The following is a 72,089-nucleotide window of genomic DNA, read 5'->3' as shown; positions in this document are numbered from 1 at the left end:
TACACTTCTGTATGGCCATATTAATGCACTTTGTAATATACATTGTGCATTAATTATGAGCCATACAGAAGTTATCAGAAGTTTTTCACTTACCTGCTCCGTTGCTAGCGTCCTCGTTTCCATGGAGCCGTCTAATTTTCAGCGTCTAATCGCCGGATTAGACGCGCTTGCGCAGTCCCGGTCTTCTTCTTTTCTCAATGGGGCCGCTCGTGCCGGAGATCAGCTCCGTGTAGCTCCGCCCCGTCACGTGCCGATTCCAGCCAATCAGGAGGCTGGAATCGGCAATGGACCGCACAGAAGCCCTGCGGTCCACCGAGGGAGAAGATCCCGGCGGCCATCTTCAACCGGTAAGTAAGAAGTCACCGGAGCGCGGGGATTAAGGTAAGCGCTGTGCGGGTTTTTTTTTTAAGTCCCTGCATCGGGTTTGTCTCGCGCCGAACGGGGGGGCTGTTGAAAAAAAAAAAAAACGTTTCGGCGCGGGACAACCCCTTTAATGGAGTGTCACTGCGCATGTGCAAATGCCACTCCAGCCAATCATCTCTGAACTGCGGGGGGCAGCAAGCCCGCAGTGAGTAGGAATCGGGAAACAGGACCCTCATTCTCAGGATAGCTGAGGTCCTAGTGGACGGACCACCACCGATTTATCACTTTTCACTAATCCAGTGGATGGGGGAAAACTTGAAAAAACAGTTATTCCCAAGAATACTTCTTTAATTCCACTTTAGCTACTAGCAGGTAAGTATATAATGCAGTTAAAATCTGTGGGGGACTTAACACTCCTATTAATGGGTATTGGGTTCCTACCAGGATATTGTTTCTTTTAGCCAGGACAATGGAAAGATAGTTTTTATAATGCTGTCTTCCTTCTTCTGACTACATCTCTTCCTGATTTTTTTCCATCATAACAAGAGTTTTACTTGCACAGGATAAGCTGTAAAGGGCCTACAATTACTGCATATCATACCAGCATTTCAACATCCTCTGAGAATAAAAGACAAATGCAATCTCAAATCATGAGGAAAAAATGCACTGAACATCTATGTAATCCCAAAGTCATTTAAAGTGACTCTCCAGTTTCAGAACAAAATTCTGTCCCAGGACCAAAGGATAAAGTGGTATATTACCTGAAGATGATCTCCTCAGTGGGTATCTCCATTCTGCCAGGCCTGGGTGCTGTTTTCAGGCAGGCAAGATGGCTGTCGTCACACACGGTGCATTAGTAGTGTTAGGAATGCCAATGCACTATACCTGCTCTGTGATTGGCTCTGATCAATTGCAGAATAGTCCATAGTTTAGCTAGCAAATGACAGCAGTCATGTTAGCTGCCAAAAAGCTGCATCTGAAACTGGCAGAATGAAAGAACTGCCAAGAAGATCATCTACAAGTAATATATCCCCTTAACCCTTCAGTCCTGGAACAGAATTTTGTCCCAAAATCGAAGGGATACTTTAATGATAATGAGGTTTAGACACTGGGGTGACCAGGCCATTGTTATTAGAATAGCAGTCTCTTTGTATGATAAGTACTTCTTGACCCTCGCAGCAGTCCGCTTAGGGTTTCATCTTAGTGTACAGAATTTTTTCTAGAGATGGTATTGCTGTTGTCTGATGAGTTTGCATTTGCCAATATTCATGATGCCTTCAGTCAAAAACAAATAATGTATTCCAAATGTTACGCACCCCTAAACCTACACTGGACCTTTAGCATGCTTGACTGATAGTTGCTGCAGGTTGTACTGAAGTTCAAAGAGTATTTCAATACCTCTGTAGTGTTCTGTTACCCACAAAGATCTCAAATTTAGACTACATTTTTCATAAAATCTAATATCACATTTCACAGGTGCAATTCCAGTGATACAGAACAAATTTTCCTCTTTGCCAATTTCCTTTGTCTTTTTCCTCTTTTGACTAACTGCTTCTGGACAGCTACACTTCCTTTCATACCCAGCGTGCTGAATAGTCACATTTTCATACCTAAAAAATAGTATTGGTTCTAATGGGTATAGAGTTTTGTGTTCTTTTAACTCCTTTGGCATGTTTAAGGATTCACTGCATGTGTATAGTGTCAGCCTGTAGCCGCAATTAAAGCAAAGCCCTTTCTCATTATATGTTATATGATATACGGAAGTTTAGACTTTCATCCCCTTATGATAAAGAGTAAATAAATTCCTGTACGGCATATGTAATCCTAAAAGACCAGCCGGTGCTATAATGTTTATAATGTGTCTGCACAAATATGAGTTCAATGCATAATGAATTCTGAACATCACATGTGAATGCACAAACGCTGGGCATAACAAGATTATTTATCTCCATTTACATAAATATTACATCAGATAATAAAATCAGTAACTGAAGAAACTATTTTCTTTCACATGTCTTCACACCACAAAGATACTTCTACATCTCTATATGTAAATGATTGTCCAACTTCTCATTATTCCAAATAGAAATCTGCAAGTTAAAATTCCCCATCTATCTTCGATAATGCAAAATATATTTGGGTAATAACTCTCTATAGCAACATAAGGCACTTTACCTTCCACTTAGGAGGACGCTTGTCCAGCATGTGCTTCAGATTTTCCATCTGGGATGCAGATTTTGTTGGTAAGGTGATTTTTAAGTGGAATATGACTCACTGTTTAATTCAATTTTTATGTTTTCAAGAGTTTACAAAGCAGAGATTTGTACAGTGTATTCTATATGTGGCTCGGTGCAGATATTTCTTTTATGTTAAAGTTTTTTGTATACATAAATAAGGGGTTTTCTCAGGATAGGCATTCGTGGTATGAGCTGCTAGGTGTCACGTCCGCTGGTCGCACCATGACTCAGCATGGACGCAAGGGTGGAATTGTGTCCAAACAGGACACGCTGGAGCAGGTTGGAGACTTAAGATGCTACATCAATGTACACCAGAGCACCAAAGGGTAGAACTGCATATTGGACTCACGGGCAGACATACCAAAAGGACTAAACTGATAGTCAAAACACGCACCAAGTATACCTGTACACATAACAGGATGGAATAGCTATAAAAGTATGAAGTATTGGTTCGTGAATTGCCCAAGTCACTTAAGCCCACAAGCCTGCTTCAAAGGTTCTTGTTGTCTCGCAGGTCCCTACTCTCACAAGACAACTACTAAGTGAAACCTGTCTGCATGCTGCTTAATCGTCCCGACAGGGACGGCCCCACACTGGAACCTAGGGACCTACTTTGCTTTAAATGGCAAACGATCCACGGCAGAACAGGATGCAGCTCCCACCGACATGCCAGGGATTTGCATGCAAGACAGAACAGGACTGTTCATACACCTTATATAGCCAGCTGCACAGACCCAATGAACACATCACTGTTCACACACAACACAGAACAAACATGCAAACAAAACCCTAGGGTGTAGAGAAACCCAGTATCCTTTAGTCAGAGGGGCTGATATATATGAGTAGCAGACTGGGGGAATTGGCTGGCTGGAGAAATCCACACCTGTGAAGCTGTACTGATGGAAACCCATATAGAACAACAGATCCCAGCAGCACAAGCTGACACTAGGATATTCCATAATTGTCCAATTGGTATGGGTTACCACTGTGATCCTCTCCAATTGCTAAAGGAAACTGACAGCAGCATTGTGGAAATATTGCAAAGAACACAAACAAAGTTTATTCCAAATCCTTCTATTTTTTTCTCACAGATACATGAGGAAGATAGGGATTTGCCAAGGAGGAGAGTTTAAAGGGATTGTCCAGCTAATGGACAACATACCCTGTTTAGTGCCCACTGTACTGAAATTAGAAAAGGAAGTATACTTACCTGTTCTCTGCCACTGTGATCTCGTACTGCAGCCCCACTGTGGTCCTGGCACTTACTAAGCGCCATGATGCTAGGAGTTTGGGAATGTAACACTCTGAATAGATCCAGTGGTCAGTTGACTTCTGGGAACATCATCTAATACAACAAACAACAGGACATCAGCGGGGCTGCAGCACTAAACTACAGCAGCAGGTTACAGGTAAGTACATTTTCTTTTCTTAGCGCTAAACTGGACAACCCCTTTAATAGTAGTCTACTACTACTGACAGAGAAGTAGAGAAGGATCCGTTTGCAATCATTTGCCCTTCGACCAGACAAATGACTGTAAGAAAGCGAAGGGGAAGTATCCAAGCCCTTTGCAACATATATACAATTTTGATTTTGCAATTTGACACAGAATCGGATCAAAGGACAGGTGAAAAGTAAATAATTCTTCTGAGACTTAACAATGCATGGTCTGTCCTTATAGCCATCAATGTTTGATTGATGGGGTTCCAACCCCCCAAACCACCACCAATCAACCAAGTGAAGGGGCGGTGTATTTGTCATTGTTCATACAGAGATAATGGCTCACTTGTGCAGGCACTCTTCCTGGCACTGCATCTCAGTTCTATTAAATGATATGTGACTGAGCTATTATATCAAAAACAACCACACTCATATGATTGTGCTACAGTGTTCCAGTGATTAACTGCTGTACAGAAGTTGGACTGATTAAACATTGATGGCCTATCCTAGGGTGGATCGTCAATGTTTACATCTAAGATATACTCTTTAATCCTTTTGCTGTCAAGGATATATTTGATACATCTGTGCAAGAAGGCACTTTAGTAGCCAAGAAGGTATGAAATACACCCTTAGGGCTTAGTCAGACGGGCGTTTTTTGCCGCGATTTGCGCATGCGCATGCGTCCGGCGATTTTATAGAACCATTGCTTCGCAATGGTATCGGACACATGAGCGCTTTTTATGCACTCGTCCGAAAAATTATAGAACAAAAAATCGCAGATCGCACCTATCTGCGATCTGCGATTCCTGTTCGCTTCTGTATATGCGCGTAATGGGGCCGGCGGCAGCAGCGCCGACCCCATTGAGAACATATAGAAGACAAATCATTCTTCTCTGCCACAGCTGTAACAGCTGTGGCAGAGAAGAACGATGTTTGCCCATTGAATTCAATGGAGCGGCAATACAGCCGCTCCATTGAAAGCAATGGGCTGCCGGCGTGCGCGGGGTGAATTGTCGGGAAGTGGTTAAATATATAAACCCTTCCCTGCAATTCATGCTAAAATGTGTTAAAATAAAAAAAAATTGTATACTCACCTTTCCGCTGCAGCCGGAGTCCAGCCGCGGCCGCTGTCAGTTCTCCTGAACTGCTTCTCGGCACTATTCAGCCGACGGGGCTTTAAAATCCCCGCCTGCTGAATGATCTGCTCTGATTGGTCACAGCCTGACCAATCAGAGGCCGGTTTCACTCACACACCCATTCATGAATTCATGAATGGGTGAGTGACTGCTGCCTCTCAGCGCTGAGCCAATCAGGGGCAGGTCTGACTCACATCCATTCATGAATTCATGAATGGGTGTGAGTGAGGCATGCCTCTGATTGGCTCAGCGCTGAGCCAATCAGGGGGCAGGTCTGACTCACACCCCCTTCACACTCATTGCAGGACGGCTGCCCGGAGCTGCAGGCAGAAGGTGAGAATGCAATTTTTTTTTATTTTAACACATTTCAGGATGGATTGCAGGTAAGGGCTTATATATTTAAGCCCTTACCGACAATTCATCCCGGGCTCGCCCGCAGCGCATTGCTTTCAATGGAGACGGCTGTATTGCCGTCTCCATTGAATGCAATGCGCTGGACAGCACCGGCCCGTTTCTAATGAAACGCGGCTAGGAGCAGATTTTCGGGCGATTTGCGGGCGACTTGCGCGCACCGGTCACGCGATTTGCGGATGCGCATCCGTCATGCGATCCGCAAATCGCGGCAAAAAACGCCCGTCTGACTAAGCCCTTACTGCTAATGGCTCTAGCTCAGGCTGTAGTGCAGCTAGAGCACTGATCTTGATCAAGAATCTTGGCTCTAGCTGCACTACACTACTGATCTTGTTCAAGAAGTGCGGTTCTTACAACATGTAATACATTGTGTTGCATAATAGCATTATATTTCACATGTAAAATGTAGTGATAATGTATGTTTCTTTTCTTTCTTTTATCACAATATTTTAAATATTTGCAGTACTTTAGATAAAGGGTTAGAAGAAAAGTTACTCCTGTGTTGTAAAGAGTGCTAGAATTTCAATATTCCTTTGTACAATATTCACACAATAAAATTTTTATAAAAGAATGCTAATAAAGTTACTTTGTTAAAGATGTTGAAATTATGGTATCGTACCCCAAGGAAGAAAATGTAGACAATAGGCATACTAGTTTTTTTTTAATTATATCAAAGTCTGTAGCACAGTACTTGCTAAAGGGCAACTACTGAAGTGTTCATTTTCGCCCCAGGACAGATGTTAAATATAAGCGAAAAGAAAAGCAATGACTTGTAAAATTTGCATTTAATATGATGATCTTTGAAAAATAAGTAACGCTATGATACATTATCTAGCAAGGATTTTTTTTTGTTATGAAAGCAGACAATGATGCAGTACGGTGCAGATGGCGGCACTGATGTAATTTCACATTTGTATTTAAAGAATATGAAAAAAAACACTCAAAGTTTTGAAATAATCAGACAAGTACTAAAACATTGGCATCTAAAATGGAATTAGCTCAAATTAAAATTACATAATTACAAGACTGTGAAAAAAGTATTTACCCTCTTCCAGATGTCCCCTATTATTTATTCAGCTTCTTCCCCAGGCTAAATAAAATTTAACTTAATCTTTCTTCCGAAGGGCCCTCCTACATAGAACGATTGTTATTAAAAAAATCGTTGGATTGTATATTTGACAGATAATTGTACAGTGTAAACACGGACAAGAATGACGAACAAGAATTCATTCTCTTCTCATTTCTTGTTCATTTTATGCAGGTATAAAATCAATTATTCGCTTATTCGCTCAGCGATCATTTAGACATTCACATTCATTGCTACAGTGAATGACTGGACAAATTGCAAACACAATATTGAATGAAATTGCGCACACTTTATCTGCCTGTATAAACAGGCTGCACGAGCGAACTCTGTCATCCTTCAATCATGGAAACGGTTTATCGCTTCATGTAGAAGGAGCCTAACAGAGGTTCTACAACCCTCTTATGATTGTTGTTGCTCTTTGCAACTTTTCCCAACTTTTCTATGAACTGGTGCGCACAACTGAACTCTATATTTAAGATGAAGATGCACTAATTCTCCTTTTACACTGAATGAGAAGTGCATGATTCTGGTTTGCATGAACGAACGAGCTAGTTACGTCATCACCAACTCATTTGCGTACATGCAGCCTGTTTAGACAGACAGATTCATTGCTGAGAATCCTTTACTTCTGGTTCACAGTTTCACATGCCTATGTAAATAAGGAAGATGGAACAATACCTCTGCAGCATCACCCATGGGATGGAAGCATTCCTTCAAATCAATGTCAGACCCTTTAAGCAAGTCTTTAAAACACTGATTGGGAATTGAAAATCAAGCCAGAAATCCATACCTAGCAAGCTGTTTCGGGGTTTTTGCCCCTCATCAGTGTGCAGTAGGATTATGACTTGGCCAGTGAGAGGCCTGTGACGTGGGTTGAAAGGGGTATCATCTCTCCTTGATTTGAAGGAATTCTGCCATTAGGTGGCGCTGCATAGGTATTGTTCCATATATTTCTTAGAAGAGCATGCATGGCTATGTTTGTTTATCAACATCTCCATCTTATGTCTGGTTCTTTAATCTGCTGCCTATTTTCTGAGTGTGAGTGTAACCCTTTGCAATCCAATTTTGGATTCAGGGTTTCCTAGGGGGTTTTCTCTTTCTGCCATTATACAAGGTGCCATCTGCTGGCTAGAGCCAGTACTGCCGAATGGGACATGCTAGAGAGGCCCCCGCAACAGAGCAGCCAGTAATATACAGTAATATCACCTTGTCGGATGCCTTTCGACATCGGAGCTGTACAGCCTTCAATCAGAATGTCTTCAGACGTCAGACAGTGGATTGGAAAGGGTTAAAGAAAAAATACACAGCATTTCCACCGTGTGTGAATGTACACTAAAAGGACAAGAATGAGTAGTACAAGCAGGATAGAAGGCAAAATAAAGGTAGTACGAGGAGCTGCTGATAAGTCTTTGGCTTTGTGTTCTTTTTTTGCTTCTATGGTAACGAATGTTACATCACATGAAAGACTTATGTGTCTAATATATGTTTTAAAAATTCTGTGTTTGTAGCTTATGGCAACAGTGATCTAGGCACGCGGGAAACAAAATGGTGGAGTCTAAGGCGATCTTCACAGCAAATGAGAGCAGAGGAGTGATAAAAGTCTTGTTTCCACGAGGAAAGTCTGCGAAGGATATTCATAGTGATATGTCGCAGACATTGAAGATCAATGCCCTTCATATTCTACAGTTAAGAACTGGGTTGCCAAATTTAAAACGGGCCACTTCAGCACCAATGATGAGGAACGTCCTGGACGACCGAGAGAGGTTGTTTTTCCGGAGATCGTCGATGCTGTGCACAACCTCATACTGGAGAATCGGCCAATTACAGCTAATTACAGCTGTAATAGCAGACATCATGGGGATTTCTCATACAACCCGACTTAACCAGCCCATTTGTTGTGAAAGTTAACACTTCTGAATTTGGAGTGGGCGCCGTCCTATCGCAATGACCAGCAACCCTCTCTAACCTCTGACCCTGTGCATTCTTCTCAAGAAAATTCTCGCCCTCTGAACGTAACTATGACAAAGGTAATAGGGAATTGTTGGCCCTCAAGTGGGCTTTTGAGGAATGGCGGCATTTCCTTGAGGGAGCCAGCCACCAGATTACCGTTCTCACTGATTACAAGAACTTGGTGTATCTAGAGTCGGCGAAGAAACTAAATGCCCGGCAGGCGCGCTGGGCATTATTTTTCTCCTGTTTCAAGTTCATCATCACAGGTTTCCTCTTTTTTCTGCAACTACGGGTTCCATCCTCGCTTTACCTTATCTGTCTCCTAGCCGTCGAATAATCCATTGGCTGATTCCTTTACGGAGGAGCTGGACGCAGTCTGGGTCCAGGTTCACAAGAATTTACTGGAATCACAGGAGTAGTTGCAGAAACAAGGTGCTGATAAACGCACTCTATCTGAACCCTTTGTAATTGGTCAACTAGTTTATTTGTCCACTAAAAATTTAAAGCTGAAGGTACCATCTCTCAAGCTAGCTCCTTGTTTTGTTGGGCCGTTTCCTATTTCCAAGATTATTAACCAGGTTGCCTATGAACTAACCTTGCCCGACTCCTGGAAAGTGTATAATGTCTTCCACAAGTTGCTTTTGAAGAGGTTCGTTCGCCTGGTATTGCCCACCCGCAAACCGCCTCCTCCCACCCTTGTCCAAGGGGAGATGGAGTTCAAGATAGAATGGATTCTGAACTCCAGGCAGGTACGGGGCACTTGCCAGTATTTAGTGCACTGGAAGGGGTTTGGACCCGAGAAGCGGTCCTGGGTTCTGGCCAAGGATGTCCATGCTCCGTGGCTAGTCTGTTGCTTCCATGAAACCTACCCCCCTCAAGCCAGCGCCGGGTCATGGGGGTCCAGTGTCCCCCCATAAGAGGGGGGGTACAGTCAGGGTGGGAGGCTATCGGGGTCGCCGTGCCTGCACTGCTGACACTGTCGCTCCTGTGGCTGGTGTGCCGTGCAGGGGAACTCCGGCGCTGGTTACCACTCCTATACGCCGCAGAGGTGCTAGGGACGCGGCGGCTGCTACCCGGCGTCGCATTCCTGTTGCCATGGCAGCCAGCTGCATTTCCTCTGGCTTAGTCTGTCCTGCTAGTGCTGGGGGCAGTTCTCCAGCACTCTGTGATTATTCTGCAGCCGTCAGGCGCTCCACCCCAATCAGCTTCTTGGGCGGGAGCTCTGACAGCATTTAAACCCCCCAGTTGCTTCCTGACACTGCCAGTGTTTGATTAGGCTTCCTATCACTCACCAGCGTTACTCTGCATTCCTGTTTGATAGTGTATTTGACCTCGGCTTTTCCCCTGACCTGACTCCATCTCTCCCTGTCTGTACTGCGTTTTCCGGACTGACTTTTAGTACTTGACCTTTGGCTTGCTCCTGGACTGCTTTGCTGTTTCTCCTTTGTGCTGCGCTCTGGTTGTTTTGTTTGTCTGTCTATTCGTTCTCTTTTTCCAGGGATTGTGGTTTTCCCCAACATTTTCCCAAGCCAGTGTAGGGACCGTTGCCCAGTTGCCACCCAGGGGCTCAGCCCAGGGGGACAAGTAGGCAGGGACAGGAGTTGTGGGCTACGTTGTAGGGACCCCCGACTTCTGCTTTCCCTGGTATCCTGACAGGTTCTACCATCAATGCAAGGCGTTACATTGAACTTTTGGAGCAATTGAAGGCAGCTCTGAAGGCCAAAAGGCACGGCACGCTGTCCAAAGGAATCTTGTTCCTGCAAGACAACGCCTCCACTCACACTGCACAAGTGACCACGGCAAAACTGGCGGAGCTTGGCTTCCAGCTGGTTGACCACCCACTTTATTCACCAGATCTAGCTCTCTCCGAAACACCTCAAGGGTACCACATTTCACACCATTTCTGATGCCATGGCTGCTACGAATGACTGGTTTGAGGCACAACTGAAATCCTTCTTTTTGCAAGGCTTACAGAACTTGGAATACCGATGTACGAAGTGTGTTGACATCAGTGGAGAGTATGTAGAATAAATGTAAAGTTTCATCTTCCTATCTCGTTTCTTTCTGGGTAAAGCCAAAGACTTATCAGCTGCCTCTCATATAATATCTTAAACAGTTAACCCCTTGAGTGGCACGCCCGGAAATTTTCCGGAACGAACTCCACTGCTCATAGCGATACTGCCCGGAAGATTTCCGGGCTATGTATCACTATGGGAGCTGCAGAGCACAATGCCACAAGCTGTGACAGTGTTCTCTGCCTGCACAGACCCACACAGAGCAGTGCAAGGGCTTTGAAAAACCAGCAGAAGATATTGCCGATATGTCGGCAAACTCCTGCACTGGTTTGTTTACAGGTTGCCATAGAAACCATCGGCTTGTCAGAAGCAAGCCGATGGTCTCTGTGGCAGGGAGAGCTGGTTGTTAGCTGTCAGAGGACACCTAGGTACCAGCTCTTACAGCAGAGATCAGAGAAAACCTCCGATCTCTGCTGTGTTAACCCTTTACATGCTGCAGTCTATGTGACTGCAGCATGTAAAGGGCTGTCCCTGCAGCATGTAAAGGGCTGTCACCATCGGACCCCCGGAATGTGATCAGGGGTCCTGATGGGTCCCTGTGGAAGTCCCCTAAAGGGACAAAATAAAAAAATAAAAAAAATTTTAAAAAAAAGTAAAAAAATTATTTAAAAAATTATAAAAACACTTGTCTCCCTTTACTTTGTAAAAAATCAAAAATACAATCACACATGTGGTATCCATGCGTCGTAATGACCCAGAGAAGGAAGTTAATACATTATTTAACCCCTTAATGACATGGCCCCTTTTTTTCTTTTTTCCCCATTTCTTTTTTTCCTCCCCCCTGTTTAAAAAATCACAACTTGTCCCGCAAAAAACAAGCCCTCACATGGCCATGTCAATGGAAAAATGAAAAAGTTATGGCTCTTGAGACGCAACTGCAAAATTAGTTGAAATTCAATGATTAGACCATTTTAAAATACCTGCCCTGGTGGGCACGACAGGGTGGTAGGAAACCCCCCAACCAAGGGGTTAAACACTGATGAATGCATATTACTCAGCATTTTACCGCTGTGTGAGCCGGTTATCGCTGCATAGGGCAGCGATTGTGCACTATGTATGACAGCGTATCTCACGCACACGGTCATGCACAGTGTGACTAGTTTCTTTCTAGAATTTCCCGCTCTGTCTCTTAGCGGCGTTGCGTATTATACGCCGCTCATATGCAATGTATTGCGTATGTACAGCGTTTTATACACACCCATACAGAACATTAGGGCTGTACGCACTTAATACGTGATACAATAAAACATACTGCGTTCTTTTTTACACGCATATTATGCACAATGAAAAAACATGAGTGTGAGTGTGACGTGCGAAAATCTATGCATTTGAAGTGCTGTGATATACAACATATTATACGCGCGTAATATGCAATCTAAATAGGTTAGTGTTAATGAGCCCTCAAAGACATTGTTCATTGTTTTTGCTTTTGACGCAACAATGGCTTAAACTTTTTTTATTTCTCCACTGTATGACAGCTTGCTTATTGAGGGACATGTTTTTACTGTTATGGTACTATTTTAGGGCAACAGCTAAGAATTTTTTTTTTGGGGGGGGGGGGCAATGGGTTAAAAAAAAGCTATTCTGCTGTTTTTCACATGCTATAGATATTAAAAAAGGACTTCGGCATATTTATTTGTGGACAGATAGCGCTACTGTAACTTAACAGCAATATTCTAGCACGGTAATGTGTAACTTCTGAATAAATGTTACTCCACTCTGTGAAACCTGATGCTGATAGAGAACCTGGGGTCAATCCTTCAATCATGGAAGGAAAATCCATAGCACTCCTAAATATCTCAATGTACGGTAATTGTTAGAATTTATTGCCACATGAATAAATCCATGGCGTTAATATATTTCATTATGATAATACATTAGTTAGTATGGATGTTTCGGTCATAAAACCACGTTTAACACAATGCCTACTATGTGAAAGAAAAAAAGGATTTTATATTCATATATCCATAAAAGTAAACATAAATGTCTACAATATAAATTATAACATTAATAGAGTACACAAGATATAACTACTAGAGTAGTAGTTATACTACAGCCACTAGATTAAAAGACAGAAACAAACTCACACTGTATAGATACATAAAATAATATATATAAATACATATTATTAAGATCGATTCATTAGATGTATGAAAGAATCATCTGCAGCATATTTATTATATCTTCATAGTAACCATGATAGTCCCAAAACTAATTGTACAAAATATATATGTGCACACATGTACACATATATTTATGCATATGCTTGTTATAACCATAAAAGGAAGGGAACACCTTGTATACCGATGACCTATATAATGGATCAAACTGCAGCACCTGCCCACAGAAAATTTATTTCAACACTCACCTATAAAAGGAGTGAAAAAACAGGATTTTTGGTATAACTTATTCTTGTCACATTCATTGGTGGACACAGCAAGATCTTAGGTATAGCTTCTGCCACTAGGAGGCGACACTAAGCATAAAAGTGTTAACTCCGCCTACTAGTTATACCCCTCCTGCAAGAACCAAGCTAGCTCAGTTTGTATGCAAGCAGTCGGAGCAGCCAAGTAGGATACGACAACAAAAGTAAATAAATAACAATGCCCAAGAATTGTAACTTATTCTAACACCATGTTTGACTGTCCTGAGAACAGTCCGACAAAGAGGAGTATATGTTACAGTCCTAATACCACACTTGGTGTGTGCTGTGTCCCCCAATGAACATGACAAGAAAGTGATCTTACAGTAAGTTATACCGAAAATCCTGTTTTCTCATTTGTATTTTTGGGGGACACAGCAAGATCTTGGGACAATCCAGAGCAGTCCCTCGTGGGTGGGGAAAATATAAGAAGCCGCATGTGCAAAGAAGCGTAATCAGCTCTTCAAATGCAACAAGCATTAATGGATGCCTGGGCATTCAGCATGCTCAGATACGGAGTACAAAGGGGCCTGAGTAATGGTCCCATCCAGCTACCGGTAGAGAGCTCCCAACGAAGCACCCACAGTCCGAGCAATATGTTCCATAACATTGCCTGAAAATATGAAGTGCCAGGAACAGTAACCATGTACTGCCGTGGAGCGGAGTCAGTGCGAGGAGCCCACCTTGGAAAACTAAGGACACGACCTGTGTTGTCAGCGTACCAGTAGAGAGCTAGAGCGACTGAATAACGCCACTTGAGAGAAGTAATCTTGTGAGACAGAGCCCGCTTGTGACTGGCACGTCCCTTGTGACGAGCCACTATCAATATAAGTGTAAAGCGAACTGTTCAATGAAGTGGATGTTGATACCACATGCAGTGAGGTAATAAGCAACAGGTCCAATGACCTTGTTCTGATGATAAAGACAACCAAAGCAAATTTCCCCTGAAAGAGCCTCCTGCTCAAAAGGGAGATGAGTAGCCAAGGCAAGCTGGATGTGACCTCAGGGCTTGAAAAAAAATTGGCTGGAAAACCTTCAGTACGAATAAGTGTCCAAAATAGAGCTGTGGTGGCACCAACAGCAAAGGAGCTGAAACTTCATAGAGCTGGGGGCCCTCTAGCAGATGACCTAATTGAACAGCAGGTTCCACAGAAATCCATAACGTAAACACCGCCTTCACAGTCTGGCCATGCAGAAGGAAGTGGATGGATTCCAGACGCCAACAAAAAAAAGACCCGTTGAATTCCACAACCGTGTCTGTTCAGAGTCCTATGTTGACCATTGCTAGAAGCCTGTGGGGAGAGGTTCTTGTTTTCCAGAGTTCACTGTCTTGACAAAGCCATATACCCATATAGCTGACTACCACCAGAATATGGGGTACCTAGGACACCAGCACTGATCTCCGGCCAAGGCCACATAGTTAAGCACGGCATGGCCCTGATGCTGTGCATCCCAATAACCCCCATACGCGACATCAGTAGTCTTTTTAGGGACCTGTGCTCATTCCAGCTAGACAGGCTGTCATTAAATGACAGCACCGCTGTTGAAAGGTTAGTAGGAAGCATCCCAGGCGGACATGTGGGAGCTACTGCTACCAGAGAGAATGGGAGATTGGGATACGTGGCTCAAAAATACCATTAGTATCAGCCCCTGAGACTAGCATGCACTTTCTTCCTGAAGCCTATGCGTTTTCAAAAAAGTCTAGCCTTAGAAATGGCAACCCTCTGGGTTGTTTAAAATTTCAAATATTGTCAGCAGCACTACCCACACACTATTAATCCAGGCAAGTTATGGATGCACGACCAAGTAGAGGATCCTGGCTCTGGATCCAAATCCACAACAGCAAGACACTGGTAAATTCTACCCCCATGTATTTTTGTTGAGAGTTTCAGTAAAGGAGGAGAGGTCCTTTTTACTTCTATCCCAGATGATAAAGATGTCATCAATGAAGCTATGATGGAATACTATGTGGGTGTCTTGTATCTCTGATTCAAAGGCCCTCATGTAAAGATTTGCATGGCTGGTGGCGAACTTGGCCCCATTGAGGTTCCTCTTGTTTGTAGGTAGAACTGCTTGTTATATGCAAAGTAATTATGCAACGCAAAGTTAATGGATTTTAATATAAATAGCTTCTGGTGGTAGGGCATAAGGGGATCTGCATCTAAGAATGACTGTACAGCTGCTATTCCTTTCATGTGTGGGATATTTGAGTATAAGGAAGTGACATAAAATGTGACTAGAATGAACGCGTCTTTCCAAATAACTGTCTTTAGAAGGTTCAGCAGATGGCTTGCGTCTTTGAGATATATGGGTAAATGTAAAATATATCTATGGAGGTTTTGATCTATGTAAGCAGAAAGTCCACTAGTTACAGAGCCTATTCCTCAGATGATTAGTCGACCAGAGGATGGGTGATGTTCTTATGCACCTTGGGAAGAAAATAGAAATATTGGTATCTTCGAATTTTTGATCGAAATGAAGTTTTTTTCATCCTTTGGCTGTTTTGTTAGGGACGTGCGCCAAGAGATCCTTCAGTTTGTCGCAGCTAGACAGTGTCACATTCGTCCTGGACTGCCAACAAGAACAGAGTACAGGGGGGCAGCCAAGAAGGACACGGGAACTAGCTTGTACAGGTGGCTAGAAGCAGAACGGACAGAGAGCACCTCTGCAGGAAGGTGAAGGCCTGTATATCTCGACCATGCGGCACAGAGCACATGCTCAGCACGGGCGTAGGGTGGCGATCACATTGGATGACGTTGTAGTTCACCGTGCACAGGAGGACAACTCCAGGAAGGTGGAAGCCTATCACTACACTAACAGGGAGATGAAGGATCCCTGCCTGCAAGCGAAGTAATCACCTCGATAAAAGGCGGCCCCACTGTCTACTTCCTGTGCCCTGACTATCCCTATAGGAAGCCCTGCGAAGGTGAACAGATACAACAAAATCAGAACAATAAAGGAAACATACAACTGACAGGAAAAAAAAAAACAGAACAAGTACAGACAAACAATGGATGCAAATAGGGAACAAACTAAAGCACTGGAGCCAGACACACAGCGGCTCTGAGCAGGCTGACTGCTAAGGGATCACTGAAAATTAATCGGCAACTCCCAGTCAGCTGGATCTTATAGGGAGGACGGAGAAGCCGATTGACTGACAGAACTGTCAATCACCAGCCACACCTCTGAGATACTAGCAGGACTAATTAACCTGGACTAGTAAGCACAGGAGCTGTTAACACTGGCTAGTCTGGATAGAATCTACAGAAACTAGATATGCTGGCAAATTAACCGTGTGCTGACTGAGACGTGACAGGCAGGCTATCGTTAAGTGACAGGACCGCTGTTGAAGGGTTAGTAGGAAGCATCTCAGGCGGACATGTGGGAGCTACAGCTACCAGAGAGAATGGGAGATGGGGACACATGACTCAAAAAATACCATTAGTATCAGCCCTCTGAGACTATGACAACAGCCACAGCATGCACCTCCAGCCTGAAGCCTATGGGTTTTTGAAGAAGTCTAGCCTTTGAAATGGTGACCCTCTGGGTTGTTTAAAATTTCAAATACTGTCAGTAGCACTACATACACACTACAAATTCGGGTAAGTGGTAGATGCACGCCCAAGTAAATGATCCTGGCTCTGGATCCAAATTTACAACATCAATAAAGAACATTCATGGGCAGCATAAATGGTGCAAACTTACATCTGGATTAGATGTATACTTTAATACTTCCCAGCAACATACAGCGACGTTTCAACCACAAATGTAGAGGGTCTTTTTCAGCCCTCTGGGTTGTGTCATTGCAAACGCATAATTCTAACTAAGCACAAGAAAATTCGGCGTTATGGCAAGATTACACAGGTATGTGCATCTGTCTGGATGTTTTGTAGAAACATAAGGAGTGGGGAGGGCCGAGCACTAAGAATTGAAAACAGAATAAGTGTACACTGTTCCACGGCTTCCTGCAAGCAATAATGCAGGAGAAAAGAGCGCAGGAGAATTGCAGAAAGCTTCTGGATCCGTCTGATTTAAATGCTTTATCTCCTGGACGGCGCTGTATAAGGCGGAGTCTAAAAACTGAAACAAAGCTGTAATAAAGCAAAAAACTCTTACCACCAGCGGCTCTCAGCCATACTGGTTGCAGAGGGCCTGCGCCAAATGAGATACTAGGGGATGCATGACCTCCCAAATGTCTAGTTAAGCAAAGCAGTTGTCGGACAGCTTCCAATGTTGGCCCAGAACCCCACGCATTGTACTTCCGAAGGCAAGATCCGAGGAGATGGCTTTTGAGTAGAGATGAGCGAGCACCAAAATGCTCGGGTGCTCGTTACTCGAGACGAAATTTTCGCAATGCTCGAGGGTTCGTTTCGAGTAACGAACCCCATTGAAGTCAATGGGCGACTCGAGCATTTTTGTATATCGCCGATGCTCGCTAAGGTTTTCATTTGTGAAAATCTAGGCAATTCAAGAAAGTGATGGGAACAACACATCAATGGATAAGCCAGGCGAGGGGCTACATGTTGGGCTGCATCTCAAGTTCCCAGGTCCCACTATTAAGCCACAATAGCGGCAAGAGTGCCCCCCCCCCCAACAATTTTTACTTCTGAAAAACCCTCATTAGCAAGGCATACCTTAGCTAAGCACCACACTACCTCCAACAAAGCACAATCACTGCCTGCATGACACTCCGCTGCCACTTCTCCTGGGTTACATGCTGCCCAACCCCCCTGCACGACCCAGTGTCCACAGCGCACACCAAAGTGTCCCTGCGCAGCCTTCAGCTGCCCTCATGCCACACGCTGGCCTCATAGCCACACCACCCTCATGTCTATTTATAAGTGCGTCTGCCATGAGGAGGAACCACAGGCACACACTGCAGAGGGTTGGCATGGCCAGGCAGCGACCCTCTTTAAAAGGGGCGGGGCGATAGCCCATAATGCTGTACAGAAGCAATGAGAAATCCAATCCTGTGCCACCTCCATCAGGAGCTGCACACGTGGGCATAGCAATGGGGAACCCATGTGCCACAAACTATTCATTCTGTCAAGGTGTGTGCATGCCCCAGTCAGACCGGGGTTTTTTATAAATAGTCACAGGCAGGTGCAACTCCGCAATGGGAATTCCGTGTGCACCCACAGCATGGGTGGCTCCCTGGAGCCCAACGGCTGTACATAAATGTATCCCATTGCAGTGCCCAGCACAGCTGAGGTAACGTCAGGTTTAATGCAGGTGGGCTTCGGCCCACACTGCATGCCCCAGTCAGACTGGGGTTCTTTATAAGTAGACGCATGCAGTTACAACTCCGTGTGGACCGACAGCATGGGTGGGTCCCTGGAAGCCACCGGCGGTACATAAATATATCCCATTGCATTGCCCATCACAGCTGAGGTAACATCAGGTTTAATGCAGGTGGGCTTCGGCCCACACTGCATGCCCCAGTCAGACTGGGGTTCTTTAGAAGTGGACACATGCAGTTACAACTCCATGTGGACCGACAGCATGGGTGGCTCCCTGGAACCCATCGGCGGTACATGAATAAATCCCATTGCATTGCCCATCACAGCTGAGGTAACGTCAGGTTTAATACAGGTGGGCTTCGGCCCACACTGCATCCCCCAGTCAGACTGGGGTTCTTTAGAAGTGGACACATGCAGTTACAACTCCGTGTGGACCGACAGCATGGGTGGGTCCCAGGAAGCCACCGGCGGTACATAAATATATCCCATTGCATTGCCCAGCACAGCTGAGGTAACGTCAGGTTTAATGCAGGTGGGCTTCGGCCCACACTGCATGCCCCAGTCAGAGTGGGGTTCTTTAGAAGTGGACACATGCAGTTACAACTCCGTGTGGACCGACAGAATGGGTGGGTCCCAGGAAGCCACCGGCGGTACATAAATATATCCCATTGCATTGCCCATCACAGGTGAGGTAACGTTAGCTTTAATGCAGGTGGGCTGAAAATTACTAGGATTACAATGTAGGCGAGGGCCCCCAAAAATTGGTGTACCAACAGTACAAATGTACCTCAGAAAAATTGCCCATGCCCAACCAAGAGGGCAGGTGAAACCCATTAATCGCTTTGGTTAATGTGGCTTAATTTGTAACTAGGCCTGTAGGCAGACCAGTTAAAATAAAAATTGGTTCAGCTGCAAGTTTCAACGCTTTATTGAATTGAGAATTGAAACGTATAAACATTGTTTAGAAAAGTTATATGACTGAGCCTTGTGGGCCTAAGAAAAATTGCCCGTTCGGCGTGATTATGTGAGGTTTCAGGAGGAGGAGGATGAATATAATACACAGATTGATGAAGCTAAAAGGTCCCCGTTTTTTATGGTGATAGAGAACGATGCTTCCATCCGCGGGTGCAGCCTACGTATTGTTTAGGTATCGCTGCTGTCCGCTGGTGGAGAAGAGAACTCTGGGGAAATTCAGGCTTTGTTCATCTTTATGATTGTAAGCCTGTCGGCACTGTCGGTTGACAGGCGGGTACGCTTATCCGTGATTATTCCCCCAGCCGCACTAAACACCCTCTCTGACAAGACGCTAGCCGCAGGACAAGCAAGCACCTCCAGGGCATACAGCGCGAGTTCAGGCCACGTGTCCAGCTTCGACACCCAGTAGTTGTAGGGGGCAGAGGCGTCACGGAGGACGGTCATGTGATCGGCTACGTACTCCCTCACCATCCTTTTACAGTGCTCCCGCCGACTCAGCCTTGACTGGGGAGCGGTGACACAGTCTTGCTGGGGAGCCATAAAGCTGTCAAAGGCCTTGGAGAGTGTTCCCCTGCCTGTGCTGTACATGCTGCCTGATCTCCGCACCTCCCCTGCTACCTGGCCCTTGGAACTGCGCCTTCTGCCACTAGCGCTGTCGGATGGGAATTTTACCATCAGTTTGTCCGCCAGGGTCCTGTGGTATAGCATCACTCTCGAACCCCTTTCCTCTTCGGGTATGAGAGTGGAAAGGTTCTCCTTATACCATGGGTCGAGCAGTGTGTACACCCAGTAATCCGTAGTAGCCAGAATGCGTGTAACGCGAGGGTCACGAGAAAGGCATCCTAACATGAAGTCAGCCATGTGTGCCAGGGTACTTGTACGCAACACATGGCTGTCCTCACTAGGAAGATCCCTTTCAGGATCCTCCTCCTCCTCCTCAGGCCATACACACTGAAAGGATGACAGGCAAGCAGCATGGGTACCCTCAGCAGTGGGCCAAGCTGTCTCTTCCCCCTCCTCCTCATACTCCTCCCCCTCCTCCTCCTCAACGCGCTGAGATATAGACATGAGGGTGCTCTGACTATCCAGCGACATACTGTCTTCCCCCACCTCCGTTTCCGACCGCAAAGCGTCTGCCTTTATGCTTTGCAGGGAACTTCTCAAGAGGCATAGCAGAGGAATGGTGACGCTAATGATTGCAGCATCGCCGCTCACCATCTGGGTAGACTCATCAAAGTTTCCAAGGACCTGGCAGATGTCTGCCAACCAGGCCCACTCTTCTGTAAAGAATTGAGGAGGCTGACTCCCACTACGCCGCCCATGTTGGAGTTGGTATTCCACTATAGCTCTACGCTGCTCATAGAGCCTGGCCAACATGTGGAGCGTAGAGTTCGACCGTGTGGGCACGTCGCACAGCAGTCGGTGCACTGGCAGATTAAACCGATGTTGCAGGGTGCGCAGGGTGGCAGCGTCCGTCTTGGAGTTGCAGAAATGTGCGCTGAGCCGGCGCACCTTTACGAGCAGGTCTGACAAGCGTGGGTAGCTTTTCAGAAAGCGCTGAACCACCAAATTAAAGACCCACGTGCGTGAGGCTGCCGAGCTGCAGAGCCGCCACCAGGTTACGGCCGTTGTCACACACGACCATGCCCGGTTGGAGGCTCAGCGGCGAAAGCCAGCGGTCGGTCTGCTCTGTCAGACCCTGCAGCAGTTCGTGGGCCGTGTGCCTCTTCTCTCCTAAGCTGAGTAGTTTCAGCACGGCCTGCTGACGCTTGGCCACCACTGTGCTGCCACGCCGCGCGACACCGACTGCTGGCGACGTGCTGCTTCTGACACATCTTGATTACGAGACAGAGGTTGCATAGGAGGAGGAGGAGGAGGGTGGTTTAATGGAGGAAGCATACACCGCCGCAGATACCACCACCGAGCTGGGGCCCGCAATTCTGGGGGTGGGTAGGACGTGAGTGGTCCCAGGCTCTGACTCGGTCCCAGCCTCCACTAAATTCACCCAATGTGCCGTCAGGGAGATATAGTGGCCCTGCCCACCTGTGCTTGTCCACGTGTCCGTTAAGTGGACCTTGGCAGTAACCGCATTGGTGAGGGCGCGTACAATGTTGCGGGAGACGTGGTCGTGCAGGGCTGGGACGGCACATCGGGAAAAGTAGTGGCGACTGGGAACCGAATAGCGCGGGGCCGCCGCCGCCATCATGTTTTTGAAAGCCTCCGTTTCCACAAGCCTATACGGCAGCATCTCCAGGCTGATCAATTTGGCTATGTGCACGTTTAACGCTTGAGCGTGCGGGTGCGTGGCTGCGTACTTGCGCTTAAACACTTGCGCTAGCGACAGCTGCACGGTGCGCTGAGAGACATTGCTGGATGGGGCCGAAGACAGCGGAGGTGAGGGTGTGTCCTGATAGGGGGGCTGGATCTCAGTGGCAGGTTGGGGCACAGGGGGAGAGGCAGTGGTGCAAACCGGAGGTGGTGAACGTCCTTTGTCCCACCTTGTGGGGTGCTTGGCCATCATATGTCTGCGCATGCTGGTGGTGGTGAGGCTGGTGGTGGTGGCTGCACGGCTGATCTCAGCACGACAAACCTTGCACACCACAGTTCGTCGGTCGTCTGCACTCTCAGTGAAAAACTGCCAGACCTTTGAGCACCTCGGCCTCTGCAGGGTGGCATGGCGCGAGGGGGTGCTTTGGGAAACAGTTGGTGGATCATTCGGTCTGGCCCTGCCTCTACCCCTGGCCACCGCACTGCCTCTTCCAACCTGCCCTGCTGCTGCACTTGCCTCCCCCTCTGAAGACCTGTCCTCAGTAGGCTTAGCAAACCAGGTGGGGTCAGTCACCCCATCGTCCAGCTGCTCTTCCTCCGAATCCTCTCTGCGCTCCTCCCTCGGACTTACTGCAATTACTACTACCTGAGTGATAGATAACTGTGTCTCATCGTTGTCGTCCTCCTCACCCACTGAAAGCTCTTGCGACAGTTGCCGGAAGTCCCCAGACTCATCCCCCGGACCCCGGGAACTTTCCAAAGGTTGGGCATCGGTCACGACAAACTCCTCCGGTAGGAGAGGAACCATTGCTGCCCATTCTGGGCAGGGGCCCGAGAACAGTTCCTGGAAGTCTGCCTGCTCCTCAGAATGTGTCATTGTAATAGAATGAGGAGGCTGGGAGGAAGAAGGAGCAGCAGCCAGAGGATTCAGAGTTGCAGCAGTGGACGGCGTAGAACTCTGGGTGGTCGATAGATTGCTGGATGCACTTTCTGCCATCCACGACAGGACCTGCTCACACTGCTCATTTTCTAATAAAGGTCTACCGCGTGGACCCATTAATTGTGAGATGATTCTGGGGACACCAGAAACGTGCCTCTCTCCTAATCCCGCAGCAGTCGGCTGCGATACACCTGGATCAGGAGCTTGGCCTGTGCCCACACCCTGACTTGGGCCTCCGCGTCCTCGCCCGCGTCCACGTCCTCTAGGCCTACCCCTACCCCTCAGCATGGTGTATTACGAGTAGAGCAGAAACAGAACGCTGTAATTAAATGTGCCGCTTATTGGCCTGTGGTTGGAGGCTGACTTCGCTTACAGAACGCACAGCAGAGCCAGGAAACAATTTTGCGCACGCCTGTAGTGAGACGTAGGTGCGTATCACTGAGCTAGTGGAATTCACAGCTCAGAAGCAGTGAAGTGGCCAAAGGCCAGTAGTAGGCCTTAAGTATTTTGCTTCTATTTTTTTAAATGCTGAGCTGATACAACAGACAGATACTGTAGGCAGCGTATAATATTATGTATACTGTTTCCCTTTGCCGGGATGACGGCGGTGATGTAACGGAGACAGCAGAGGCAAGAAACAATTTTGCGCACGCCTGCTGTAACGCTTAGCTGCGTATTAATTAGGACTACTACCCCCAGCAGACAGATACTGTATGCAGCGTATAATATTATGTATACTGTTTCCCTCTGCTGGGATGACGGCGGTGATGTAACGGAGACAGCAGAGGCAGGAAACAATTTTGCGCATGCCTGCTGTAACGCTTAGCTGCGTATTAATTAGGACTACTACCCCCAGCAGACAGATACTGTAGGCAGCGTATAATATTATGTATACTATTTCCCTCTGCCGGGATGACGGCGGTGATGTAACGGAGACAGCAGAGGCAGGAAACAATTTTGCGCAAGGCTGCTGTTACGCTTAGCTGCGTATTAATTAGGACTTCTACCCCCAGCAGACAGATACTGTAGGCAGCGTATAATATTATATATACTGATTCCCTCTGCCGGGATGACGGCGGTGATGTAACGGAGACAGCAGAGGCAGGAAACAATTTTGTGCAAGCCTGCTGTAACGCTTAGCTGCGTATTAATTAGGACTACTACCCCCAGCAGACACGCAGTAAACTGTACACGGTCACAGGCAGCCCAAATATAGTATTTTTCCCCAATTTGTTTGAAAAAGCCCACTGCCTATATAGCCTGTATATCTCTTTCCCTGCCTCACCAGTACTGGCCCTATACTCTGACTGCAGACTGAGGACGCAATGCTCTGCACGCCCGATATACAAAAAAAAAAAATTGTGCAACACTGCTAAAAGCAGCCTCAACAGTACTGCACATGGTCAGATGTGGCCCTAAGAAGGACCGTTGGGGTTCTTCAAGCCTAAAATAACTCCTAACGCTCTCCCTATAGCAGCAGCACTGTCCCTGATCTCTGTCAGAATGCATCTGTGGCGAGCCGCGGGCGGGGCAGATTTAAATACTCGGGTGACACCTGATCTCCCCAGCCACTCACTGCAGGGGGGTGGTATAGGGCTGGAACATCACAGGAGGAAGTTGTAATGCCTTCCATGTCTTTCTATTGGCCAGAAAAGCTCGCTAACGTCTCAGAGATGAAAGTGAAAGTAACTCGAACACCGCGTGGTACTTGTCTCGAGTAACGAGAATCTCGAACACCCTAATACTCGAACGAGTATCAAGCTCGGACGAGTACGCTCGCTCATCTCTACTCTTGAGCGAATTGTGAGCGATAATCGTTGTGTGTAAAAAGGCCTTTAAATGTGAACACAATACTGATGTGACATAACCAGAGGAAGAATACGCAATGACACTGAGTGACTCACAGGTGATGTCCTCTGCACTCTTCCTTTTCTTCTCCATCTGGTCTAGACTTAGAGGCATTGCACCATTTACATACAATATTTTCCAGGGGAGCATGCATAACCTTATACTGTAATTTTCTTCACACCTACAAGGTGGTCTCCACTAGGAGAAACTATACCCTTCCGGAACCACATCATAGGCATCTCACCCAGCCAGACAGAAAACTACTGTACAATGATATGGGGCAAAAACTCTGGTACAGCTATACAACATGGTTATCTTTTTGTTTTGGAAAACACTCTGGCTTTGGCTTATATTCCCAGTCATGTTACAAGGCCTATTAACAGGTTAGACGTTAAATTGCAAGAATGTTGCCTTCTAATAGGTGTTACTGTAGGGGCATTGTACAATCTCCCATTTGCATAGTACATTCCCCAGAGAAACATGCATGACCTTATAAGTCTCCTCATGCCTGGTAGGTGCTCTCCACAAGGAAAAACTATACCCTGCCATCACTTTTCCAGTTAATACTTGTCTTTGCAGAGTTTGTTACCTAGACATTTTTTGCTCTTCTAAAAATAATAGCGCTACACACTGTCACCTAAAAATAGTGCTACTTACCGTGCCTCCAGGAATAAATGATGATACATTGTGCCCCCCGTAATGAATAATCTACATTGTGTGACCCCTGAAATAAATTTTAATGCAATGTGCTCCTCCATGAAATGAATTATAATTTACACTGTTCCCCTTGAAATGAATTATAATACACACTGTGCTCCTTGGATTAAAATATACACTGTGAACCCTGAAATGAGTTAGAATATAAACTGTGCCCCTTGAGATTAATTGTCTTTTTTTCCTTATCTTGGTCCAGACCACCATGAAGACTTCTCCAACCACTCTCATTATCCTGCTTCTACTTCTAATGCTCCTTTTAGAGGCCTCACACAGTAACGGTTCCCACCCTTAGTCCACCACAAAATAATAATGCTCCCTTTGTTGCTCCCATGGTAATTAATAGGCCTCTTCTTCCTGACTTCTCACCCCCTAAACATCCCAACCACACTTTCTGTTTACATGTGGTTGCTCTTGGACACAACCTCCAGTAGTTCACTCTGGTCCAGCATGATCATTTCAACCTGCTTTCACTTCTATGTAATTGATTTGTGCCTGTCTTTAGCGCTTATTTACTATTCAAAATCTGTTTTGTTGCAAATTTATTGTTGCAAATTACACCAGAAAACTCTCTGACATGCTTGCGCTACATTTATAATGTGTTTTTAGACACTTTCGGACAGTTTTTTTGACTTGTGCCAAACTTTGGCGCATTTTTTGCTGTAAACTAAGCCAACTTATAGGTGGTCTAAACTTAGACTAGGCAGTCTTAAAATTTGACAGATTTATCATTCAGTGATACATCTGGTGGATTTTATAACTGCCTAGTCTAAGTTTGTACTGTCTAACTTTTGGACAGTATTAGTAAATAAGCCCCATGTCTCTATTATCTCTCCCTTGCACACAGTAAGCTCCCCCTCTCCTTACAAAAGGTTAAAAGGGTCATCTGAGTTATTTATTTTGTAAGTAAACAGGTTTCCCATGTTAAAACATAATAAAATATCTAATATTCATCTCTCCAGACACTGCTAAGCTCTGTCATTGGCTGCAGCAGGTGGTAAACAATATGTCAGAGAGGGCAACCAAAGGAGGACTTGTGGGGAGAGGTGAGAATTAGCTGGTTTATTATTTTTTGCCCACACTAGTAGTAGCAGTCTTTTGCTGTTAGCAATAGTAATAGCAGCGTCTTCTTGTCAGGCTTTTGACACATGGCACAACCATTTATTCAGACCCCTAAATTAATTCTACCCTACATTAGACTGCTTAGTCAGGCCAGATCTCTGCATTCACTTGCGCTCCTGGCTTCCCTTCAGGTGCTGGACGACACCAGGATCCAGTGTGGCAGCATACAAAGCTTAAGAGGAGCCAAAAGGCTAAGTATATTTGTGCTCCTCAATCAGTCTCCATTTTTCTGCTGCCTGTCGACTCTCTGAAAGATGGGCAGCTGAACAGCAGTGGGACCTTCTGGGAGTGCCATTTTGCTCCCTGGTGTCTTGTAGGGCCTTGGTGGCACAGAATGCAGTCCTAAGCTCTCGCTTATGACCTGAAGTTTGCAGGTTCAATCCCCGCATGGGTCAGGTAGCCGGCTCAAGGTTGACTCAGTCTTCCATCCTTCCAAGGTTGGTAAAATGAATACCCAGCTAATAAACAAATTACCTGAAAGTACTGCAGAATAAGTTGGCGCTATACCTTCCCCTTCTTGGTGTTATCACAATTGCCAGGGCCTACTGAGGAAGGGAGAAACCACTGCTAGTTATCCTGCATTTATATCCTGTATAGTCTCTCACCATATCAAGGTGTAGCTAGTGGCATATAGCCTATGACCCATGATTCATGTGAAAAGACTTCGTATGGATGTAATACAGGACATGTAATGCCTATGAATGTGCATTGTCCGTGTATATCAGACAGGACATTGATGGCGGTCTGATGCAAATTATAAACTGCAGGAAGAACAGAAAGTCAGTGCTAGAGGGGCAGCGGCCTGGGACATAGGGGAGTATAGGCTCTTTAATTGTTTTGGGGCATAGGCAGCTAGATTTACCAAAAAAATCCCTTCAACGTTTATTAAAAAGGTGTACATAAAAAAAAATGTGCGGCACTGTGTCAGCTAGAAAAAGGGCCCTCAGCTCTCCGATTTAAAATACAGTTTTTCTGGTTAACCAATACACGTATCATCATGACCAGCTTAGCTATTTGCGACCCCTGCAGTTGCATACGGCGCTGGCCACCAGCTTGTTGGGAAGGCCTCAGTCAGATGGAAGCGATCCCCCCCACAACACCCAGCCAGATGATCTTCCTCTGTGTGGCAGAGTCTTGTGGAGCTACCTGAATCATCCTCTTCTTGGCTTTACCTTCTCTCCCTTGATGTTCAGAGGTGCTGCTGTCAGCCCATCAGCGCCCCCGCAACACTATCGTTTAGGTCTCATGTCTACGGGGAAATTCGAGCCTGCACGGATTCTCCATGCAGAATCCCTCAGTGGGTCCCTCCTTTCCCGCAGACATGAGGCCAGAAAATTTATTATACTTATCTGTTTGGACGCTGCGGGTCTCCCCTCCGTCGCAGACAGATCTTCTTTCTTTGGCCCGGCGGATGTGCTCAGCATACTGGCAGCGATCTGCGCACATGTGCCGTGCACACTTTTTTTTTTAAACTCCTGCTTTCCCGCGGCACAGCACAAAAACAGCTGTGGGTGTGCCGTGGGTACGGACAGCTTCCATAGGCTTCAATAGAAGCCGTTGGAGCCGTCCGTGCGGGAAAACTGCATAAAATAGAGCATGCTGCAGGTGGCTTCCCGTGTCTGTGATCCGGGCGCCAGGGAAAAATGACATCCACAGGTACCTGCGGCTGTCCAATGATTCCCTATGGGCGCGGATCATGCGTGCAGGAGACCCACAGGGATTTAATAATTCGATTTTGCCTGTGAACATTGGGCCTTAGTTCTGCAATTATTTATGTTACAAGCTTGCTTCTGTAGCTGTATTAATGTTATGAGCTTGGTTCTGGTATTGTATTTATATACTAGGTTTGATTATGGGCCTGCATTTGTTATGAGCTTGGTTCTGAGTTGTATTTATGTAATGAGCTTAGTTCTGGGGCTGCAGTTATGTTTTGAGCTTGGTGCTGTATTAATATTAGCTTGGTTCTGGTACCATATGTATTTACTCAGCTGTTCTGCTGTGGGTATGCTGCTATCTTAGTGCTTCTTGCACAAGCAGACTGGCTATCAGTGCAATAAATATCACTTTTTATTCTTATGACTTGGAGGCATGAATAACATTCCGTACAAGATATCGTCTAACATAAGGCAGTCACTGGGTATCCTCTCTATAATACTTTAGTCCTTTTTATACAAGAGCATTTAAAGGGGTGTTCCCATTTCAGCTTTTCATGGCCAACTTGGGAAAAATCTGTCACTCTGTCCCGACCACCTGTTAGAACGAGCCAAGTGTTGTTTCCATAGCTCTCACTGAAGTGACTGGGAGCTACGGATACAATGTAACACACTTTGCTACACTGTTTCTGTAGCTCCTAGTCACTTCAATGAGAGCTTTGAAAACAGCAATGAGCAAAAGAGCCCAGATCTCCCCGTAGGCCAGTAACCATAGCAGCAGTTTTCCATCAGCTGTGAAAAAGTGATAATAGAAAGCCCCTTTAATTCTAAACATTATATATATATAGTTGTTTTTTAAATACGCTAATCTTATAATACACTTTATTAAATAAGCAACATAAAACTATAAATGACATGTCACTATTACATATCTCCATAACAACCAATACAATACAGTCAACACTTATCCAGCAGCACTAGTCACGTGTTGCCCGGCCGCAGAGTAGTGTTGACAGTCGCTCTAGTTACCATTCACTCTTATGTTCTTTACCTGTGAGCAGAAAAGTTCTGATTGGTTGAAGAGCTTCTAGACCCCGCCCTTCCTCACTTACCTATTGGCCAGCTGTATGAGGGCGCTGAAAGACGATTGGCTGTGGCTTTGACGCTGCTGTCCGGTGACGCTGCGCTGTGTGAGGACGGAGCCGTGTAGTCAGCGCTCCTGGAGGCTCCGGGCTCTGCCGGGACATCGGGCGGCAGGTACCGGAGGGCGGCGGGGGCGGGAGGACAAGCGGCAGAGGGCTGGTTGTAGGCTTCTGTGTGCCCGGTGGTGTGAGGAGAGAGCGGAGGAGGCGGCTGCGGCCTACAGCGAGAGGGGCGGGGCCTGACGTGTAGCATCACTGCACTATTTAAGCCCTGCCTGCTGTGTGGGCATACAGTACGGGAGGAGCAGCGGGGCTTGTGGGGGCTACAGAGTGTGCTGGGACTTGTAGTGCTACACTCCGGAGCTACAAGGGCTGTGCTGCAGGCAGCCTGTAGTGTGACCTAAAGCAGCGGACTGTCCGTGAGGGAGCCTGGGGGAGAGGGCCAGGCCTCAGCCACAGGGGACAACGCTTGTGCTACCTCCACATTGCGCCATTTTGTCCAGCGCCGCTTCTGTCTGGTTTCCATCCTCTGAGCCTGGGGGTCAGTTGGTGAGGGGCGACCTCTGCGGTCTGCATTGTACGCCGGCTTCCATCCCAGAGTAGGAAAGTGTCGAGCACTCGGCTGCCAATGCAATGGCGGGTGATGCCCCCCGACCACAGAGCGATTGCGCCAGATCGTTTTGTGATCAGCTTTAATCGCCTCACTGCTTCTAGGTAGTATCCGGCACCCTCTGCCTGTCTAGATGCCCACGTTTGCCCGCATAAGGACTGTTGGCGCATGGCTCTGGTGGGCCGGGGTTGTACTGCTACACACCGCTGATGGGGCAAGAGATTCTGTCACCAGAAAACCTCTTCTAGGGTTTGTTCACATGTGGAAGAAAAACTCTGCGCCAAAATCCGCAGCATTTTTTTTATCCAAGTCGGAGTCCATGGAGTCGGTGCGGATTGTGACTCGAAATCAGCTACAAATCCGCAGCCGACTTCAGCCCGTGCAGCGCCCCCCAAATACCAGTGCACCGCGGGAGCTGCACCTGAGCGCTGCTGCCGGCGTTGCTGTGGTGCCACGTCCGCATCACGTGGCCGGCTGTAGCGCTGCTAGCACTTCTGGGTACGGCCGGTATTTGGGAGGCGCTCAAATTCCTTTTCAAAATCCATACCAGATTTGATGCAAATTTTTCAGCAAAAAACCTCGCGTCCTTCTGCTGCGTGTGACCGTACCGTAAGGGCATTTCACATGGCGCAATTCAACACGCCACGTTCTGTGGTGAATTCCACCTTTAAAAAGCCTCATCAATACCTTTTGTTTTTGGTGCAGATCTGCATGTGGGTTTTGTCCTGTCAATGGGCAAAATCCGTGTGCAGAAAACAGTCTGAGTTGACACCCCTTGAAGCGGCGGGTCACATGACAGGGAAACCTCGTTTCCAGGTCTGAATTCTACTTGTGTATTTTGCCCATTGATGGGGCAAAATCCACATGTGGATCCGCGCCAAAAAAACATGGCAGTCCTTGTTTTGGCTTTTAGAGGTGGAATTTGCAGTTTGGCCGTGTGAGCGTACCCTAAGGGCAGCCACACAAATCTAATGTCATAGCGTATTACGTGCGCATAATACACGGTGAATGGAGGCAATACAAATATTGTGCCTTTCATTGGCCCACACGCCAGTATATTTTTTCTTAATGCGGCAGAAATCCACGGCGTTATGCCTCAGCGATTAGGTTCTATTGAATTCCACCGCGTGGGAAAAAACGTTCTAATTGCCGCAGGAATATGTGCGGCCGGCTTCCATTGTAGTCAATGGAAGCCGGCCGTCACGCTATACTTCCGCTGAACGTATCGTGTGAATACGCGTCCCTGCTGGCCGTGTCATCCTGCACTGCCGGCGCGTCACGCACTGTACTGCGCATGCGTACCGACTCGTCGGATGGGAATAATGCAGCAGATCCGGGAGGTGAGTATGGGGAGGACCGTGGCGGACTCCGCTGCGATATTCCGCTACCGGAGTCCACCACGGCTGTGGGCATGAGGCCTAAAACAGAACGCAGCATGTTTTAGTTTACCACAAATAGACGTGTTGTGGATTTAGAATCTGCAGCAGTTTTCATAAACACTTTGGCCTCAATGTTGAGGTTTTCTGCTGGTTGTGCTGGAGAGTTTAGAAATCTGATTCCGGATGTGGGACCCTGCCCCAGAATCCGACCCTGTGCCGTACTGGTGCCCCCTGCGTACCTGTCATTCTTTTTTTCTTCTGTGCTGTGGATGTTCCGGCTGTTGCACATGCACAGTACAGATTTACCCACGCCATTTCTGTAATGATTGCAGAATGGTCGGCTTACGTCGACTTCAATGGAAGCCGTCCACGCGTAGCCCGCACAAAAATAGAGCATGCTGTGTTGTTTGGTTTTTTTTTTCCTCCCCGCAAGCAGGAAACCGCAATTGATTTTCGCTTATGGGCGGGAAAAAGCGCTTTTCCCTAGCATGCTTATGAAAGGTACTTGCGGTGAAACATGGGGGCAAACACCGTCCCTGGGTTCCGCAATGCAAATGCAGGTGTGTGCAGGGGGCCTAATTCAGATTACTGTACATTTCATTGCAACGCCTTTGTGCCGTCAACAGAGTTTTAGGCTTCAATCATTAGCAGTGGCAAAGCTAGGGCAAGTACACAGTCTGATGCTGCACAGGGTGTATATATAATTTTACCACCAAATAATTCGGCCAGTGTGCCTCACCCTTAGGCCTCATGTCCACGGGGAAAATCAGATCCGCTGCAGATTCTCCATGTAGAATCTGCAGCGGGTCCCTCCTGCCCCGCGGACATGAGCGCCGAAAATAGCAATTTAAAACCATTTACCTATCCGGCGCGGGCGGGGAATGTCAGCTGTTCCTCACGGCCGGATCTTCATTTTCGGCCGGCGGATGAATTCCTGACGCCGGCGGCACGTCGCCGGCACGTCGTCGACGTGCCGCGCGCATGCGCCAGGCACATCCGCCGAGCCGAAGCAAGGAAGATGCGGCCGTGAGGAACAGCTGACATTCCCCGCCCGCGCCGGATAGGTAAATACTTTAAATTCCTATTTTAGGTCTCCCGCGGATCCGGACGGCTTCCATAGGCTTCAATAGAAGCCCGCGGGAGCCGTCCCCGCGGGAGACCCGCACGAAAATGGAGCATGGTCCAGATTTTTCCATGCTCCATTTTTTTTTAAATCCCTTTTATTGACGATCCGCGGGTATTTATCTACCCGCGGGTGGTCAATGCATCCCTATGGGATGCGGATCCGCATGCGGGAGATCCGCTGCGGATCTTAAATCATATTTTGCCCGTGGACATGAGCCCTTACGGTCCCAATCCATTCATGTTGCCCTTTAGAAAAAGTCACGCACACAATATATTGTATTCAGCGGACAGCCCGTGCAAGAACAAAGGTCCTGTGTGCTCTGCAAACAGCACCCAGAGGTTCATTTACATGCAAATGAAGCTGATAAAGTGCTAATGGACATTAGTGTCCATTAGCACTTTATGCAAAATGATCGCTAAAACTATCAATCTTTCAATCATTTGATTGTCTTTGTGTGTAAATGGGCCTTAAGAGTGCTATAACACAATGACAAATAATTGCCAGGTTGAAGTTGCAAGTCCAGGTGCAGCCAGTCCTCTAAAGATAAGGGCCCTCTTACATGGAGTGACTGCCCAACAGGTCATCCCAGCAATAATCGTTCTTGCACTTTTACACCGGAACGATCATCACTAGTGAGTGGAGGAGGAGCGTATCGGGGATCACCCGCCTCGGTTCACAGTAAACGGACAGTCGTTCATAGATGAACCACAGCCTGTTCATACGGGCCGATCTGTCGCTCAGTTTTACGCATGCAGAAATTGAAGGGAAGCAAATAAATTCTCGTTCAGTTGTACATGTGTTACATTGAGGGCTAATTGTTCAGCTTCTCGCTGTATGTGGGAACGTGAACAATCTATCGGCCCGTGTAATAGAGCCCTTCGTCAGTAGCGTTACCGGCTCTTGTGTAATAGCATCCTAAGAAGCTGTTCTGTGAAGACGTCTGCATGCACTTAAGGAGCACAGCGACAAACATCCAGGCATGCTTGGCAGATCAGCCAAATCCTTATGTATGAACATTCAGATTGGAGAGTAATAAACACTTTTTTATTGGTTTCCTCCTTTAGATGGGAATCGCAGTACCGTGCAAAAGTCATAGAACACCTTTTTGTTCAATTAATAATTAAAACCAGATGGTGAAACATTTCCCACTTTTCTAATGTTTTCATTTTCTGATTGTAAAATGTTTTAAAATTCTGTTGTGTGATCTTCACTATGGCGGCGGCCATTTTTCCTGAGCTACATTTAACAGCGCTTAGAGAGATGCTTTACAGCAATTTCATCGGCCATTCACACAATGGTCAGGAGCTGCCCCATTGACTTGTATGGGAGACTGTTCTAGCCATGCTCTGTGACCTGTGCAGGGAGGGGGAGGAGGTAGTCACAGCTTCTTACCTCTTGTGAATGGTGGATCCTGTGTTATCTACATATAGGTAGGGCTGCTAATTGTCCAGAAACTCCTGACAGTCCGTGAAAATGGGGTGTATTTTCCAGTGTCCATGAAAACCATTAAGTGTGTCTGTGATTTTTGTGAGGCTGCAGCCACGTGAGCAGGTCATGTGACTATCATCATTTTACAGTAAGCGCTGGTAACATTACTATCCATATTTGACCCATAAACATGTATTACTTTATTATTCATTGTGGTTTTCCAAGTTGTCCATGATTTTTTTGGATTAGTTGTCGAGAAAGACTTGAGGTTGGCAACTCTGCAAATAGGTGTTAACCTTCCAGTGTAATGCTGCACTGTGACAGTCAGATGACTGCTGCAAAGCAGGAAGTATCAGCCTGCTATCACAGTCTGTGTGAGAAATGCAAGATTTTAGGATTTAAATAAAATAATACATTGTGAATGACTGTGCATCCCCCAGGTCCAGCTAAGTGAAATGCACACAAATCCACCCAAACACATGCCAAAGAAAACCCAAAAAGAGAAATCTCTTCAAAAACCTACTACAACACCTTTAGGGCTCCTGTCCACGGACGATAGTGCATTGCGTTACTCGTGGCGATAATCTGGCCATGAGTAACGAAGTGCACGCTTTCCATAGCGTTGCTATGGAAAGTGCAGCCTCCTGTCCACGAGCAGAGAATAGAGATTCTGTGTGGGACTCAAGTCGCAGCATGCTGTGAATTGCCGCGATTCTCCATGGTGAGCCTATCTGCTCCCCGGTAGCGGAATGTCGCTAGCCCGATTCCGCCTCGCTTATACTCACAAATCTATAGATTTTATACTACACACATGACAGACACCCGCCCTATCACGTCACTGAACACCAAAGACTAAACCACAGAAAAGAAACTAGAGTTTTGACGCTGCAGTTCTCCAGCGGAAATCTCACGGTTTTTCAGTGTGGCCAAGGCGCTGGGTTTCTGTCCTGCGTGAACCCAGTCTAATGCATATTTGGTGGCACTGTCCAATCCTAAAGCCATTCCGGGAACAGATTGGAAAAAAATATGCGTAACATATCAAACTATACCTTCAGCCTCTCCCCAGAAGATGTGATATTATCTAAACCCTCTTCAAATTCTAGACCTTCGTAACCCATTTATCTCTGCTGCAAAATTTTTGGTGCCTACCATGTTGAAGCAGACAGAAGTGCCTACATATACCCAATGGGTGGCTAAAATAAATGAAATTACGAGACTTGAGGAACGAACAAGTTGGGCTAATAAAACTCACAAAAAATTCCGAGTTACCTGGGACCCATGGTCTAAACTGATCTAATCCTGTAAAAAATGTACACCGTATATACTCGAGTATAAGCTGAGTTTTTCATCCCTTTTTTTTGTGTGTGTGTTGAAAAAGTGCCCTTCGGCTTATGCTCAAGTGAGGTAAAAAAACAACCCCCTCCCCCGTAATACTTGCCTCCCAGCCAGCGTTTGTGTCCCCAGCGCGATGCTGTTCCCGGCGGTGCAGCAAGGTGCTTGAGACGTCTCCCCGCTCGGCTTTCAATTCCCTCGCCGTAAGCGCTGTGATTGGATTGAGCGCTTGATCATTCAGTAAATGACATTACTGTATGGCTGCGATTGGTTTATCGAGCGCCGGCTGTGATTGGCTGGCGCTCGATCCAATTACAGCACTTACTTACACAGCGCTGACAGTGGTGGTATTCAAAGCCGAGGAGGGAGGTGACAGCGGCGAGAAGTCTCAAGTAGCTTGCTGCACCCCTGAGAAGACCATCACGGTGGGGACACAGACGCCGGCTGGGAGGTGAGTATTGCCTTTTGCTTTTACCTAGTTTATACTGGAGTATAGGTAAGCTTATACTGGAGACAATACGTTTTACCAGTTTTGTTTTTTGTTTTTGTGGTAAAACATTGATTCGGCTCATACTTGGGTTGGCTAATACTCGAGTATATACGGTAATTATATATATATATATATATATATATATATATATATATATATATATATATTATTTTAGAAGCAATAGAAAAATACTTTTATTGTACTTCGTTAAATAATCTCTAAGTATATACGTATTGATTCATCACGGAGTACCTTGTAGTAGGATTCCTTCCTAAAATTCTAATCCTTTCCCTTGCTCTTTTTAACAACAAACACCACTTGCCAAAAAGCACACAATTATCTGACTTTTGTGCCGATACCTCAACAACTTGATAGTGTTTTTTCTTACTTTGTTTTGTGGCCAAACTTTCCTTTTTTAATTCTTTTTTTGGAGACTTGCTTTTGTATTTTTGAAGCAATCTGCAGGAATATTTTGCATGATGACCAGTGTAGAAGTTAAGTGGACTTCTGTTACTCACGACTTAAGGAATTCAAAACCCATTGAGAAGTGTTGCAGTCTTGGCTCTTGGGTGGACAGTGCATTGTTCTCTCAGCTCCCGCGGCTTCTTTCTTCCAGGACTGTTTTATCCTGGCAGTAGTGCGCTGCTCCCTCTTATTTTACAGGAGAATGCATCTTTTTTCAGATGTTTCCTACAGGGCATTGCACGATGTATTATTTGTCTATCGGCATTCATGATGCCTTTATTTCCTCCAGGATTGGGCCTGTTATGTTTTTGCACTGCTGCCTTTTAAAAGCTATAACTTTATTTTTCCATCGGTGTAGCTATATAAAGGCTTGTTTTTGAGGGATAAGCTGTGTTTTTTTTTTTGTTTTTTTTTTTAATAATGGTATCATTTTGGTGTAACTTATATTGATTTACTTCTTTTAACTCTTGGGAGAATGGATAAAAAAAACAGCAATTTCACCATTGTTTTTTGAGCTTTAGATTTTGCCCTGTTCACCATGTGACAAAAATGGTTTTTATTATGAGTTAGGCCGCCTGGATTTCCCGCGGGATTTCCGCCGCTCAAAGCCTGCATAGGATTGCGTTAACAAACACACTCCTATGCAGACAGCTGCGGTTTGGCCGCGCGGCAAACAAACCGCGGCATGTCCTATTTCTGTATGGGGCTCGCAGAGCCCCGCACAGAAACATCACTCACCCGCCCGCCGGCTCTGGTTTGCGCATGCGCCGGCTGCCAGGCAGCCGGCGCCTGAAAGAGCCAGGGCCGCCAAGCGCAGGTGAGTACGCGCTCGTCCCTGCAGGCGCTTGGGTCGGGTCCCGCGGCGAAAATCCTTGCCGCCGGATCCGACCCGCTCGTCTTCAGGCGGCCTTAGTACGAATATTACAACTCCTAGTATAGTGTTTTTTCTTTTTCATTCCTGGTTTTATGTTGTACATTAAACACATAAACACTCTGAGGGCTTGTTTTGTGGGATGAAATTGTTTGTTTGTTTTTTTTCTTTGAAAGAAAAGCAATCCTGGCAGTTTTTTGTTTTTTTTTCTTGTTACCACATAATTATGCCAGAAATCGTCTATTTCACCTGCAAAACCAGGAGGCCATTGCAATCAGCCGTGAAGCATCTGGTATATCGCCAGATCATGCAGGCTGCCTGACCCGCAGCCAACCACAATCAAGATTGCGTATGCACTGCAGGTACCTGTGTCAGCGCCTAGCGATGGCGTGGGAAATACAAATATCGAGGGGGAAAAAAACTGTAATACAGGAAAATAAGGTATGCGGGGTCGCCGACCAGGCGAAGTCTTATAGCAAAGTGTGTTTACAGGTTGTTGAAAAGCAATTACCTCCCATGGAAGAGCATGGGGCATGGGGCATGTTGCAGACTTGAAAATTCACATCTATTTCACATTTGGCCCAGATTTTTGTGGTTTTAAATTGGAATAGGGAAAGTATAACAGTATAAGTGATTGAACGATCGCAAGTTCAAGTCCCTTCTGAGGGGGAAAATAAGCGAATAGGGAAAGTTGCATCTGAACTTGAAACCGCATGCAGATTTACTATGTGGATGTCCGATGTCTGAAGGAAACTCTGTATGAATATTCCCTTTCTAGACCCTATTGAAGTCTTACAAAAAAAAAAGAAAATGTATCTATATAATTACAATGAGAAGAAAGGTTCTCCGTATGAGGACTACAGCGTGGCGTAGAAAGAGACGTTCCTACAAACCTATGGTACTAGTTACACTTGTTTCTCCTGCCATACAGATCTGCTTTGATAATGTAGTGATTTCTTTGCAGGAATGGGTCAGGAGTCCTGTAAATCTGCCTGGCCTAAACCATCAGGTGGCTATCAGACAGTCACGGGGAGGAGATATGGAAGACGACATGCGTACATCGGCTTCCGACCGGCTCTGGAAAGTCCACACCGAATTTCATCTCAACAGGGGAGAGAAAGTGAAGGGCTTGAGTTGGACAATGTGCAAGTGAAGAAGGACTTAAGTGTGTGATATGTTATTCTTTGTTTGTCTTGTGGTCTAGTTGTTCACCTTACAAATTGTGTTCTCACCTTTCACATTTAAGGGCTCATTTACATATCTGTATCCGTAAAACGCTGCAGGTCTCCCACAGTGTATTACCGGTCTGAGTTGGCAAAGACCGCGTATGGCAGCAAGTGCACTGTGCATAACTGCGTATCTCGCGCTCAGTGTCATGTGCAGTATGACTGGTGTTGTGTTTTTGTTTTTTTGCTTTTTTTATTCCTCCACACTGTTTCATAAGCAGGGTTCCATATGAATCGTCAACCCCTACTCAATGTATTGCGTATGGACAGTGTTGCATACACTGCCCATACAAAAATATAGGGCTGGCGCTGCATGGTACGTAGAGAAATGGAGCATGCTGCGATCTTTTGTCGCGTGTACCTACACTTAGTGCTTTTACGCTACTGTTCACGGATTACTGAAAGTCCATGTACTTTTGTTGACTCCATTCGCCACACTCACGCGGCTGTAAAATGTGCTGAAATCACGGTCGTGTGAATAAGCTCTAAGGGGGTGGTTTATACCATAAAACAGCAATTGGTTGGAATCTTGTCACTAGTACGTTAATGGAAGCCAGGAATGGGATGGTTTCAGTACGTGTCTCAGTGAAGAGCGGGCCGTACATGCATGGTCGCTCTCCACTGAGAGGAGTGCAAATTGCAGAGGAATCTATAGTTAATTCAGAAACTGAGTGTCGGTTTCAATGTAAAAAAACGTGACTAATTTTAATGCATGTACATGTCTGGGTGACATCTGTATGCATTGTGCATGTCCTCTTCTTCTTTTTCTTTTTTTTTTTTTATCTTGTGCTACATCCGCATACCGTTTTTTTTTTTGTTTGTTTGTTTTTTATGGATCATTGTGTTGTCCATGTGCATTTAGATGCAGATATGGACAAAGCACAAACGTGAACATGGCTTTGAATAAACTGTTAAAAGGGTTGTCCAGTTTTGATTACTACTTGTATATTGTAAATTCCCTTCCAATTACCTCCCAGGAACATCTGCCCACCAAACGAACAGCGCCTGCTAATATGAGTGGGTATGCCTGTATTACAAAGAGTTCTCCAGAACAAACACTCCTGGTAGTAGAAGCTCGCTCCCTGAGCCCAAATATCCGTCAACATGACTATAAGTGGCGATATCTTGACGATGGCTCCATGTAATCAAGCCTTTTTTGACGATTTTATTACCTTAGTGGTTATAGCAATATGGTAGAACTATGTCTGCATTGTGACGATTATCGTTCCAAAAACCGCTGGAGCGTTCTCATCTGAGCGCTAATCGTTCAATGTAAACACGCCCATGAATCGAACAACGAACAATTTGCGTATGATCATTGGCTCGTTCGCTAATCGTCCGGTTTAAATACTGCTCATTCAGTGGTTTTCATTCACTGGTACAGTTAATGTGAATGACTGAACGATGTAGTGAGCGAACGATTTGTCTGCCTGTATAAAGAGGCTGAACAAGCGACCTCTGACATCGTTTGCTCGTGCGAATGATAAATGGTAACAGTAACAGCACCCTTGGTAAGGAACCTGAATGACATTTAAGGTCCGTTGTAATTGGAGACAGACATTTGAGGTGTGAGGTATACCTCACCACATGTACTTCCAGACTTCCTTTTTAATTAGACCACTTAGTTACTGTGGTTTGTCTTATTTTTTTTTCTTCTCATATTAAATCATATTTTACAGCTGGTCTATGATGAAAGCGCACATGTAGAAGATTATATTCATGTTTCCATCCAGATGAAAGACTAGTGGCTTAGATGATTTCTCCCTGAGAGTCCTCGATAGCTGCACAACTCCCTTCTCTCCGCCATCAACCAGATTATATTAGTACTCTTCAGAGTGAAAGCTCATAAGTATTGTCAATCCATTCGTACCGAGCGAGACGTACTCTGCTGTCATTACCTGATACATTGCAAAGGGAAAGTAACTCTTCCAAATCCGCTTTTGTTTAAATATTAGATTTTAGCTCTCCAGGTGAGAGAATTGCTGATGGCGACAGGATTGTAAATGTACTTACCTTAACTGACCCCAACCCACCTGAGAATAGGCGGACTGGCTGCAAGGGCACAAAAATCAACTTCTGTAAGCCCAGATGAATAGTGCAAGCTTCTCCCTTCCCACACAAAATCACTTTTACGTGTAGAACTAGAGGGAAAGGTTTTTTTTGTTTGTTTTCTAATGAAAATTGTAGACTTTTCTCCTATTCGCTCTGCTTTTGCACTGTAAATTTTAATTGATATTGTATAAATATTAGATTCCAGTGGCACTCCATATTACATTTCTTTTGTATTATGCGTATAGATTTACTTTGCATCAAGTCATGCTAACCATCCTTCCAAAGCATAAATGTTGCCCATGAAAGAGGAGGTTTTGTCTGATGCATTCATAAATCTTTTGAAATATTATACACGTTAAGGAAAAGCCCAACTAGCGTATTGGATGCGCCCAACATTAGCTGATTGGCGTACGAGATGCACTCAATATTATCTGTCGAGGAGGCAAAGAAGGATCGGGCATGTTGACCGTTCACATCCACATATGTTTCCCCTAGAGAGAAGTTGTTGCCTAAGCTGTCAGGCAGCGGCCTTCTCCTCTCCATATACATGAGCATTCATGTGGCATAGAAGTCAGGAGAAATGGCTGTCGCCAAACTAGCATTCAGCTGCCAGCTATTGAAGGTGTACAGCATCTTAAGATGTTTGCACACTGCTGATTACATATGACACCAGGCTACTGCACGAAAAGGACAGTCTAGTAGCAGAAGGAGAATTGGTGACTGCCGAACACACCCCACCAAGACAGATTTGTAGTTTTTACCTGCAGCATTGCCCATTTTGTTATTCAGAGGCACAGGTGCATCCTGCCCAATACTTTAATAAGAAACCTACAAGTGCCGGATTTGGTGTGCCGGTAAGACTATGCATTGTACACTTTGGTTTTTACTCAAGGTTCCCTTTAAGATCACATGTCACTGTTTTCTGAGTTATAACATTATTTTATTATGGTATATTCTCATGAGAGAATTCAATTTGCAGGGGTCTTTTTGTGCGAGTGTGTTCCATTAAGATGCTATTCAGGATATTTTACTTAGGAGCAAATTAGTCTAATGGGTTTTCCTATCTCTGAATAAGTCTTCAGACAGGAGTCTCGGAGAAGGCTTTGAATAGTCACATTAACTGAAACTCCGGAGGATCACAGTTTGAGCTATAAGTGGACCATAACACACGTGTAGTACAGGATATATTTCTAATATCCTTAGAATTTGTGCAGGAACACTGAAAAAAGACCATTTTAGCATTTCTGATGTCCCTGCTTTTGGTTTTCAAAAATGAATATACTTCAAATCCTTACAACAACTTGGCCATTTCAGTGGATGATTCTGCATCTCCATAATAAAAATCAGAGGTGAGAGAAAAAATGTACAAGGACATAATTCGCAGAAAAAGAAGCCAAATACATACCACCTGATACTGCAGGGCAGGCCCAATCACCATGTACCCTAGTAGCATAATTAGCATCTCTATAATACTACAGACTTTGTATAGTTGTAAGTTTTGCTGTAGTATCAATTGGATTTCTGTGGACTCATCTTTTAGTGTATGCTCACACATCGCTGATTTGCTGCGGATCTGCAGCAGATTTGGTCCCTTCCAATTGAGTTCAAATTTAAAAGCTGAGATCTACTGCAGATCTGCACCCAAAATCCATAGAAAATCAACGACGTGTTAACATTCCCTTAAGCCTTCTTCACATGGGCGACACGACATCGCAGCAAAAAAAAAAAATCGCAGCGATATCACATCAGTGGTCTGTGCAATATCACTACGTTTTCTCGCGGCAATACTGTGACTTTGTAGCGCCACTTGTGAGGATTTTCGGAGGGCAGATAGAGGGGCTTGAAAAAAGCAGCTCTCTCCGGAAAAAAGGCCTAGCTGCAAGGAAAAAAAAAAATACATCACCTTAGAAGTGCTGTCCGCCTCCACTGCATCTTCTCCCTGGCACTGGTCTTCATCTTTTCTGGCCGGTGATTGAAAAATCCCCGCCTCCTGTAAACGCTGCCTCAGATTGGCTAAGTGCTCTGATGCTTAGCTAATCAGAGCCAGTGCTCAATGAACCAATCACAGCCATTCAATAATTCATGGAGCACTGGCTCTGAAGGGATGATGAAGAACCGGGATGGGGAAGAAGATGTGGCCGGGTTGACAGCGCTTCTAAGGGGATGTATGCTTCTTCTTTTTTTCCTGCAACTAGGGCTTGGTTTAGGGTTTTGACAGTAGGATTTCCTACTGTAAAAGTGGCATGGCACAAAAATCGCGTTTTCATGCGATGCAGCAGAGGAAGGCTCCATGCGAAACATGAGCTACAAAACCTTGCGAGTCACGTCCATATAGCAAAACCCGCAAGGTTTTTGACTTTTTGAGTGGTAGGCATGTATCATCCCTGCTCCATTCATTTGAAGACCTTTTTGAGACCCCAGTTCTTCTGATCGGTGGTAGTCCCAGTAGCTGGACCCCCGCCGAGCGGATAGTTACCCCCTATGCTGTGGATAACCCTTTGGAATTTGTGATTTGTTACCTACTTTTTAGCTGCAGATCTGAAGTAGGCCGTCTACTATTTCCCCTATCATTGTGACCCAGGCAACTATATGGTGATTTTTCTATGTAGAAGCTCATGATGTTGTGCAAATTCCCTTATTAATTTCTATAATTTTCTGTTTAGTTTCAGAGGAAAGCCTTGACTCGTCGCTCTTCAGCATTGGTAATGTGTTAACCGCTGATTTGAAGGAGAAGGAAGATAGAACATTGGATGTTAATGATAGTTTGCCTGTGTTTACTGAAGCTGAGCAACATACAGTTTCCCCTTTTCCAATGTCGGAGCATGTACTAAGATATCAGACTCTAAATAATATCACTGACTGCGTGAAAAGCAGGAAAAACTTTGCTAAGCATGCTTCAGTGGGTCATCCACATCGCTCCCCCCAAAATGCTATTTCATTTGTGAATATTGACTCTTTTGAGCCAGACAGCAGTGAGGGGGAGGAAGGCTTTTATAATGATGATTTTGTAAATTGGGAAACTGGAAAACATAGAAAAACTGTAAATTGCATTCTTCCAGAGTTCCAAGAAGAACCTTGTAATGAAGAATCGGACCTTTCTATCCTAAATTATCAATGCCCAGAAGACAGTTTATCTCAGGTAGAATCTGCTTCCTTAGCCAAATATGCCAATATAAATGTGTGCACAACCCCATGGAGTTTGTCCACAAGCTCTGTGTCTGAGGACGAAGCCACAGGGGTTAAGAGCGGGAATCTGTGTGATACTGAGCAAAAACCAGATGGACCTGAGCTGCTAGTTAAGAGCAGTATATCTGATTGCAATGAATTAAATTCAGGCGGCCATAAGTCTGACCTCACAAATGAACCCGTTGTCCGGCCTAAAATACGAAAACAGATTCCTGCAAGTTCTTCCAAAAAAGATCATTTGATGTCTGAAGAAACTAGAAAGGAGGCCAAAAGCTCTAAAAAAGGAATCCGTGAAGCACATGGAAAGGTAGAAAAGAACAGCAAGGATGGAAAGGCTCACAATGTTAAAGAATGTAACACCACAAGCTTGGAAGGTGCCTGGAAGAAAGGTCCTAAGGATTATATAACTCTGCAAGAGGAGAAGCCGGTTGTGGATGATACTTTCTGGGATGATTTTGAAGTCTATGGGATGAAGCTTCCTGATTGCCCAAAGGATGATGACAGGTATAGTTGGCCCCCCCAAAAAAACTTGTGTGCTACAAAATTGAGACAAAATTCTTATGTTTGCAAAAAGGTGGGCTAAGGCTCAATTCACGCAGGCGAGCGCGATGTCGCACTCTGAGCGAGGGAACGCCCAAAGACAGGACATGCTGTGTTTTGTTTTTCCCCTTACACCACGATGCAGGAAAAAAACTGTTCATGTATATGATCCCAATTGAAAGATGTCGCTCATGTATATGAGCCCATTCTCACAGCGCACAAATCTTGTGCAACTTTCTCTGCCGTGTGAAAGTGGCCTAAGGGTATGTTTACATGGGGTGGAAATTCCATGGCAAATTCCACATCCAAATGAGTCAAAGTCCACACCATTGGTACTAATTTTTATTTGAAATCTGCTGCATATCTGCAGCGGATTTCGGAAGATAGTGCTCCCCTCTCAATTCCCCCACTTCTACATCATCTGGCCAGCAGTGTGACACACACTAGAGGCTGCCGGGTACTGGGAGAAAGGCTGTGCCAATAGCACTAATAATTGGGAGGTGAGGGGAGCGCTGTATCTACTAAAATCCTCTTTGGGTACGCCGCTGATTTTTAGTCAAAATCCATATCAATGGTGCAGAATTTTCCGCTGTGGAAACGTACCCTAAAGCTTTCTATGCTGAGTTGTATGCATAGGTTCTTACTATACTATGCTGTTTAATTGAATTTCACATGAGTCCGGCTGAGCTGTGTATTGCAGTACTGACAGCATGCGCCCCCTCAGCTGATAGTCTGAAGTCTGCCGCTCAGGAACCCCGTCAATCAACTATTGATGACTATCTTGTAGATGGCTCATTAATAGTAGTTGTGCCTGTAGTAAACCCCCTTTACATCATTGGCAAACCACATAGACCTGCCTCATTGCTGGGGTTGTTAGCCGCATCACTGATTCAACCCAACTGTGCAGTGACCGTTTGGGGCTGCACCCTTAAGAGAATAACCACTTTATGCAAGGGTCTCGCACCCATTTAAGAGGATCAGCTCCCAATTTGGCTATTCTCATATGACAATATGACATGTATAGCTTGGATCTTGAGAGTTCGTAGTTCCTTCAACAGTATTTCTGCCCTGTGGTGCTCCTAGCCTGCTGCTGTGCAGGGAATGGGAATGCTGCCATTCAGATGCATGGGACTATCTTGCAGTAAGGAGTGGTGGGGCAGAGGGGGTTCACCTGGGGTGTTTGATGTCCTTTCTGTCTGTCCTTGTGTCTGAAGGATAGAAGGGATTTGAAGAGAGCCGTGCACCAATCAAAGGTGAGATTGGCTGTCCTCTCAGCCTGCAGTCAAGTGTTGGGGGTATGAGGAGACGTTGGGGTGAGAATAACAGTGAGGAATCCCCCTTTTATATATAACAGCTGTGGTCACTTTTAGTTACAATGTAATTTCTTCATCTGCAATATCAGCGTCTTCATCTGGTAAGCCCTGCTAACAAGCAGGTGGCTAATGGCATAGTTGTGCAGGGAAATACTGGGGACAGTCCCAACATTCAGGCTCCCTGCTTTACACTGTAGGTTTCATGTAAATTAATATGTATGTCTGTAAGCACCCACTTATTTTGCATCTAAGGACTCTCTGCAAAGTGTATTTAAAGTTATTAGATTGGTGGCAATAAACCAAAGTATTGTCTAGTAAAATGTTGACTTTTTGTACCTTTTTTTTTTTTTTTTTTTTTTTTTTAAGCTCCTATTGCAGTGACGGAGAGTGGTCTACGTGTTTACCTTCATACTTCTCTCGTGAGAAGGACCATTCCTCTAGTGATGAGAGCTGGGAGACTCTGCCTGGGAAAGAAGAGCACGAGGTTCAGAGCAATAGCAGTAGTCTAGAAGATGAAAATTCTGAGTTTTGCTTTCAAGTTGAGTAAGTGTAACTTCTTTTATAACTTCTCAGTAGTTTTTTTTTTTTTTTTTTTTTCCCCTAAAAGCCACTGTGTTGTATAAATTCATGACTGTGTTAATTTTTGTTAGTTGGCTCCACCTTATTTCTTAACCCCTTGAGTGGCACGCCCGGAAAAGTTCCGTGACGAGCTCCACTGCTCATAGTGACATAGCCCGGAAGATTACCGGGCTATGTATCACTATGGGAGCTGCAGAGCACAATGCCACAAGCTGTGACAGTGTGCTCTGCCTGCACAGCCCCACAGAGAACAAAGCAAGGGCTTTGAAAAACCAGCAGAAGATATTGCCGACATGTCGGCAATGTCCTGCTTTGTTTACAGGTTGCCATAGAGACCATCGGCTTGTCAGAAGCAAGCCGATGGTCTCTGTGGCAGGGAGAGCTGGTTGTTAGCTGTCAGAGGACAGCTAGGTACTAGCTCTTACAGCAGAGATCAGAGAAAACCTCCGCTCTCTGCTGTGTTAACCCTTTACATGCTGCAGTCTATGTGACTGCAGCATGTAAAGGGCTGTCACTGCAGCATGTAAAGGGCTGTCACCATCGGACCCCTGGAATGTGATCAGGGGTCCTGATGGGTCCCTGTGGAAGTCCCCTAAAGGGACAAAAAAAAATAATAATTTTTTTAAAAATTAAAAAAAAAAAGTAAAAAAATTATTAAAAAAATAAAAAAAACACTTGTCTCCCTTTACTTTGTAAAAAATCAAAAATACAATCACACATGTGGTATCCATGTGCGTCGTAATGACCCAGAGAAGGAAGTTAATACATTATTTAACCCCTTAATGACATGGCCCCTTTTTTCTTTTTTCCCCATTTCTTTTTTTCCTCCCCCCTGTTTAAAAAATCACAACTTGTCCCGCAAAAAACAAGCCCTTATATGGCCATGTCAATGGAAAAATGAAAAAGTTATGGCTCTTGAGACGCAACTGCAAAACTAGTTGAAATTCAATGATTAGACCATTTTAAAAAACCTGCCCTGGTGGGCACGACAGGGTGGTAGGAAACCTGCCACTCAAGGGGTTAAACGAGAGCTTCTTTGAAGAAAGCTGCACAAGTTTTAGATTACTTGTGAACGGTTTTCTTTGTTGGATAGACTTGAGCCTCATTGCAGCAAAAATTCTACATGATTTTCACCCAAAAATAAGCAAAATATCATTATTAATAAAACAGAAATTTAATTCAGCTGCTAATTTTTGGTTTTTGATGAAAAAAGAATTGCTGACCGCTTGCAGCATGCGATCCCCTGTCTGGTGCTTGGCATTGTGAAACAACCGGCCTGTAAAGAAAGGAAGAACATTTAGCACCTGACACTGAATTTGTTGAAATCCTGCAGCTTTATTCAATATAGATGAAAATAAAAGCCATCATATCCAGCTTGCACTTTTTGAGCCAAAGTCCTTTAATCATAGCATGGATTTCAGAGTAATGGATTTTCACTGTACTATTTTGTAAGGTCTGGTCGAAGCCATAATCATCAACTTAAATGACTGATTGTACTAACATGGCTATAGGCAACACTATTCGCCCACAATACAGAAATATATATACTCTTCTTTACTCAAGGTAATATTAGCCCGCTTGTCGTCTTTGACTTAAGTATACATATGAGAGGTGCGGGTTGGGTATAAAGTTGTCTGCTGTTTGAAATAGCTGACACCCACTGCAAACCGCTGTGACCAGAGCTAGGTCCAATCGTGGCTGTTGGACAGCTTGCATGCACTGTCAATCCTGACCGTACCATGTAAGCTGTCAGTCTGAGGGGTGAGGTCCCCCATCTGATTCGCCACTGGTTCTCCGTTATGCGATTGCAGGGTGCTGATGGTTGCCATTGTAGCTCTGCGCTTAGTGGAGGCTCCCAGTGCTGCCATGCATTTAACCATATTAATCCCTGCCCGTGGACATTTTTCAAACCATGAATACTGCAAAAGCAAGATCCCGAAAAATTGCAAAGCTATGTTTTTTCGTTTTTGTTTGTATTTATTTATTTTTTTCATTTTACTCCACTTGAAAAAATGTTAAGTGTTTTATGTTGCAATAAATGGTGCCATGAAGTCATGGCTCTTGCAGTCAAAGATGGATAGGTCCTCAATATCAGATCGGCACATATAACAGTGAAGCATCACAAAGTCTTACAATAGCAATTTCTTAACTTATTTAGTAAATTCAGCTTTCCTCTACTTGCTTAACATTTACATTTAGAATCCAAACTGTAAAGCTGTTGTGCCAATCTGTCATACTTTTTGCTTTAGGCTGAATGCACACGGGCAGAAATTCGCGGTGAGATTTCGTGCAGAATTTCCGCCATTGCACGCAGCCATAGGATTGCATTAGTTTATGCAATCCTATACAGACAGCTGCAATTTGACCGCGTGAAAACTGACGTGGTAACAAAATCACAGCATGTCCTATATCAGTGCGAGCCTCTGTGTGGCTCGCAATTCTGCGACATTGCTGACACGCCGGCTCTGCACTGCGTATGTGCGGCTGTGTGCCAGCCAGCACATCGCAGAGCAGAGAGAGAGAAGATGCTGGACGGGTAAGCAAGAGGTCAATGCAGGGGCACAGGGTTGCATCCCGCTGCGAGAATCTTGCAGTCGGAACCCGACCCGGCTGTCTGCATTCACCCTTACTGATCCTGTTCTGGTATTGGGCTAAAGAGGCCGTGTCATGTTCTCTGAACAGGCTGAATACTTTTTTCCAGCTGCATGCCCACGGTTTCCACTGGTGGTTACTGCCCTTCCACCACCTCCACTTTCCCCTGAACGCTTTTGCCATCCATTGCTGTAGTCCCTTTCCATGCCGCTGGTCAGAGGATGTCCAGGTCCTCTTTAAATGATGGATTTGCTGTATGTTCACGTCTGCACCTATTGAATAGATTGGTGTGCTGGCATTGAGCAGTGAATGTTGGGTTCAGTGACTGTTCCATAGCTGGAAGTTATTGACCTGTTTGACAGGGAAATGCAAGCTGCTGTTTCCAATGGCAACCAGAAGAAGTTTGATTTTAGAACAAACGCACTAGAGAAAACTGAAATTACTAAAAATATATTCAAAACCAATGTTAAGATCGTATACTAATAGACACGGCAACTTGAAGCTTCGCAAAACTTTAATTAGATCTGAGTTAGTCATCTAAGTATAAAATAATGAGATCGTCCGAATTTCCTTTTTTTTGCCAAGATTCTGTCATACTGTCCCGTATTTCAACAAAAAAGACCTGTAATCCTACTGTAAGAAGCACCCAGACCTCCCCTGAGAGACCCAAAAACATTAGTAAATCGTGATTGTTGCATTGTTTGTTGCTGTGACTAATTGATGCTGTTGAAAATGGAGAGTTGTTTTATCACTTGGAAGAAAGAAATCTCTTATTTCGGTTTTAAGAGATGTGTACTTGGGATGGATTGATGTGATTCTACCCTGCAATGACTCAGAACTGCAATCGGCAAAGAACTGAACATTTTAAAGCTAATTTGCAGTTTTCTTTGTCACGCGATGCGCTTGGAAGTGAACCTCTGCCGGCTATTTTTCTGCTGGAACTTTTTCAATGCAGTTAAGAGACACGAGGGCAGACTTGCCAAACAAGATGCAGCCAAGAACGGTGCACATGCCGGGCCTTCCACTTATTGATACATTTCAGGCACTTCTTGTTCCCCATTACACTGTTTTAAAGAAGTGTCTAGACAAAGGGGTCTGGCTTAGAGGTTTTCTAAAATGTGCCAGATTTGGGTGTAAAATACAGATGTGATGTAAAGAGAAAGGTCTAACATGTCTATCAAGATCTGCTAAACCGATCACAGCTAACCCTCAACTAACAGGCAGAGACCAGTGTGTTTTTAAAAAAAAAAAAAAAAAAGTAGTCTCCTATTTAAATTACTATGTAGCTCCACAGCCCTTGTCCCTGTCTCTTAAGTCCTGGAAGAAGCTTCAGTGATCTTGTGCCATTCGTTCTGCATGTAACCATGCAGTAAATCACAGGCTTAAATAGTGATGGCACAATCTATGGTGTGGCCTGTGACTGACCACATGTTCCATGAGTGACCGCTGCTTCTTGGATGGGAACAGTGGGGATTTGGGGTGCTATTTAAGAGGGGAGTATAATGTATTGTATTATAATATATATTTTTTTTACTATTGTATTTGCTGCCAATTAGACTTTTTTTTTTTTTTTTTCTTTTTTCTAGTTTGTGGAAAACCCTTTTTTAACATGGCCTTTGTTGGTCTTGAGAGATACAAGTGTGTATAATATAGTGTAAATAGTAGTTGAAGTTGAACTTGGTGTATTGTTGCATTGGAGTTATTCAAAGTGAATTACCTTTTTAGGGAGCAGAACTCTCTGGAGGATGGCGAAATCCCATGGTTACAGTATCGTGAGGACATTGAGAGCAGCACAGATGAGGAAAACGAGATTGGACCCCATTATTTGCCTCCGGGCTTTTTTATTTTAGATGGGAATAATAATTTAGAAGATGATTCAAGTATGAGTGAAGACTTGGAAGTTGAATGGAGGTAAGCCAGTGTGCTGTTAATTGAGCCATGTTAAGTGAGAAGTCTAATGTATTACGCAGAACTAGCTAGAAATCTATATGGCTGACCTTTTTACTTGTACTGAACAGGTAAGGACCTGTTCACACTAGTGGATAATTTCCAACTAATACAGAACCACGCCTGGCTGTTTGCAAATGGATACCCATGCATTCTGACTGTTCCCATTCACTTACTAGTTCCATTTCCATCAGGTTTTCATTGAGTTTCCAGTATTTTTGAGAGAACAGCTCTACAGACTGCTCTCTTACTGTCAAATACCGGAAACCACAACATACTTCATACATGCAAGTGTGTTCCGAACTCTATATGCATTGAGTAGCATGATTGCTTGGTATCAGAAATGTGTTCAATGACCAAGGTTATGCTGATTATATGGAGAATTCTTAATATACCGAAAAGTTCTTCAGTTGGATTTATTTCTTTTCTAATGGAGGTCCCTGAACATACAATGGTCGTCCCAGAACCAGTTATATTGTAAGTTGAAACCATAACTCTATGGAAAATTGGTAATTGGTTCAGGAACCCCCAAATTGTCAAGCAAAAGTAATACAAAATGAAGATTTAAGAAAAATAAGCCGGTATCTAAATGCAGATAAAACAAGTTCTTGCATCTAACCGAGCGGCTGGAAGATGTAAATAGCTTTTGTATGGAGAGGACAGCAGCTTCTTCAGGATGATGCACAGCAGATCATTTACCTGAAGAGAGAAGAGGTCAATCTACTGAATTTCCAGAATAGCCGCTCATCTGCACAGCCCTCTACCTGTGCCAAGAACATGTAGTACCACAACATATTGTAGAGAACCACCACTAGGCTGCCAATTGGTGCATGCACTTCAGTAATACAGGGGTTTACACCAGTGAAATGCCATGCTGATGGGTTGTATCCTCCAGTAAAAGTGCACGTGCCGCAGATCTGTCTGGCATTGCACGTTGAATCTGGTTTCAAGTTACAATATAATCATAAAGGGCTTTTCTCCAAAACAGAGGCCTTGTTCTCTCTGGAATACCATTGGTTTATTGTACCCATTGATTTGCCCTTAAAAACTATCTATCGCACCTGTTTGATTTCTTGGCTTTGGGTTAAAGGAGGTTTAACCCTTTCCAATCCACTGTCAGACGTTTTCATACATTCTGATTAAAGCCTGTACAGCTCCAATGTCTATTGCCGGCTGCTCCGCTGTCAGAGCCTCTCTGGCGCACACGCACGCTGGCTTTAGCCAGCAGATGGCACGGTTGTATAACAGCAAAAAGAAAAAGCCTTTTAGGAAACCCTGAATCAAAATTGGATTGGAAAGTGCTAATATTGCTCAACAACTGCTCTGTCCTGGTTGCTTATGGCCAGGATGTGTGGCTGCTGCAGCCAATCAGCCACAGCAGTGACCTTCTATAGCCAGTGATTGGCTGTACATTCACACATCCGGTCCGCGGCAACCAGTTATGAAGCAATTTTTAAGTAGTGGGAAAACCCCTTTAACAAGGCCAGCCGACTCCTTTGCATTTCTCCAGTTTTTAAGACACCCCCTCCCCAAACAAGGGATGTGAGGATATCTAGTAAAGGGAACGTCTGTTTCAATTTCTGAACTGCTGGGAATCCCCTGTACAATACTAAATGATCCTGGACACCCGATCTGTGGGGTACTTGAGGCCCGGAGCTGAGCAGCGCTGCTCTACTCTATTCGGATTTCCAGAGAGAGAGTTGACTTGAGTTTACTTCTGCCTGCATAGATCATTCATTTATTGGTTAATTGAACACCGTGTAAACGAGATTTAAGTATAACCTCATTTTTTAGGTTGCTAGATGACTTTGGAGATGGTATTGGTGTTGCTCAAGCCATGTCCTACATGGATTCTCAGTTTCTTACATATATGGCTCTTGAAGAGAGGCTTGCACAGGCTATGGAGGTACTTCTTGATTACTGTAATGTATACTATAAATTGTCTTGTGAATGTTGTCTGAAATTAACATTTGTGTTAAAACAAACACCTTTTTTTTTTTTTTTTTTATTTCCAATGTGTATGTGACTATTCACTATAGTTGGAATTTAACAGCTAATCCTATCCCCAAATTAAGATGTGGTATAAGTAGAAGCTGCTATCCGCATACAGAGACTACACAATAAACTATGCAAAAAACATATGCAGTAGAGACGCGAGGTGGCAACTGGGATCATTTAAGGTCAAGTCACTTAGTTCGTAAAACAAATTTGCTGCAACTCTTTAACAAAAATCTGAGAGGCTTTTACTAAGATCCTAGTGATAAACTCTAAATTCTAAAATGGTTCTAGTCCTGTTCAATATATTTCTACTGGATGGAAATAATCATTTTATTTTACCATCAATGTTCTGATTATATTATTGAAGCTGACCGCCCGTAGTCGTGACCTTTTTGTATGACTCACATTGCAATTGTCAAATGATCCTAAATGTTGTTAATGTTATTGATTTAACGATCTTTGTCTTCCTAGACTGCATTGGCACATTTGGAGTCTCTGGCAGTAGATGTTGAGCAAGCGCACCCTCCGGCTACAAAGGAAAGCATCGAATGTCTCCCACAGATCATTGTCACGGATGAACACAACAGTAAGATATGAAGCATGAAATTATAACTGGGAACTCTAGGGTGGGGGAGAAGAGGTGCGTATCCCATTACCTGAAAAGTGTAGCTTCACCTTTTTCATGGAGCAGTTTTAATATGTATGGGAATTTAATTATGAGTTACTAACTAAAATCTACACAATAATGTGAATTGCTGGCTGTTAGTAGGAGCACAGTTCAGGTAATTAAATCTACTGACAACTCTCCCACTTGTGTCACAAGAACACTGACCACTCATGAGGACTGCCGCACTGACAGCAGGCCAAATGATCAGCTGATGGACAGGGATCCTGAGCAGCAGATCCCTATCGATCATCCAGATGACCTATCCAGAAAATATCCCTTTTAGGAAATAAAGGAGACAAGATTGTACAGTCACAGTATGACATAAGCTGTACGGAATGTTATTTTACATAATGATCAACATATCCTCTTTCATGGAGCACAGATTAGGAGTTCAATGGCTTTCTTAAATGCAACTGAGTATTCACAGGATTAGTAAGATGATCTTATAAGAGGCCATTATGTTCAATATGACTGTGCTGCATTTGGCATGAACACATATTCTGAGAGAAGAAGACCTGAATAAACACAAGCTAAGATGCAGTTGTCGATCTGTACAGATCACTAAATTTACATTCCTGTCAAACCTTTAGGGTATGGTCACAGGGTCAGATCCACAGGGACACAACCTCATCTAATGATGCAGGTTTGCTACATATTTCACCTTTCGCATTACAAAGCGTGAAATCTGAACTGGAATCTACAACAAACAATTGACTTGCTGTGTGTTTAAAAATTCACTGCATATGACTTTTTTTTTGTCTGCATCATATGGATTAGATTTAAAGAAACACTATCTCCATGTTTTTGCAGTCCTGAGGGCGCCATAAGGTAGTGCCTGATGCACTGATTACAGTGATATGTCTGCTGTATGTTGTATGTATCTGTGCAGTAGTTTGGGAGAAACTTGCATTTAATTAGTAGCAGCCAGACACAGAACTAGTCCTGGATATTTATGAGCTGCAGCCTGGCCACACCCACCATGCCCTCCAGCCAATGATTGGCATCTCTCTTTGCACCGTAATGGGCAGAGAGCTGTCAACCAGTGGTCAGAAAGCTAGCCTGCAGCTCATGAATACCCAGGACTACTTCTGTGCATGTACAGATACTGATAAAATGCAAGTTTCTCCCAAACTACTGTACAGACCCACACAGCAGACATATTCCTGTAATCGGTGTTGCTGTCATTATCGTGTGCTGCCCTCTTATTCACATGGCTTGCACTGTAAGTGCTGTGAATTTTCCATGTGGAAGACCATAGCCTTTATGCCCCTGTATAAACATACCCGTAAAGGGGGTCTGTCCAGAGGTTTTCTGATGCAAAACTGTGGATAACACTAGGTAGGGGCAGGGGCAAGAAGTGTAAAGGTACCCCTGTTGATAATTATAGGGTCTCAATTAGTTAAAAAATGAACTTTGATGCCTTTGGAGCACCTGTGGTAACAGTAACAAGATGTTTTGTGACTGCTGGAGACCTTTACACCGCTCTCCCCTGCCCATAATTAGTGCTGTCTTCACTTTTATATTGGGAAAACTGCTACAAGACTCCCGTCTATGAATACGGTTGCGGTATTTAACACGGTTAATGGTTATACAGCCCTTCTATTATTTTTTTTCTTCTCTTGCAGACATAAAGCAGTGGGGTTTAGCTTTTACATGCTTCTAAATGACACTCTATAATAGAGAAGATCAAAAGACAATAATGAAACCATTTTATCTTGGGCTTATCTGTATTCTTTCATACAGACAGCTGTTTTTTGTATTTTGTTTTTGTTGAAAGCCATTCAACAAGGAGTTAATGTAGGCAGACTTGGCATATAACGCCTCATGTTTTAAGTCTTGATTTTCATTTTGTTTTAGTTGTAGGTCAAGAGCAGTGCTGTGCCATATGCTGTAGCGAGTATATCAAAGATGAAATCTTAACGGAGCTCCCTTGTCACCATCTCTTCCATAAGCCTTGTGTGGCATTGTGGTTACAAAAAGTAAGTATCATTTATACATCAATATCTAGTAGTAGTGCAAAAATGTAGTGGATATCCGAGTGACTGCAGCGGTGAAGTGATTTGTAGTGACATCTGCCACAACAAATGCCAGGACCGTGGTGGGGCTGCAGTGCTGGATGGCAGAGGACTGGTAAGTATGCTATTTGTTATTTAGAGAGGCCAGACCTAAAGTGCTTTTAACTTAAAGGGGTTGTTCCTCTGCTAGCCATTCTGCTGCAGGAAGCAAACTGCTTCGTACATTGTGTAGTGGTCCAAGTTGGTACTGTAGGCTCAGTCCTAGTCTCTTCAATAGGACCTAGTCTGCTGCTGTGTAATGTACAGAGCTGTCTGCTTTCTCCAGCAAAAAAGCAAGTCTGACGACCCAGTTAAAACCACTCCAAATGGCTATGACAAAAAAAATCTGGTAGATGTGGGTCCCACCTATCTCAATATCTGCCCTCCCTTAATCCATGTGTATGCAGTGTTGAGAAGTTACAGAAATACTTGAGCAGGCTACACGGCACTGTTCCTGGAGCTCACATAGGAGTGAATGAGTTATAGAAACTGCATAGTTTGCTGTCCTGTGCTGTTTCCTTAACTCAGGCTCACTTCTATGAGAGTTCCAGAAAAGACGTAAGACGGCCCACTAGGCTCTCTGTAACTCCCTGTTCTCTTGGACCCAGAAGTATTCCCATTGCGGACATGATTGACCCAGCTTGAGAATAACCATTTTCCTCCTAGATTTTACCTGCACAGTGTTCATGCATGTGCTGTGCACATATAACTGCTCTATGTTCGCTCTGTCTGCTGTTACAGTATTTTTATATTGTAAAACTACTTTTCTGCACTGAGTGAAATCCTTCATATTTTGCTAGACAAGCTTAATTTGATTCTTCTATTTAGCCAAATTAAGTAATTGTGAGTCCGTATACCAAAAACATTACTAGAAGTCCAAAAAAAATAGATAGAATGACCGCCCATAAAAATAACTGCTGTAAATAATTCCTTTTTTCCCAGTCTGGAACATGCCCTGTGTGCCGTCACGTCCTGACATCTCTGCTTCCTGAAGTTGCTGCAGCCACTTCCTTCCTGTCGGACCATGACAACCCCCCATCAATTCATAACGCAGCAGGAACCCGATAAGTCATGAACTAACCAAATGCTCTAGTTTGTTTTTCTTGTAAATTTCTATTGTAAGAACATGCTAGTTTAAGCGCACACTGACCCACTGAGGCTTGGCAAGTCGTAAGCATAAAGCCTAATATGTTAGTTTAGATTGACTAGCAGACCTATATGTACATAGCTTTACTTACTTATACAAGGTGGTTGAGTTCTCTTGGGAAGATTGAAAGCAAAGATTGTTAAATGCTACTCATTTGTGTTCAGTGAGTTTTTTTTTTTTTCCGTTTTTGTGGCACAACACACTTTTATGTTTTCACAACTGCAGGGCAGTTAGAGCTTTACTGAATGATACTACTAAATCTTAACTTTTTTGTTTTGTTTACATTCTTTCCACACAAGGGGCCACAGACTCTCTACAAAGTATTTTGTCCTCTGCGCTCTCCTATAGTGAAAAGGTTGCAGCTGTGCCACTTTTGTAACTGATCTCTCATGTTTGCATCAAATGTGAAGACGTTCTGTGATAATAATAGATTAAACAATTGGTTCCACTGAAAATAAAAGGCATATTGAAATATTTTAGAAGTGTCACTTATTTTTGGTTCTAAGCAGAATTTCCATATCAAAGCATCAGCCAGGAGGCAACAACTCATGCATAAAAAGTTGCAGGTGTTAAAAGGGTAAGGCTTCCGACTGCCTGGTGCCTGACCAGGGGGTTTGAGAATCTCAGAAACTGCTTATCTGCAGTATTTTTTTTCACACACACACAGGTGCTTTTATAGTGGCAGAATTCTTGGACTTGTATAACAATGTTGATTTTGGTACTTCTTTCTTTCTCTTACAGAGACCCGCAATCCCCTTACGGGGACGACCAACCATGATTTCCATTGTTGACTGCCAACATGCAGAAATGTATGTTTGATTAGCAAAATTTTTATTTTTTTTTTTGCTTGCTGAATATCGCCAACCAGCCGACAAATGCACCTTCACTCATTCATTGGCTGCTTGGTGTGTCTTTTTATACGGCCTGATATAGTTGGACCTTGTAAAAGGGGCTTAATCCTAAAGCTTACAAAGAATAGTATGCAAAATAAACATAACCTCCTTTTGGTGAAAATAACTAACTTATTTAAAAGGTATTCCCAAAATGGACTTATTGCCTATCCGTAGGTAAGGTGATAAAACTCTCATCGGTGGGGATCTCACTGCTGAGACTACCCCTCTCCTCCTCATTCCACCTCTTGTGGAGATTAAAAAGAACAGTGGCCGAGCATGCAGTATGTCGTTCGCCATTTCCATCATTGAAATGAATGGGAGTAAAAGCAGCCCGCTATCTTTGGCAGTCCCACTGAAGATGAATGGAGTGGCCTTGCACGTGCTTGACTGCTGCTTTAATCAATCTCCTCATTACGGAACCTCTGTTCTTGGGATTGGTTGGGGTCCCGACAGTGAAACCCCACCAATCAGACTTTTATCATGTATTCTATGGATTAGAGAAAAATGTTGACCTTGAGAATACCCATTTAATTACATGGGTCTGAAGAGTATGGCTAAACTCTGCCACATGTTACAGTAGTAGTCTGCAGAAGAACCCTTCCAAATATGTAGCATGTCAAACCCTGAAGTTAATGGTCTACTGCTGATGAAGACCCCAATGTTCACATTCCTGAAGATACAGTTGTGCTCTCCTACAGCACAATAAAATACTCGCTTTTGACAGTCTATTTTCTGTAACCCACCAGCAGATGGAAGTATACATGTCCGCAGGTGCCTCTTCCACTCACTGCTTTACCTTTGGTTACTTATTCTGTAGATAACATTACTTCTGAGAATCAAAGAGAATGGTCTCCATCATAGGTTGATGCTCTTTTCAGATACAGGCTTCTAGTTTCTCTCTCTTTAGGAAATTACACAGAGGTGCAGTTGCTATGTTTTCTCCACTAAACGGCTTTTCTGTAAGGGCTTTTACCCACTAGTGTTTTTTTGTTTGTTTTTTTGCTGCAATTTCGCTGCATTTCCAAATGTCAATGGGACTTTCTAATGTTAAAATCGCATCGTACAGGAAGGTTTGTGTTGATGCGATTTTTATGCAGTGCGATTTTTAACATTAGAAAGTCCCATTGACATTTGGGAAAAAAACACAGCAAAATCGCAGCGAAAAAAAAACGCTAGTGGGTAAAAGCCCTAAAGGCACAATTACACAAACCGTAGCGCTTCTACTTTCCCAACAATTGCAGGGTGGCAACTCTGACTGCATTGCAATTAGTGCTGTTATGGTTTAATAGTGCTAATTGCCAGGCAGCAGGTGCCCCCTGGCAATTGTCGGGAAAACCTGAGCCCTAGTGCTCGTGTAATAGTTACCCTATAATTGCTTTTTTTCTCAGGCTGTAGTCCTAGCATCTGTTCAACACAGGCCTAATCTCCCCCTCTAAGCCATCACTGTCACCGAACTAAGGGTACTTTCTCACGAAACCTAGCCTGCATTCTCACAGAATATTCGGCACCAAACTCTGTAATGCCAACATGCAGATTTTGATGAAAATGGCAGAATTCTGCCAACGAATCGATGTTTGTTTAGCACAATGGCGTGTTCTGCAGCATGCGAAAGCACCCTAAGGGCTCTTTAACACTACCTCAGGTGTTTTTACACGTGTGTGTGTCCGTCCAGCACCGTAAAAACATGTGAACTGGCACACAAATCTAACATTTGTGCATCCGTTCAGATGGCCCAGGCTTGGCACATATACGCCGAGGCCGCAATGCCGTTGGGCAGGGAGAGACCGCTTAGCTCTGCCCCTCTGGCTGTTTGCAATGGGAGGGGGTGGGGCTAACCCTTGTCTGCAGCCAAAAAATGGAAGGGGCGGAGCTTGGGTCTGCCCCACCCCCTCCCATTGCTAACAGCCGGAGGGGAGGAAAGAAGGATGAGGGAGTTTAGTAGTCACACTGCTAAACTGTCTCCCACCTCCCTTCTCCAGCCTCTGCCATTGGCTCTCATAGGAGTCTATACAGTGGCCGATGTATTCTGGGCAGAAAGAAATTTGCAGGGCTATGTTTGCTGCCCGGTGCTACATTGACCGGCCGGGTGCTTTTGCGCCGCAGGAATACGCCTGTGTGATCTGATGTATTTGAATTCAATGCATCAGATGGTAGCGTATATCAGCCGACTGTGAAAACGGCGGCCAATATACGCTCGTGTGAATAAGCTCTAACTGTCACACTATCTCTTCACTCTCCAATCAGATGTGGACACCAATTTCTGACTGAGGTGCAGGGTCCTAATGCCTGCTAATAGTTGCTGAACTAAAGAGCTAAGTCAGGTGGTCATTTCTCCTTTAGTTATCTTCCGTTGCGAGAGACGTGAGGAATAACATTTGGTGTACTATCTCAACCCAATGAACAATAAATCTCAACTTGGAGCATCAGCGTCACTGTCTTTTACTATCTGTTGTGCTATATTCTAGCACCTCTACCAGCTATAAACACATAGCATTACTTGGTTACTAAAAATTGCAATATTAAACATAGTAAACACATAGCAATGGGAGAAACTAATAACACTAACCATGGGAATAAAACGGCTATACAATTCATGCCAAGAGTAAATGTAAATAAGTGAATAGCCACAGTTTATATTATTATTAACTCTATGACTTGTGTAAGGATCTCTATTTTTAAAGCTACTAAAGCAATTTAAAATGAGTTTATATGTCAGGGTAAGTGGATGCTGTAAATCTGATTGCTTCACCCTAACCCAAAGGATAAATGTTTTCTGGTTGGGTTACCCAAATTCAGAATGTATTTTCTATCTAATTGCTTGAAAGCCATGATCTCTTAATTGGTATGAGTGAAAAAAACCAGATATTTTAATATATTAATTGTTAGAACTCTGACAATTAGGCTGCCCTCTATACAGAGGCTTTCTAAATTTAAAGCTATTTCATAAGCTTTGGATACGGACTAGGGCTGTGTTGGGAGTAAAGGGCTCTTTGACAGCTGTGTATTTGCGCACACAATATGTAGAGAATAGAACTCATTGACTTCATATTTTTCCTGCACATTTCGGTCATGCAAAAAACTCAGCATGCGCTATTTTCCTGCAAATGTGCGCACCCAAAATCCCATAAGAAGTCATTGGGAATGCGCAAATACGTGTTTAATATGCTTGAAGATGCGTAAGTCACTGCGTCATGGTGTAGGAAAAAACACATCCGGAACTCATTTAGACTAATGTATTTTTAACTTTATTTATTTATTTATTTATTTATTTATTTTGCACTGTGCAGACAGATGAACATGCCTTGTGGGTGCAAAAAGTACAGTAAAATGACTATGCGCATGCAAATACTCATGCTTGTGTGAAGGGGGCCCTCGAGGCTTGAAAAGGCACATTGTCTGGAATGCATGAGATATTATATATATATATATATATATATATATATATATATATATATATATATATATATATATATATATATATATATATATATATATATATATATATATCGGTGTGTATATATAATAATTTTTCCCCCTAAAAGTGGCAGTTGGGATTGCGTGATATTTTGGAGGCATAATAAGGTAAGCTTTTAAAGGAACATTGCCATCAGCAAGGTGTAATGTTTTTTTTAAAACATATTCACAGAAAAAACTTTTTTTTTTTAGCATTACGATGTACGTACAAAACGTTTTCCTTCTGTCAGCACAAATAAGAGACCGCCATGAATAGAAAGAAAACTGTGCTGATATCTCTTTACAGCTGCGGTAAAATTAATGAAAGTAACTAATTTAACTACTGTTTCCCCGTAAATAAGACCTACCCTGATTTTCGGGAAGGGGAGTGGAGAGAGGGGGGTGGGGAACTTGAAATATAAGCCCTACCCCAAAGATAACTATTAGCTAAACTAGATGGGAAAAAAAGCCCAATACTTACCTAGCAGGAACCGCCCATGTCGCTCCCGCTGGTTTCCGTAGTTCTGGGAAGGCTTGCTTGCAGTTCTCGGTGCCGGCAGAACATCGCTTGCTGGTAATGGGATTTGTAAATCCCGCCTTCAGCAAGGGATTGCTCTAATTGGGTGTGCCGCAGCGCTCATGTATTGACTAGCTCATGTATGATTTCTATATTTGACTGTTTTTGGTGTAAGGGAAAATGGACAAATTAGGGCTCCCACACACTTGCGGTTTCGTTTTTTTAATGCGATTGTCAATGGGACTTTCTAATGTTAAAAACGCAACTTGCGTTTTTGGTGCATTGCGTTTTTAACATTAGAAAGTTCCATTGACAATCGCGTTAACAAAAAAACGCAGAGTTAAAAAAACACAAGTGTGTGGGAACCCTTACATAACTTTTTCTGATGGTTAGATCTGTGTTTTTTTTTTAAATTCTGTTTGCCACCTGGTCTGGGTTAGATCTAGCACCAGTGAAAATTTGCTGCTATATACTCTGGTGTAAGGCTGGGTGATTTTAGTTTTGGGGGGGGGGGGGGGGGGGGGTTTGGTTATCTCCAACTTTTAGATGATTTTCGATTTTAATCTCTCTTAGGTTTCTTCCCACCTTGTTTAGTTAAAAAAAAAACAAAAAAAAAAAAACATTCTTTGACAAAAGGGAGTTGCATATATGGCTATTCCTCAATATATATACTGATTATCAGAACTGTCCCTTAGCTTATATTTGTGTTCACCCTGACTTTTAAAAATGGACAATCCTAATTCTGATAATTAGTATGGGATTGCTGTGCATACATTTTGCCTTTTTAGTTTTGTATCATCTGCATATACTTGAATACTAGAGAGGACAGACTGTGATTGTAGGAGGATCTGGATACGTTGGGGGCTCGGGCAGAGAAATGGCATGAGGTTTAACACTGATAAATATAAGGTTATGCACATGGGAAGGGAAATACATGTCATCCTTACACACTGAATGAGAAACCGCTGGGAAACACTGACATGGAAAAGGACTTGGGGATTTTAGTTAACTGTAAGCTTAAAGGAGTTCTATCATTAAAAAAAAAAAAACTTACCTATTCCTACCTAGTCAGTCTTCTTACCACATCTTCTCTTCTCCGATCTTCTCCTGGCTCCTGCAGTCCTCAAGGTCACATCACCTACAGCTGGCCGATGTGATGAAGCGTCTATTGCCGGCATTCTCCTTCCTGCAGGTCAATGTATGCTGCGTCACTAGTTCACTGCCTAGCAGGGAATGCCAACTCCTTTGCTGCGCTATTGCCAAGACTGTGAATACGTGCTGATGACAAAACCCCTTTTTAAGGCTAGATTCGCACAGGCCGCAATTATTGTGGAATTTCCGTGCAGACCCTCTGCACAGAAATTCCGCTGCGTTTTTAAAATTGAGACTAAGCAGCAAAGTGGATGAGATTTACAAAAATCTCATTCACGCCCTCCCAACAAGACGTGCGGAAAAGTGACGTGGCACGGAATGCAAATTTGCGACATGTCAATTTTGGCGCAGTTTCCACTACGGACTCTAGTCTTTCCATGGGGAGAGATTTCTGCAATGGAATGCAGGCTGAAAAATTGCTTCAAAACCCGAACCAAATAGTGTGGGTTTTGAATCGGCCTTTCCGCTGTGGAAATCTTGTGCAATTTCTATGCGGTCCTGCTGTGGACATTCTGTGAGATTTTCATCCCCTGTGCCCCCAGCCTGGGTTGGGCAGATAGGATCATAGGGTAGGATCATAGGGTGCATCAAAAGATGTGTAGGGGCTAATGAAGAGAACATTTTTTTCCATCTTTACAAGTCACTGGTCAGACCACACATTGAATATTGTATACAATTTTGGCCACTGGTACTCCAGAAAGACATCAGAGCTTGAGCGGGTATAAAGGCTGGCAACTCAAGTAGTAAATGGAATTGGTAGACTACAATACTCAGATTATCAAAACTGAGATTTAGTTTAGATAAAAAATATGGCTGAGGGGGCGACCTAATATATGTATTAATAGATCAGGGAACAATACAGAGATCTCTCCCATCTATTTGTACCCAGGACTGTGACTGTAACAAGGGGGCATCCTCTACATTGAGGCATCTTCTACACTGACATGGAAGGGGATTATCTACTATAAGAGCAGTAAGATTATGGAACTCTCTGCCTGAGGATGTAGGGATGACAAATTCGATAAGCGTTCAAGAGGGGCCGGACGGCTTTTATTGAGCATTTTAATGATAACCTAATATTGTTATAACTTTTTAAGGGGTTTTTATCCAGGGATTATTCCGATTGCCAGATTAGAGTCGGAAGGATTTTTTTCCCCCCTTAAATGGGGAAAATTGGCTTCCACCTCATTGGGTGTGGGGTTTTTTTTGTTTTTTTTAAATATGCCTTGCGGATAATAGGCTGAACTGGATGGACATAGGAAGTAGGGCTGCAAAAGACTTATGTGTTTAGCTTGATGAGGTTCAGCTGTGTTCTTTTCCCTGCGGTTTTGCGCTGGTTTTTGTGCATCCCCTTGCATATTGTGTGCGCATTCTGTGACTTCTGTGGGGCCCTTTTGGTGTGCAAATATGCACAAAATAGAACAGATTTTATTTATTTTTTTTTGCTTGCATGGGAAATACGGTAGTATGAAAAATACCCTTCACTGACAATAAGGAACCTAGCTCAAACAATGAAAAACTGCTTCATACCATTATTCCTCTTTCACTAAATTGTACAGTAGACACTATACATTTTGCTATGTAGTTTGCTCCCAGATTTCATACGCAAGAAACACATTTCCACCACTTCAGTGTCCACCCTCTATGATGTCCACGTGGCATGAGGCAACCTCTTTTAAGGAAGCTCTTCCTTTTCCCAGGTTTCGCACTTTGCCTTTTTTCCATTTTCTCTTTCAGGCATTGCCTTTACTTCCCAATGAATATATTATGATCTCACACTTGTGGATTCGTATCACTGTATCATAATAGCAATCTTCATTAAGTGCAATTCACTTTGAAAATGAAATCTACAACCACTGTGGTTCATGATGGTGTCATTCAGAACAAATACATGTTTATGAAACCCAACGTTTTAATCAGCTCTTCTTTCTTTAAGTAATAATTATCTTTCTGTTCAATAGAATCTCTGGATATTTTCCAAAGTATCACATTAAAGAATATGATGATAAGCAAACCATTGGTAACACGAGATAGGGAATAATATACTGGTTCATCTGCTTAGGTAAATTATCCCTTCTTGTATAACCCAGCTGCACAGTGACTCGTTAGAATACACGCTGACAAACACCATTGTGCAAGAAACACATAGACTATAATAACCTGATGCTTTCAAGTATTCTGAAAGAACAACTTCAGAAGAGTTGGGCAGCACTGCAGTGAAATGCATACATAGTCAGTGCTCACAAAATGGAGCAGCTTTGTAATTGTTCATCCTTATCCCTGTCCGGGTTACTGCACCTTTCTTGCATATGTTACTACTGTATATTAATTGAGCAATCACTGTAATTCATGGAAAAAGTCTATGAAAATGTATAGAATGAATACTACATACATAGGATATACATAAGCACTTAATACCAAAACTGGTAATGGGGATGAGCAATGTAAGTTACGCAAAATTGAATTCATGATCTAAAAGCAAAATTTAAACTGCATTCTGTTACGATTATGTTTGCAAATTAGGCACGGGGCCCACACAATCGCAACCAAAGGAGGACTGCGTACACACATGGGTTTCAAGCAACTGACCCTATGCTATGGGGAGGTTGACCTGGCCCTACCTAAGCAGGCACATCGCCCCAATAAGGGCAGCCCAGTGGTCTTCAGATCTGAGTCCTAGCTGATCCTACGAGCCACGCACCAGAACAGGGCACATGCCACATGACAGGGACTGAACAACAGGACCCACAGAGCCGGAATACACAGCATACAGCTGCCAAAATCCAACCACTAGTAACAGATAGGAAGCTGAATATAAATACCAGGTATTAGTTGACATTTTGTACAAAACATGAAAGCTAGCGGGCCACTTCACGGCTCCTGGTTATACCGCTAGTCCCAACATTAACCATGAGTCCAGAAGCACCAGACACAGTTCACACAGCAAGCTGCAACAGGACAGGACACAGATCACAGGTCACACAGCAAGCTGACACAAAACTGACAGAATTTAAACGTAACAAACAGACATGAACCAGCAAGACACGTATCACACAGCAAACTTCAGCAGACAAGGATTCATGACTGCTCACCCTGAACACCAGACAGAGACTGACCAGGAGCTGGGTTTATATGTGAGCACAGACCCAGGAGATTGGCTAGCAGGAAGTACCACACCCAGCCAGCTCAATCAATTAACCCTGTGAGGTCTGTGCTACTAGGAAGCTTAGAACTACGGATCCCAGCAGCACACGTAACACATTCTAATAGTAATAATAAAATTGTTTCTCATCATGCTCTTTCACAGTAAATTGCACCCATGTGGTGGATGCATATAAAAAAATGCAGCATGTTCTGAATGATTGAATTTTATGAAAGCATAAGATTTTTTACTTGAGTTGACAAATCCAGCCAAGCAAAGGGAAGCCATTGACCTAAAGACAGCTTCTCTTTCCATAACCTAATAGGGTATATGCATGTAATAGGAGGAAGGGGTAGAGGGAAACTAAGTTAAGAGTACCTCCGATTCTGGTGGACCTAGCTATCCAGGTATAACACCAGGCCAAAATGCAACTTCCCAAAGCAATAACAGCTGATCACCTCTTTTAAGCTAGAATTTGCATCCGAAGCACAGGTACAAAAAATGCACTAATATTGTGCGCAAGATGCTTTTAATTGTTTAACACCACCTTCTGGAGACTTACTTTGCCATGTCTTTTAAACTAAGTGATAATTGATCCCAAAAATTGAAGGCAAATCAAAATTTTTACCAATTCGAAAACTAAAAATCATGACCATCCTCATCTACAGTATGTCCTTACAGTAAGGGCTCATTCATATGACCGTGATTTTAGCACGTATTATGCACGCGATGCACGGCTGTGTGATATGCGGTGAATGAAGTCAGTGAAAGTGCATGGACTTTCAAAGGTCCATTCCAATTAGCATGTAAAGACTGGGTGTTGAAACGTGCATGAAAAAAAATCGCAGCATGCTCTTTTCACCGCGTATTGTGCAGTGAGCGTTTTATTTTTTTCTATGGATAGTGTATGCAGCACTGTCCATATGCAATGCATTGCTTAGGGATGACAATGCATATGCAACTCTTCTATGAAGCACTATCATCAATTGATGATTGGAGATGCAGCCTACATAGAGTAAAATGCCATATACAAGTCCTGTAATGGCCAGAAATAGTGCAGACTGTTTTTTGTTATATTCGTGTTGGTGGCTCAATGGCTTCCTCCACTTGTGTCATACAATCCTTTCACCCAAGACAGCCCCATAGCTTTTTCTACCAATTAATGCATCCAGCATGGGCTTGGATACTCTGCTGAAGAGGAACTGGGTACAGTCCAAATGGTTCCCTGGGGACTAGGGAAGATCGTTGAATTGGAAAGAGCTAACTGTGGATCATCTAGCACTGCACCACTTTGGTTCTCTCCTCAAGGGTCACCAAGTGGTTTTGCAATCAGAGAATCTAGCAACAGTATATTATATGAAAAAGAGGGGAGTAGGGAGACAGAGAGCTAATAAAAGTATGCAAGATTCTTATGAGTTGGGCAGAAGACAAAGTGCTGGATCTGTCGGTAGTACACCTCAGGAGTTACCAGAACAGTCAGTCCTACTGGCTCAGCAGGAACTCGGTGAAGTCAAGCAAGTGGATCCTAAACCGAGCTGTATTCATTCAATTGATTAACAAGTTTGGGGTTCTGGATTTGGATGCCATGGCCACTACTTGGAATACCCAAGTGGAGAGCCTCTGCTCGCTTTCCAGGGAAGGTTACCTTGTGGTCCAGGATGACCAGTACATTAATTGAGAGATTGATGGGGTCTATGTTTTTATTTAACGCAAACAAAACTATGAGGGGGCAGCCTTGTGAGTGTGGTTTCATTTAAATTGTAGTTTTAAGTGTGTGTGACTTAAAATTAGATGACTTTTTAGATTTGGAGACTTTTTAGAAGGGAATCGTATACCTATATACTGTTATATTTCACTTGTATACATTTACTTAATTTTTATTTGTACCATCCCCATTTAGAATGAGTTCAATGATTGACAATGCTACCCAGTGTACATCTTGTGCTTTGTATGCAGTCCTTGAACAGCAGTTCGAGTATGCATACTGCTGTACGAGATGTGAGAATGTTGCACAATTGGAAGCACAGAGCCTGGATCTAAGTGAGCAGCTAGCAACCCTGAGATCCATGGACAACATTGAAAGATGGCGGTTGTTCACTGAGCAGACACTGCTTGGGGGTGGATATTAGTATGGGAGTGTAGTATGATCAGACAGCTAGCTTGATGGCTAAAGAAGAGATAGGTGAAAGAGTTCTAGGGGGCTAGCCTTGAACTGGCACACCCCATCTAGTTTGTAAAGTTGGCAGATAAGGGAAATGTCATTATAGGTTTTAGCACTTTTGCAGCATTACATGCCCTCTGACCGCAATAGGGATGTCTGTTCTAGTAAGAAGGGGAATTGGAGTGCAGGGCAAGCTAGACAGGTGCTAGTAGTGGGGGACTCCATTATTAATGGGAGAGACCAGGCAGTCTGCCACAAAGACCGGGATCGTCAAAGTGTGTTGTCTTCCTGGCATTTAAGTTCATCGTGCATCGGGTTGACAGATTAGTGGGAGGTGCTGGTGAGGACCCAGTGGTCATAGTGCAAATTGGCACCAACAGCAAAGTTAGAGGTAGGCAGAAGGTCTTTAAAAATGATTTCAGGAGGGATTTTAATTTCCTGAGAACAACTTTATTGTTGGCTACATGTTCTACTATTTTGATTGGCTGGAACTCAATGGGGAGGCTGCAGCTGCGCTGGGGAAGAAAAATGGCTAGACATTGGGAGGAGAGTTTAAACTAGGGACTGGGAGGAGGGCAACCAAAGAGATGGAGGGGAAGATATTCCCAGATCACTGCCTATACTAAGTAATAAAAATAGGGCTGACATGTTGGAAGGGGTTAGTATAGTTAGAACTTGCAGAACAGTTTAATAGTAATACCCTTAAAATAAAAATAACCCAAACTTCTAAACTATATGGTGAGTAATGCTAGAAGCATGACCATTAACATTGATGAACTGGATGTAATAATTAGAGATGAGCGAACGTACTCGTCCGAGCTTGATATTCATGCGAATATTAGGGTGTTCGGGATGCTCGTTACTCGTAACGAGTACCACGCGGTGTTCCGGTTACTTTCAGTTTCCTCTCTGAGACGTTAGCGCACTTTTCTGGCCAATTGAAAGACAGGGAAGGCATTACAACTTCCCCCTGTGACGTTCAAGCCCTATACCACCCCCCTGCTGTGAGTGGCTGGGGAGATCTGATGTCACCCGAGTATAAAAATCGGCCCCTCCCGCGGCTCGCCACACATGCCTTGTGACTTAGCTGAGGGAAAGTACTATCGTGCTGGAGCTGCTGTAGGGAGAGCGTTAGGAGTTAGTGTAGGCTTCAAGAACCCCAACGGCCCTTCTTAGGGCCACATCTACTAGTGTGCAGTACTGTGTTAGCACAGTATTTTATTTTTTTTTTCCAAAATTGGATCTGCAGAGCATTGCGCCCTGCAATAGGGACAGAAGTGGGGGTTAGGCAGGGAGAGTGTTAGGAGTTAGTGTAGGCTTCAAGAACCCCAACGGTCCTTTCTAGGGCCACATCTATCCGTGTGCAGTACTGTGCTGGCTGCTGTTAGCAGTGTTGCATTTTTATTTTTTTTCTCAAAACCGGCTGTGCAGAGCATTGCACCCGGCATTAATACTACAGGGATAGAATTGTGTAGGCAGGGCCAGAAGACATACATTATTAATTGAATACACGCAGTGTGGGTGTTCCTTGTAAAAAGCAGGGAAAAAATTCTATTTGGCCTGCCTCTGACAGTACTCAGGGCTCTGTGTACGTGTGTGCTGTGCGCTGAACGTTCAGAAAAAATCAGACGCAGTCAGCTACGTTTTACCGCAGGCGTGCGGCAATTTTTTTCCTGCATGGGAAATCCCTGATCTGCTGTAGGTAGCGAATTAATTTGCATCACTGCAGTTCTGGGACAAATTGGCAGGGCCACAACACAGTTATTAAACTTAGTATTCATTGAATACACGCAGTGTGGGTGTTCCTTGTAAAAAGCAGGGAAAAAATTCTATTTGGCCTGCCTCTTACAGTACTCAGGGCTCTGTGTACGTGTGTGCTGTGCGCTGAACGTTCAGAAAAAATCAGACGCAACCAGCTACGGTTGAGTGCAGCCTTGCGCCAATTTCTTTCCTGCCTGGGAAATACCTGCTCTGCCACAGTTAGTAACTCTGCAACAGTAAAGTTCTGTGACAGTTTTGCAGGGCCGCAACACAGTTATTAAAATTATTATTCAGTGAATAGACGCAGTGGGCCTATCCTTTTAAACAAAAGGGAAAAAAGTATATTTGCCCTGCCTCTGACAGCCGTCAGGGCTCTGGGTACGTGTGTACTGCGTGGAGAACGTAAATAAATCAGCCGCAACCAGCTACGGTTGAGTGCAGCCTTGCGCCAATTTCTTTCCTGCCTGGGAAATACCTGCTCTGCCACAGTTAGTAAATCTGCAACAGTAAAGTTCTGTGACAGTTTTGCAGGGCCGCAACACAGTTATTAAACTTAGTAGTATTCATTGAATACACGCAGTGTGGCTTGTCCTTTGAAAAACAAGGGAAAAAATTGTATTTTGGCTGCAGGCTTGCGCCACTTTCTTTCCTGCCTGGGAAATCAAATCACTGGTAATACACCATGCTGAGGGGTAGGGGTAGGCCTATAGGACGTGGACGCGGGCGAGGACGCGGAGGCCCAAGTCAGGGTGTGGGCACAGGCCGAGCCAGTGTGGTGGCCAGGGGTAGAGGCAGGGCCAGACCGAATAATCCACCAACTGTTTCCCAAAGCGCCCCCTCGCGCCATGCCACCCTGCACAGGTCAAGGTGCTCTACGGTGTGGCAGTTTTTCACAGAGACGCCTGACGACCGACGAACAGTGGTGTGCAACCTTTGTCGCGCCAAGATCAGCTGGGGAGGCACCACCAACAGCATGCGCAGGTATATGATGGCCAAGCACCCCACAAGGTGGGACGATGCCCGTTCACCGCCTCCGGTTTGCACCACTGCCTCTCCCCCTGTGCCCCAACCTGCCACTGAGATCCAACCCCCCTCTGAGGACACAGGCACTACCGTCTCCTGGCCTGCACCCACACCCTCACCTCCGCTGTCCTCGGCCCCATCCAGCAATGTCTCTCAGCGTAGCGTCCAGACGTCGCTAGCGCCACAGTTTGAGCGCAAGCACAAGTACGACGCCACGCATGCTCAAGCGTTAAACGTGCACATTGCAAAATTGATCAGCCTAGAGATGCTGCCGTATAGGCTTGTGGAAACGGAGGCTTTCAAAAGCATGATGGCGGCGGCGGCCCCGCTCTACTCGGTTCCCAGTCGCCACTACTTTTCCCGATGTGCCGTCCCAGGCCTGCACGACCACGTCTCCCGCAACATTGTACGCGCCCTCACCAACGCGGTTAATGCCAAGGTCCACTTAACAACAGACACGTGGACAAGCACAGGCGGGCAGGGCCACTATATCTCCCTGACGGCACATTGGGTGAATTTAGTGGAGGCTGGGACAGAGTCAGAGCCTGGGACCGCTCACGTCCTACCCACCCCCAGAATTGCGGGCCACAGCTCGGTGGTGGTATCTGCGGCGGTGTATGCTTCCTCCACTAAAGCACCTTCCTCCTCCTCCTCCTCCAACGCAACCTGTCTCGCAATCAAGATGTGTCAGTAGCACGTCGCCAGCAGTCGGTGTAACGCGGCGTGGCAGCACAGCGGTGGGCAAGCGTCAGCAGGCCGTGCTGAAACTACTCAGCTTAGGAGAGAAGAGGCACACGGCCCACGAACTGCTGCAGGGTCTGACAGAGCAGACCGACCGCTGGCTTGCGCCGCTGAGCCTCCAACCGGGCATGGTCGTGTGTGACAACGGCCGTAAGCTGGTGGCGGCTCTGCAGCTCGGCAGCCTCACGCACGTGCCATGCCTGGCCCATGTGTTTAATTTGGTGGTTCAGCGCTTTCTGAAAAGCTACCCCCACTTGTCATACCTGCTCGGAAAGGTGCGCCAGCTCTGCGCACATTTCCGCAAATCCCACACGCACGCTGCCACCCTGCGGACATTGCAACATCGGTTTAATCTGCCAGTGCACCGACTGCTGTGTGACGTGCCCACACAGTGGAACTCTACGCTCCACATGTTGGCCAGACTCTATGAGCAGCGTAGAGCTATAGTGGAATACCAACTCCAACTTGCGCGGCGCAGTGTGAGTCAGCCTCCTCAATTATTTACTGAAGAGTGGCCCTGGTTGGCAGCCATCTGCCAGGTCCTTGGAAAATTTGAGGAGTCTACCCAGGTGGTGAGCGGCGATGCTGCAATCATTAGCGTCACCATTCCTCTGCTATGCATCTTGAGAAGTTCCCTGCAAAGCATAAAGGCAGACACTTTGCGCTCGGAAACAGAGGCGGGGGAAGACAGTATGTCGCTGGATAGTCAGAGCACCCTCCTGTCTATATCTCAGCGCGTTCAGGAGGAGGAGGAGCATGAGGAGGAGGGGGAAGAGACAGCTTGGCCCACTGCTGACGGTACCCATGCTGCTTGCCTGTCATCATTTCAGCGTGTATGGCCGGAGGAGGAGGAGGATCCTGAAAGTGATCTTCCTAGTGAAGACAGCCATGTGTTGCGTACAGGTACCCTGGCACACATGGCTGACTTCATGTTAGGATGCCTTTCTCGTGACCCTCGCGTTACACGCATTCTGGCCACTACGGATTACTGGGTGTACACACTGCTCGACCCACGGTATAAGGAGAGCCTTTGTACTCTCATTCCCGAAGAGGAAAGGGGTTCAAGAATGATGCCATACCACAGGGCGCTGGTGGACAAACTGATGGTAAACTTCCCATCCGACAGCGCTAGTGGCAGAAGGCGCAGTTCCGAGGGCCAGGTAGCAGGGGAGGCGCAGAGATCAGGCAGCATGTACAGCGCAGGCAGGGGAACATTCTCCAAGG

The 72,089-nt window shown here is 44.6% G+C and overlaps 1 protein-coding gene across 1 annotated transcript; it reads left to right on the top strand.

The window, feature by feature from the left end:
- Window positions 1–29,041: 29,041 nt before the first annotated feature.
- PJA2 (praja ring finger ubiquitin ligase 2) lies at window positions 29,042–56,498 on the top strand. Its single transcript, XM_066603046.1, has 9 exons — window positions 29,042–29,135; window positions 37,686–37,886; window positions 42,663–43,689; window positions 45,405–45,581; window positions 49,935–50,120; window positions 51,951–52,062; window positions 52,626–52,740; window positions 54,679–54,800; window positions 55,818–56,498. Exons 2-9 carry the CDS (start codon window positions 37,688–37,690, stop codon window positions 55,941–55,943), a joined length of 2,064 nt encoding a protein of 687 aa, XP_066459143.1. The 5' UTR covers window positions 29,042–29,135; window positions 37,686–37,687; the 3' UTR covers window positions 55,944–56,498.
- The last annotated feature ends 15,591 nt before the right edge of the window (window positions 56,499–72,089 follow it).

Source organism: Eleutherodactylus coqui, chromosome 5 (assembly GCF_035609145.1).
Source record: "Eleutherodactylus coqui strain aEleCoq1 chromosome 5, aEleCoq1.hap1, whole genome shotgun sequence".
Classification (NCBI taxonomy): domain Eukaryota; kingdom Metazoa; phylum Chordata; class Amphibia; order Anura; family Eleutherodactylidae; genus Eleutherodactylus; species Eleutherodactylus coqui.
The sequence above is the reverse complement of the archived record's forward strand: the minus strand, read 5'-3'. Positions and strand labels throughout refer to the sequence as shown.

Excerpts from the sequence above, each read along its gene's own strand:
- PJA2 (XM_066603046.1), top strand. The coding sequence starts at position 37,688 with ATGGGTCAGGAGTCCTGTAAATCTGCCTGGCCTAAACCATCAGGTGGC. Across the intron at positions 37,887-42,662 it reads GCAAGTGAAGAAGGACTTAA|TTTCAGAGGAAAGCCTTGAC; the intron begins GTGTGTGATATG and ends TTTTCTGTTTAG. Across the intron at positions 43,690-45,404 it reads TGCCCAAAGGATGATGACAG|CTCCTATTGCAGTGACGGAG; the intron begins GTATAGTTGGCC and ends TTTTTTTTTAAG.